We start from the raw sequence: 72,089 nt of genomic DNA, 5'->3' as shown, positions 1-72,089 counted from the left end.
TATTTGGTCTATATGTGGTCAGTTATTCTACCAAGGAAGAATCAGACCCTCAGATTTGCACTGGAACTTTTTCATAGAATCATAGAGTTGGAAGGGGCCATACAGGCCATCTAGTCTAGCCGCCTGCACAATGCAGCATCACCCTAAAGCATCCAAGATAAGTATCTGTTCTGCTGCTGCTTGGAGACTGCAGTGAGAGGGAATTCGCCACCTCCTTCGGCAGTTGATTTTTGTATCATGTATTATCATTTGGAAAGGAAGATGTTTTCTGCCTTTTACATTGAGAGCAGTAGGAATGCGAGTTCTGAATTAATAGACATTGACTCTGTAACTATTTATTCGTCTTTTTATTTAATATACCACCCTCCCCTGAGGCTCAACGTGGTTTACATGGAACATGAAATAACATTATTTCAAACTCACTTTTACATATTGAATAGAAACAAATAACAACAATGGTAATGATAATAAAACAGGGCCGTGGTTGCCCAAGTCAGGTGCATGGGATTCCCAAGAGGGAGGTTCAGGGGGACCAGAAGGTGTTGTTCGTTCCAGTCGACTTCAAACAAATTCCTGGTGCAAGAGCTCTCTTTTGCAGGCCCTGCAGAACTGTCTCAATTTCATTAGAGCCCTGATCTCTTCCAGGAGGTCATTCTACCAGGTGGGGGCCAGGACAGGGAAGGCTCTGGCCCTGGTTGAGGTCAAATGGGCTTCTTTGGGGCCAAGGATCATTAGCCGGTTTGAGTTAGCAGAGCGTATATCTCTTTGAGGGGTATAGGTGGAGAGGTGGTCCCTCAGATACACTGGGTCCTGACCATGTATGGCCTTCAAGATGATTACTAGAACCTTTAGTCTGACCTGAAATTCAACTGGAAGTCAGCACAGCTACTGGAGGATGGGCTGAATGTGGGACCTGCAAGGTGTTGCTGTGAGGACCCTGGCGGCTGCGTTCTGGACCAGTTGCAGTTTCCAGATCAAAGTAAAAGGTAGGCCTGCATAGAGCAAGTTGCAGAAGTCCAGCCTAGAGGTGACTGTCACATGGATCACTGTGGCTAGGTGTTCTGCGGCCAAGTAGGGCACTAGTAGTTTGGCTTGACGAAGGTGGTAGAATGGCAGCTATGCTACCAGCATGATCTGAGCCTCCATTGAGTGGGAAGCATCCAGGATCATGCTCAGGTTCCTGGCAGAGTGAACCACTGATTGCTGCATACCATTCAGGTTCGGTAGGCTTGCTTCCTCACATGCACCCTTCCTGCCAAGCCATAGGACCTCCATCTTTGAAGGATTGACCTTCAGATGACTCTGCTTGAGCCACCACATCATTGCTTCCAGGCAGCTGGCAATGCTTCTCGGGGAGAATCAGGACAGTGATCCATCAGGAGGAAGAGCTGGGTGTTGTCTGCATATTGATGACACCCCAGCCCGAACTTTCATACCAGTTGGGCAAGAGGGTGCATGAAGATGTTAAATAGGCTTGGAGAGAGCTCTGCATAAGAGTTAATCTTTAATAAAAGGAACTGCTGATAATCCTATTCACCAGAGTTCATAAGTGTCATTGTTATTAATTCATTTGGATTTTCAGTTTTAAGAAGTAAAACCTATATAAATAGGGTGTGTAAAAAACCCTGCTGCCAAGCTTTTCAGCTATAATGCAGAAAGAATTTGGCACTTGTGGTTACAGGGAATTCATACTTTGTGTTAAGACGTGTTTATATAAATAGAAAATTAGCTGTTTCAGAAGCAACAAATGTCAGCTCTTTACCGGGAGGTTCTTTAAACATGTGATTATATGGCTTTGGTTAGGCTTGAGCTTGCTGTTTTCCGATATGAAGCCTTCGGCTCCTGAGGTAAAGAAGCCATTTTCCTCTTAGTGCTCCAACACAAATGTTGGTTTTAAATTTCTCCTTCCATAAACACCATCATTTTGACTGATGCACCATCAGTGACATCTGTTGATAAGTGCGGCTTGGGTTTCTTTCGAAATAAACTCGAACCAGTCCCTTGTTGTTCAAAAGTGTTGTGCTATTGTAAGCTCTGCAAACTGCAGTGGCAGCATTTATGACTGCCTTTATTACAAGTTGCTAACCAAGAGGGCAGGGGTTAGAGTTAGGGCAAGGGTCGCTTGATGAGCAAGAGGGTTCAAACCAAAAGTGCAAGATCTGCTGGGTGCCAATTCTGAACATCGGAACAGATTAGGGAGCTGACCTTTGCGTGGGCTATTTTGCAGCTTCATGTAAAGCTTCTACTGGGACAACTTTAGTGGCATAAGCAACAGGCTGATGGCAATACACATATTAACACTTGATGCCATATAATAAGAGGGATTTATGAAGGTTTGCCCTGTGCCAATAGTGGGGTGGATTTTAAAAAACAAACCCCAATGGAATGACGGTTCCGCATGAAATCAGTCATAGCAGAACAGGCATTGGAGGCTTATACAAAGAGCAGAAATGTTTACAACAAAATTTGAGTCCCATGGCACTTTTAAGGCCAACAAATTTTTCTTCAAGGCATGAGCTTTCACGTGCAGGCACACTTCCTCAAACATGAAAGCTTGCGCCTTGAATAAATCTTTGTTGGTCTTAAAGTTTGTTGTGCTACTTCAGACCAACACAGCTAAACCAACTGAATCTATCAGAATTTTAAAAAAAGCTTTGCAGGCTGTTGGCCTGGGTGGAGGTGACAGTGAGCACTGGGTTGGAGATCTGAATAATTCCAAGAAAAAATGACACGGAATTATTAAAATATATAAATATATAAATATACTGTGTCAGAAATTGCTACAGTTGAGGAAAATCTTTTGCATCTGATTCTGCTAGGCTGGCCCTGAAGAAAGATCACACTGTGGGGAGGAAAATGGCCAACAAAAAAGAGGAATTCAGGAAAAAAAAGAAAGGTAGCTGTTGCTATGCCGGACTTAAACTGCAAAGACCCAGCCTCAAATTCCTCCTCATATATTAGGTATGTTGGGGGGCCTTAGGCCAGCCAACCACCCTTCCTCTGCCCAAGGTGTTTTACAGGGCTATTGTAAAGATAAAACAGAAGAGGTCCATGTAGGCCACGTTGACCTCCATGGAGTCAGGGGAAGCCTAAAAGTGGGGTGCACACACACACACTAGGCAATAAAACATGTTTTCGCTTGAACGCTGTCTGGTGGTCAAACATGTCTGACAGCTGCTGTTACATCCCAGACACAAAAGACTTGTGACAGCTGGATTTATATTAAACGAACAAAGACTACTGTCCCTTTAACATCCCTACTGGATAGCTCCCTTCCCATTCCCATTTCTGGCTTTCTATTTCATACACAGCTGTGTCTTTCAAACTTTAATTTACAATGTAGGACATTTACTCGTATCCTAGATAGTTCTCTTAAACAGCTAACTGAAGTGCAAAAAATGTCCTGATGTCTTTGCCTGTTGCTTAACCTGCATAGCTGTACAACAAACTTGTCTGTCTGGAATATCCCGCCCCCCCCATCCCCCGCTTTCTCCATGGAGCTAAGGTTATCACACTTAGTCCCCTTCCATTTTATCCTTCTACCAACTCTCTGAGATAGCTATCCAAGGTGCCATGCTGAGTAGAGTTACACCCTTCTAGATGCATTAAGTTTAGAAAGGTGTTGCTCAAATTAAGCTGACACTCTCACTGAGTCTCATGAATCTTTTAAACAAGTGCCTCCCATTTATCCAGCCACGCCATTAGTAGTGCTTCTTGCAATTACAAGTATAAAAATATAATCTAATATAATAAATAAATAAAATATATTGCAAAAGCTAGCTGTCACGCTTCCTGCTTTAACCAATTAGAACAATGCGGCTTGCTGCTCCAATTAACAAAATGGTGTGCATAACTGAAGAATGGCTGAAGATTTAGGGACAAATTAAATGTTATGCAAATGCCATTTTAGAGATGAATTTAGCCATTTTTTAAAAAATGCTGCAATGACCTGATGCCCATGGTGCAGTGGGTCAAGGTGATCTTGTCACGCATACACCCCCATGCTCTTTTCAAAGTGCTGAAGCAGACTCTTTTGGCCCCTGAAAAGGCATGGTGTGTGTCAGGGTGTGTGACAAGATCACCTGTCCTCACCATATCATATTTTTGTGGCAGTTATAAATGACTGGATTCATCTCTAAAATGGTGGGATCCATGGATACTATAGTGTCAAGAAATTAAGGAATAAGGCTGGTTATCACTGTTTGGCAACGGAAGGAAACCAGTTACTCTTGTTAGTTAAAAAAAAAAAACAGTTCATACAAGACTGGCTACAAAACAACTGATGACCCAAATGGTTCCCCAAGAACACCCAAAAGCCTGTGATTGCTATAACTGATGCCAATCATCGTACTTCTCTTGTTTTGCATACTTTCTTCTGCTTTTGTTAGTCATGGGAAGGAACAGGAAACTGTGCAGAGCAATGGAAGCCTGTTGCTGCTCTTGAGCTTGAGCAACTTGCTGTTTCAGCAGACATTTCTCACAAATTTCCAGTTGGGAATCTTTGCAGTGCTAATGAGCTAGAAATGTCCTTTTTAAGAAAGCTAGAGAAATTCCATGGAGGGATGGCTATTTTTTTGGGGGGGGGGGGGCTTTTCTGTGCTCTTATGGAAGCCTGGAATACACACAGCTGTTGTGGCCCAACAGACATAGGGGAAACTGTTCTTCATGTATGGAAACAGTTTTCCTAGCATGGAGGTAAATGAAATCCCTTCAGACCTTCACTAAAAGGACGTCTCCCCCAACCCCTCCAGGCATCTGGCAACCCTACATCCAGGTCCTCATTTAAAGAGACAGAGTGGACACAGGACAGCATGGAATAAAATGTTACCCTTGATTCACTGTGAGTTAAAGGCACTAAACAACATCCATGCCAAGAAAGAAAGAAAGAAAGAAAGAAAGAAAGAAAGAAAGAAAGAAAGAAAGAAAGAAAGAAAGAAAGAAAGAAAGAAAGAAAGAAAGAAAGCTGGAACTATGGCACTGCCTTCAAAGTGGCTCTTCAGCAAGGAAAGCAGAAGCTCCAGCTGCACGCAATTACCGTATCCACACAGACTAAACAAAGGGCTACTGCTCCTTCATCCTTCGTAATTTCGAGAGATAGGGAATCGCTGAACAGGAGGAGTGTGTGCATCAGATTTAGACCAGTGCAGCCTCAGGATCATTCAATCAGACTGTTATTTCACATAACCGAACATACCAAGCACCACATTGGAACCCTAACCTAGTTTGCAAAGTGATTACAAGTGACGGATAAAGACAGCAAGAGATGGGAAAGGAGGCTGAGAGAGCTCCAGTCCTGTGGACATCTAAAAATACGTGGGCACTTTCTCTTCCCTCCCCCCTCGCCCCCCCCCCCTGTGCACTTTTCCTGCTTGATTCAACTAGGGTCTTATTTTTAGGGCTTTCCACTTGGGAAGAAGAAAGGGGTTTCTGTGCTCTTTGAAGCTTGTATGTGCTGCTTAGACAGGAAGCCTGAGCTTCTGTCAGTCAACAGCACATGCAAAATTTATCAAGTATATTACTTGACACAGAGGTTACTCTGTCATTACTAACTAACAGGGGCCTGCCAGGGAATTTTTTTTATGGAAACATGTGCTGCCAGAGGCGAAGTGTCCATTGATTGATTGCCACAGCTGACCTAAATGTACAGGAATCACTATGTAATAAGCTCTTTATCATATATAAACCACCCAACTTAGGTTCAGATAAAATTAGGAGTCTTACCTACACCCCAAAGACCAGGAGATTAGCTTTTGTGATCACTATCATTTGGGGGCTTACTCATACCCATTCTGATTCCAGTAGGCCATTTTCCTATCTTTGTTGTTTGTTATTAATTTTTAATTAAAAATTAATTTTAATATATAACTATATATATTTTTCCATTGCTTCATGTCCTACATCTAATGTTTTAGACTCTTCATGTCCCTTGTGCCTATTTATCTTGGTTTGCATCCCTTTAATGAGAACAAATTATGTGTTCCCTTGTCATCTAAATTAAAGTCCAGTTCCAACGTAATGCAACCCAGGATTTATTTTAACTGTGGTCATTTCATGGAATCAAGATTTGACTCACAGCTATTCCGATCTTGCTTGGACTCAAACACTTCATTCTGGGCAAGTTCCTATGTTTCCAGGACCTATGTGAGAGGCAACATCAGCAAACAAGTTAGGATGACATCCAATCACTTACCTGGATCCTCCACTTTCATTCTTTTCAGAGCTAGTCTGTAAGATTTCTAAAATAAGAGACAGAAGGCAAAATGTAAATACAGGTCTCTGCCTGATTTATGGAAACATCTTCCCTTTGTTAGACAATGAGAGAAGATGTGGCTGCAATTCACATAATTCCCTTGAAATTTTTCATTGAGTCTTAGCTGCTAAAACCAAGAAATTTTAAGGGAAAGTCTTCTGCCTCCTTTTGAATTTCCAGATTATCCCAAACAGAACAGTATTGTAATAAAATGTATCTGCCTTATAAAATATAAAACTCTCTCTGAGAACAGCAGAAACAAGACAAAGTGATCTTTATATTTTCAAAGCTGGAAAATAATATCCGAAGGAACTGAATTGGGTGGCATTGCTTAGAGGAGGGAGGGCATATTTAATTAGTCTCTCGAGATTCATAGGAGCAACACATGTTATTATTATTTTACATATTACAAGATATTTATCAGTAAAAACTGTAGAGACTAGAAATAATTTGGCTTTCCCAAGTATCTTAATAAAAGGGACTGGCTTGTAATACTTTCCTTTTTACATGGTCAAATTACTGTTCACTACTGTTCCATTGTTCTACTATATTACTGTTTTATTGATACCTACTGTTTACTGTTACTGTTATTTATAGCCAGTGGTTTTCTGTATTGTTCCTGTTCTGCTAAGTTCTATGCAAACCCCTCTGAGCCTCAGGAGAGGGTGGCATATAAATGTAAAATAAATATAATTATTTTTTTTTTGAGAAAGTTACTACTTTGGTGGATCAGGGGAATTCTGTGGACGTAGTTTATCTGGATTTCAGTAAAGCGTTTGATAAGGTTCCACATGATATTCTTGTTGACAAGTTGGTAAAATGCGGTATAGATCCTTATTCTGTCAGGTGGATCGATAACTGGTTGACAGACCGTAACCAAAGGGTACTTGTTAATGGTTCAGCATCCTCTTGGAGAAGAGTGACAAGTGGAGTACCCCAAGGATCTGTCCTGTGGCCTGTATTGTTCAACATATCTATAAATGATTTGGATGAGGGTTTAGAGGGGATACTTGTTAAATCTGCAGATCTGCAGATGGTACTAAACTGGGAGGGGTAGCAAAGACAACTGAAGACAGCAGCAGAATACAGGATGATCTTGATAGGCTCGAGAAGTGGGCTAAACTGAATAAAATGAAGTTCAATAGGGACAAATGTAAATGTAAAGTTCTGCATTTAGACAGGAAAAACCAAATACACCAATATAGGATGGGGGGACTTGTCTTGGAAATAGCATGTGTAAAAAGGATCTAAGAGTCTTAGTAGACCACACATTGAACATGAGTTAGCAGTGTGACTCGGTGGCTAAAAAGGACAGACCAGAACAAATGGGATTAAATTAATTCAACAGAAATTCCATCTAAACATCCAGAAGAAGTTCTTGACAGTTTGAGCGGTTTCTCAGTGGAACAGGCTTCCTCGGGAGGTGGTGGGTTCTCCATCTTTGGAAATTTTTAAACAGAGGCTGGATAGCCATCTGACTGAGAGGCTTATTCTGTAAAGGCTTAAGAGGTGGCAGATTACAGTAGATGAGCGATATGGATGTGAGTGTCCTGTATAGTGCAGGGGGATTGGACTAGATGACCCATGAGGTCCCTTCTATTAAGAATAGAATAACTCTTATTATTCTATGATTCTATGATTCAATGGGATGAAATTAATTCAAAAGAAATTCCGTCTCAACATGCAGAAGAAATTCCTGACAGATAGAGCTGTTTCTCAGTGGAACAGGCTCCCTCGGGAGATGGTGGGTTCTCCATCTTTGGAAATGTTTAAACGGAGGCTAGATAGAGTGGAGTAGATGGCTGTAATTACTACAAGTCAGTATGGCTTTTTAAAGAATTAGTCATGTCAAACTAATCTCTTTTTTCCCCAGAAAGTTTCTACCTTGCTAGATCAGGGAAATGTTGTGGACATAGTTTGTCTTGATTTCAGTAAGGCCTTTGACAAGTTTCTGCATTATATTCTTACTAGATCTAAAGCCCATTTTAATCTGAAATAAAATGGGCGCTAGATGGGCGCGGCCTCCTGCCCCCGACTCCCAAAGGCTTCCGCAGCTGTGGGGCCGCAGAAGTCTTCATCCTCCTCCCCCCTCCGGCCGGCATAAGGGTACAGTGGGGCCGGGGCTGCAGGGAAGCGGCCTACCTGTATTGATGGGGCCGGGGCTGCGGGGAAGCGGCCTACCTGCTCGGCTGGGGGCGGCGGCGGCGGCTCGCTGGCGGCGGCGGCGGCCATTTTGGGCGGCTGGCTCGCTGGCAGCGGCGGCGGCTGGCTGGCTGGCAGGCTGCGGCGGCGTCCATTTTCGGCAGCGGCTGGGTGGCGGCTGGCTGGCGGCGGCTGTGGCGGCCATTTTCGGCCATTTTTGGGGGCGGCTGGTTGTCGGCGGTGGCAGCTGGCTGGCGGAGGCGGCGGCTGCTGGCTGTCGGCGGCGGCGGCCATTTTGCGAGGTCCGTCAGAAGAACGGACGGGAGTCCCCGGCAGCCGCGGCAGCCGCTTCGCGCCTCCTTCGCGCCACTTCGCGCCTCCCGAGCCGTCAGGCCGCCGGGTAGGGAGCACCCGCCAGCCGCGCGTAGCGCGGCTGGCGGGTGCTCCCTTGCCAGTGAAGCAGGGAATGGGGAGCCGCGCTTCGCGCGGCTCCCCATTGCCTGCTTGGGCCGGGATGGACACTTGGAAGGGCCAATCAGGAGCCACTTCGCGGCTCCTGATTGGCCCCTCCGAGTTTTTATCCCGGACAGGGCCTGCCCTAACTCCTCCCACAGTGCCCTTACTCCTTTATACAGTCCATGGCGCTCTGCGCCACGGGGCTGTTTAAAGATTGACAAGTTGGTAAAATGCAGAATGGATCCTATTACTGTTAGGCTGATTGAGAACAGGTTGACAGATCGCACCCAAAGGGTGCTTGTAAATGGTTCGTCATCTTGGTGAGGAGTAGAGTGCCTCAGGGATCTGTCCTGGACCCTGTATTGTTCAACATATTTATAAATGATTTGGATGAAAGAATAGTGGGGGTCCTTATTAAGTTTGCAGATGACACTAAACTGGAAACACATCAGAAGACAAAATCATGATACAAGATGATCTTGACAGGCTAGAAAACTGGGCTAGAATGAATAACATGAATTTCGATAATGATAAATGTAAAGTTCTTCATTTAGGTCGGAAAAATCATATGCATCACTATAGGATGGGTGAGACTTGTCTTGGCAGTAGTACATGTTAAAAGTATCTGGGGGTCTTAATAGACCAGACACTGAACATGGGTCAACAGTGTGCCCTGATAGCTAAAATTTTGAGCTGTATTTAAAGAAGCATAGTGTCCAGATCACGTGAAGTAATGTTACCGTTTTTCTCCACTCTGGTAAAGTTTCACTGTGTTCAGTTTTGGGCATCATAACTGAAGAAAGATGTAGAGAAACTAGACCGTATCCAGAGGAGGGCTACAAAGATGTTGAGGGGATGAATGTTCTATAAAAATTGGTGAACCCTAAAAAACTTTGCAACTGTTTATGGGTTCTGGGGGGTTCCCATGCCAATAAATCTTTCACTTTGCCAGGGTCCATTTTTATCTACAGTGTAAAGCATCTGGGTGAAAATAAGCGAGGGGGAAAAAAACAGTGTGGTGGTTGGTGTCTGCTACCGACCGCCTGACCAACGAGAGGATGTGGATGCTGCACTTTGTGAGTAGCTTGAGAAAATATGCAAGCGGCAGGACCTTGTCATCATGGGTAACTTCAATTTCCAAGATGTGTGCTGGGAAACAAACTCTGCGAAGCATCCTCAGTCATGCAAGTTTCTGACCTGCCTGGCTGACAATTTTATTTATCAAATGGTAGATGAACCCACAAGAGGTTCAGCCATACTGGACTTAATACTGACCAACAGGCAAGAGTTGGTGGATGAGGTGAAGGAGGTAGGGACCCTAGGGGGAAGTGACCATGTCCTCATAGAATTCCTTTTGAGATGGGGAGCCAAGGAAGCTTGTAGCCAGACGCGGATGTTGGATTTTCGTAGGGCAAACTTTAATAAACTCAGAGACATGATGAGTGTCATATCATGGACAAGAATGCTGGAAGGGAAGGGAGCATGTGAAGAGTGAGCGCTACTCAAACAAGAGCTATTGCATGCTCAATCAATGACTATCCCAGAAAGACGAAAACACAGCAGGAGATCTAAGAAGCCTATTTGGATGAACAGAGAACTTCAAGAGGAACTAAGAAAGAAAAGGAAAATGTTCAGGAAATGGAGGGAAGGACAGAGTTCGAAAGAAGAGTACCTACAGGTTACTAGGCACTGTAGATCAATCATCAGAAAGGCCAAAGCTGAGAGTGAGCTAAGATTTGCGCCTCTCGCCGTGTCAGGCCACCGCCCGAGGGAACCCCTGGCAGTCGCACAGAGCGCGGCTGCCGGGGGCTCCCTGCCCAGCGGCCTGACGCGGCGAGAGGTGCGAAGCGCCTCTCGCCGCGTCAGGCCACCACCTTTGACAGCCGCCACAAGCCTCGACAAAGACACCGACAGCAAAGAAACATGGCTGCTGCCCACAAGACACCACCAAGGAGCCGCCCGCCATCGCTACAGCCCTCTCACCGGTAAGCCACCTTTCCTCACCCTACCCTCGCCAGTCCCTCACTCTGCCCCTGCCTGCTCGCGCCCATTGTATTTAGTACACAATGGGCTTTTTTACTAGTATATCCATATTTGGCTCACATCCACATTGGATTACTACAGACAGGGCTGTCTACATGAAGCTGCCTTTGAAGGCAGCTCAGAAGGTTCAGTTGCTGCAACAAGCCACAGTGAGACTGCTAACTTGTAGGGCTGGCATCAGTATGCTCTCGTGAGACAGCCTGGTGTAGTGGTTCTAAGTAGCAGGCTCTAATATGGAGAACCAGGTTTGACATGACCTTCACATGCAGTCAGCCAGTCACAGTTCTCTCAGGGCTCACTCACCCCCACCTACCCCACAGGGTATCTGTTTGAGGAGTGGAAGGATAGCTAATTGTAAGCTGCTTTGAGACTCCTTTGGGTAGTGAAAAGCAGGGTATAAGACCAACTCTTCTTCTAAATAAAAATGCTGGCTAAATCTAGGTTTGTGACCTGCCTACAGGTTGGTTTAATTGTGGGAATCCTTTCATTTACCCCCCCTCCCCCCAATCCCTATGTGAATATCAAGATGATACCATAGTGTCAGAAGACCTGACAATGTTAGTTGTATTAATTCCCACATTGGTTCTTATTCTCAGGAATGGAAAACTCAGTCCTTATCATGAGGCAAGGAAAGAACTCAGCTTCTGTTTCAGGATTTATGAGAGCTTTGCCATGTTTCACAAACCCTTTCATAAGCTTGACCATAGTCAGAAATGAACAAATTTATGCCTTTCTAGCTGAAGCTGTATAAAATATAAGTTTGCAGAGTCGGTCTCACATGGCATCAGTGTGAAAGCAAGTAAAGCTTGGTAGTTTCAGGTGGGATTTATATTACATTTTTTGTTCATTTAACCCTGAGAGTTAATGTGAAATTCAGGAGGTAAAAATTCACTTGGAACTAAACCAGAATAAATAAAGCTGAAACTGAAAAGGGCTTTTCAAATTCATAAATAAACTTCTGAGTATTTGTGTTCTTTAACAAATGCTCAAATTCACATTTACCTCCCTCAGAATGTTTTACTTTGCTTTTGATTAGTTTGACTTTAACCTCAATTAGTTTAGGTTGGATGTTGATCAGTTGCCCTTTGATTAGTTCACATACAGTACAATCCATAAGCCCCAGTTACACTAACGCTAACTGGATTTCACTTTAGTTGCATGGGGGGGGGTTATAAGTTGAAGTACTCCTGATGAAACAAGGTTATGGACTGGAGCCTAAGTTAATTAAGTCAAACTAATGCAAAACCAGTTTAGAACAGTGCAAAGGGTATGAAATCAAAGAAGCCACAACTCTCTCCTGCAATTCAAAGATGGGTGAATTTGGAGCACTCCTAATTTGTGCCTACATGTGATCCAGAGAAAATGATTTGGGAATTGTCTTTGTGGTCAATATGTTAAATTCTAAATGGCACGTGGTGCTCTTTCCTCACAAAGTGGATCTTTTATACCATGGCCCCAAAAGCCTTTTAAAGCAACATAGGGTGCTATTTGCAGGGACTGCCATGGGAAGGAGGAAAAGACAACACACACAGCCCCTGAAGCCTGCACAGAATTGTTGTTTTTGAAGAAGAGATACTTTGTATATAAACTAAAATGGTTTTGATTTCTGTGGCTTCCCTATTATACATTATTATGAGAATATTCAGCTGGTCACAATCACAAGACAGAAATATGATCAAACAAACCAGAAACAAAATCAGAGTCCAGTGGCACCGACCAACAAAGATTTATTCAAGGTGTGAGCTTTCGAGTGCAAACACTCTTCCTCAGACTATGAAACTACCATTCCAAGTGGCTAAATGTGGTGCCTTCCATAAGGATAGATTCAAATGGGTAGCTGTGTTGCTGGTCTGAAGTAGCACAACAAAATCAGAGAAGTAGCACCTTTAAGACCAACAAAGATTTATTCCAAGGTGCTACTGGACTCTGATCTTGTTGTGCTACTTCAGACCAACACAGCTACCCATTTGAATCAAACCAGAAACAGTATCTTATAGTGCTTTTAGAAACAAAGCACAAAACAATCACTGTTTTATAAATGGATGTGTAAAAATAGATGACATATACTAGATCAATAAAGGTCAGCTACAGGAGAATAAGTTCAGTTTTGTACAGAATGTTTAAGTTTTGTGCTGACCTTTAAAAGACCAGTTAGGAAACAAAAAGGCTGAGAAATCTAAAAAATCTATAACCGCTCCTGTGGAGCAGATTAAATAAAAGAGTGAGGGCCCTGAAGGCGGGCCCTGTCCGGGATGAGGAAGGGTGTCCATTGGCCCCTTCCCCTGGACTGACAAGTGGAGGGCTCAATCGGGAGGCGCAAAGCACCTCCCAATTGGGCCATTGCTTGTCAGTCCAGCCCCAAAGTGCCAATCAGCAGCCTCGCACAGCTACCCGCTGAGAGGGAAGGTAGGTCCAGAGCCTCCCAGGCATTGCGGAGGCCCATCGCCAGCTCTCAGAGCCAGCGATCAGCCTCCCCGACCTCTTGGGAACCTTCTTCCATCCTGGGGGGGGGAGGGCTCCCCAGGGCCCGGGAACGCCGTTTGCCAGTTTGCCGAGCCAGCGACCACCGTCTCTGGGCCCTGGGGAGGCTATTTCTGCCATGGGGGGGAAGGAACAAGCATCCCCAGAGCCCAGGCCCTGGGGAGCCATTCTCCGTCATGGGGGGGGGGGAAGAGCCTCCCCAGGGCCCGGGCCCTGGGGAGGCTTTTTCCATGGAAGGGGGTGGGAGTTCGGGGGAGCCCAGCCCTTCCCACCCGCCAGCGCTGCCAGGGCGGTTGGGAAGGGCTAGCGCCCGCTTTATTTTTTATACAGCGGGCTTTATTACTAGTATTATTATAAAAAATATATTAAATACACATTATATTGCACAGTGTTAAACAAGGTCAATTAAAAACAATAGATTAAAATTGCAGTAGAAAAAATACAAGAACATGGAGTAACATATACAGCGCCAATTTTTTTCTTATTCCTTCGATGTGCACATAGCCACACAGAGATGATTTCACTTCAACCTAGCAGAAGTCTGTATATGAATGTAATTTTTTTTTTAATTCTGCGGAAAAATCTATAAGTGTTCACCCCTAATGTGTTATTTATTAAGTTTACAGAATTGTGTCTCACCTCAACCAACAGAGGCCACAGGTTCTGGAAGAACCCCAGGGTGAGGCTTGGAAAGTCAATAGGGTCTGAGGGGATCCCTATGGGGTGCCCTGACAACTAGGGTGCTTTAGCAGTCCAGTAGGCATGTTGCTTCTGAGCCAGCTCTGCTTAGGTCAGGGGCAGAGGGAGAAGTTTCCTTAGCATGCTAGTTGTCTGTGTGAAGCAGCCTGCCACTGTCACCACACTAGGATTGCTTGGGAGAGGTAGGCACAGAAGCTGGCACGGTGGCTGGTCAAAGGGAAGGGGAAAGACAGCAGAGAAGAAGACACAGCAGGGACTCATACAAAATGGAACTCCGTTATGGCCACAAATAGTTTGAAAGGATTAACAAGCTGTGGTTAAGACGTAAGTCAGAAATAGCCAGTGCATTGAGGTGCCTGTAGGAAGAGAAAGAGAGGACAGAGAGCAGGTGAAAATGAAGAAACAATGCTGTCTCTGCCAGGCAAGATTGTTCCTTGAACAGTCCCCCCCACACACACACAATTTCTCTCAGTTCACCAAGTCCCCCACAAATGCCAGTGGGCAAGCGGAATCCCAGCCGAATAGTGAACCATCCCCTAGCCAAGATAAAAAGAGACAACTCTTCTACAGGTGAACATGTGTGTGATGCAGCGGTAAAAAAGGCAAATGCCATTTTGGGCTGTATCAACAGGGGCATCACATCAAAATCACAAGATGTCATAGTCCCATTGTATACAGCACTGGTCAGACCACACCTGGAGTACTGTGAGCAGTTCTGGAGGCCTCACTTCAAGAAGGACATAGATAAAATTGAAAGGGTACAGAGGAGAGCGACGAGGATGATCTGGGGCCAAGGGACCAAGCCCTATGAAGATAGGTTGAGGGACTTGGGAATGTTCAGCCTGGAGAAAAGGAGGTTGAGAGGGGACATGATAAGCCTCTTTAAGTATTTGAAAGGTTGTCACTTGGAGGAGGGCAGGATGCTGTTCCCATTGGCTGCAGAGGAAAGGACATGCAGTAATGGGTTTAAACTACAAGTACAACGATATAGGCTAGATATCAGGGGAAAAAATTTCACAGTCAGAGTAGTTCAGCAGTGGAATAGGCTGCCTAAGGAGGTGGTGAGCTCCCCCTCACTGGCAGTCTTCAAGCAACGGTTGGATACACACTTTTCTTGGATGCTTTAGGATGCTTAGGGCTGATCCTGCGTTGAGCAGGGGGTTGGACTAGATGGCCTGTATGGCCCCTTCCAACTCTATGATTCTGTGATTCTGTGTAAGGAGGTCCTTCAACAACTGCTGGCCCACCCCATGGGTCAGCCAGAGATAGATGGCTGCTCCGAGAGCCAGAGTGGGCTGTATTGGGCTGGGCAGAGAGCTCAGTGTGGCTTTTCTTTTCTGACTGTGGGTTTTAGTGGACAGACATGTTTCCAGCATTCCGTTAATATTTTTTCCTTTCATCTTTAACTATCTTAACAAATGAGTGGCATGATCCAAAAGATAGCATTGAACATCACTACAAAATGCCCTGTATACAGCGCAGACTGAGCATCGTTAACACAGTTCAGCCAAGAGCAGTAGTAAAAACAGCAAACTAGAAAGAATAAATCAGCACCACAATCCATACAACACTTCCTTCAGGTCACTTTGATAAAATCTTATTTGCAAGCATAGTTGGAAGAATTCAATAAAGAAGGCATATGAAAGGGCCTGATGGCTAATTCTCGCCATCTTGTTGGCTTCAGCTCCATGTAGTGATGGTGCTACAAGAAACTTCTTTTTATTCTTTAACTGGCGATTGGTGGAGTAGGTTGTTCTCTCAGCCAGTACACTGCTTTAGGTGCTGCTAGATTTGTTGCCTTGTTTATAATATGTTTCCACTCTTGGCTATTGGTGGCAGTAGTTTTTGCAATATGGATAGGCAATCACTGGTTTCTAAGGTCTTCCTCGATCTGTTTGAGCCATGTTTTTTGGGGCTACAAGGAACAATGTGCAATTGGAACACAGCAAAGTTGTACTGTAAACTTACTCCTGGATCCATGAAATATCTCTCCCAACAGCTAAAACACAATGCCAAATTCTTATTTTCCTCCAGAAACTTATCCTGGATTTTTATCAAGTGTCCGTGTAAAGCCATCACTCAAGTCTTGCGACCCAGCAGGCTCAGCTAAGGCCACACAATGTACATTTGTACACTAATTTTACATTTTCTGATGAGTCATCCAGGTTCCCCAGACACAGTGCACTTTCCATGCGGCCACACAGCTGCTTCAGGGAAAGGTTTTATTAAAGTCTGTAGGGGCCTGATATGGCTTAGGATCTTGGTTCATACAGGCAGGAGTTGTTTATCCTATTCTGGAACTGTATGTGCACAGCATGTAGATCTACAAAAAAGGGGAAACAACTCCCCCAGGAACATATTGGCTTGGAAAAATGGGATGGGAGAGAGACAGTGGTCTTGATCCGAATTGGATCCCTGTGGACTTTAATGCCCTCCCTGCAGCTTCTGTGGCTGTGGGGAAAGCAAGCTAGATCCCAGGAAACCTGGATCTCATTTGTCAGAAAATGTAATATGTAGTTTGGCTCTATATTTTTGGCATTGACTTACTCCCTCTGTTTTGGTAGAGCAAGGCAAGTAGCTACAAGATTTAATAAAAGATCCCAGTAGCCAATTACATAGATCCAGTTATTAATGTACAGGCTCACTTGTACAGGAGACACGCAGAATCACTTTTCTTTCTTTCATTGCTGAGTAAAAGTCCTTAAGAACCTGCTCTAACAGATGCCTGCAGCACCATATGTTTCTTTACACTTAGGCTGCCAAATGCAAAGGAACCTGGAAGAAGTTCAGTCTTTCTATGGGTCAGTGGCAGCATAAAACCAGCATCTCTAGTGAAATTGTGGGGAAGTCTTTCCAATCTGCTCTTTGTAATTATGTCCCTTGCTTATTATACACTGAGACTTTAAAATCATGAAACAAAGTTAGAAATACCACAGCAAGTAATTGCAATACAAGCACTTAGTGCCAGAATATCACATAATATTGTAGAAAATGGACTATAAATGTCCATAATTTTGACTCTAGTTCCAAAACATAACCCAGAGAATGCTTTTCATTCTGAAAACGCCAACATTTTGTGTTAGCTCAATCATCTCCTCTGTTATACCTTTTGACTTGCAGGAGGGCAATTTTGGACTGGAATAAGATGTGGTACACCAGTGTTGGGTATAAACATGGCCATAGCTTTATTACCTCCCCATGGGAGGGTTGACACAGCATGGGAGAGGGAGCCTGACTTAGCAGTCAGTGGACTGCACTGAAACCTGTGGAGTCCAGAGGCTCCCTGTGGATCCACACCATTCCCAGCAGGGAAAGTAGGTCCCCTTGCTACTGGATTCCACCACTAAGGGAAGTGACCTATGTTGGGAAGCCAATGGGCACCCACTTCATTTGGCTGACCCAAAGCCACCTGGCAAACAAGCCCCTGGTTGCCCAGCAGGATCAGTTGTGCTCATTTATGTGCCACCACTTCGGGAGGCCCTGAACCCCCAAGAGTCTGATCACACACCAGACTTCCTGCCAACAGGCTCCATCCCATGCAAACCCACAACGGTGAGAAAATATGAACTATGAAAACATCCACCACAAACACTGTAACAAGGCTGTTAAAGCATCAACATAAGGTGGGTGGGAGGGAAGTTTCTCCTGAGGCATATTAGGGAAAGTAGGTGGGACCTGCACTCACAATAACTTTATAGGCACTGCGGGTCCTGCCCTGCCCCATGATGCCATGCACATTGTGGGTATGGAGAGCACATGCTGATCAGGCCCCCAAGGTGGTCACATCCACCTCCAGCCAGCCCTCCACTTCTTCAATAAATGGCTGAGATCATTCTTGGCTGCGTTTTATTGTCAATGATGTTTCTTCAGCATCAGTCAAAACTGGATCTCTGTTCTTTGTTGATTTTGACAATCTCCTGTTCCTCCTTCTTTACTCAATACAACCACCACAAAATGTTTTGGAATCAATAATCTATTAGAAAAAAATGACAGAGGCTAGATTGACTCAGTTGCCTAAATCTTGTTTGATCACCCAACTATGTAGAAAAGACCATTGTGCAATATGTCACTTGATAGTGTAGATAAATCTATACTACATTTAGTGTAAATAAATGGAAGGACCTCATAAAACTAAACATGTCTAGATGAAAGAGTTACCTGGCTCACCTGCAGGGATCCTAATCAATTCACACCTCTTCCCTTTGAAAGCAGCGTTCTTAAAGCTCAACTTGGAGAGTTGGGGGTGCCAAAAATAACATTTTATAATCTCCACAGGTTGTCAAGACTAGCACTTGAGCTAGACCAAGGGGCTTAAGGGAAAAAGATGTTTTCTAAGGAGCACATTTCCCTGCTATTGAAAATTAAGGACTGTTAACACATTATTCTCAGTAAATTCATCATTCCATTAACATCCCCAATTTTGATAAAAATGTTATTCTCACCAATCTCCCCCTCTTAATAAATCATTATTTTTGAACAGTCCTACTCAGCATGGAACATGAGTTTTTCTTATGCAAAACTCCACTTTAAGAAAGACCTAAGCCTCATTACATTGCTGTGGCCCCTAGTCTTGATACAGTGTTTCAAGCAAGTTTGCGCTACTGATAACATGTTACTTTTCCTCCACAGCTCCACTTCAGATGAAACATTGATTTTGCCAAGTCTGGCTTCTGATGAAATGTTATGCTTGGCAAAAACTGGCTGTAGTATATGTCAAGGGTTGTTCTTTTTTCTTTAGCAAAACTTCTACTTCTATTGGCTATGCCTCAAAATGTATTATTACTCCCTAAACTTTCCTAATGTGAGGAGAATGGCCATTATCAAGCCATAAAGTGTTATGTGATAATGAGGGGACAAGAGAGAACAGCTAGGGCATCCATATACGACACAAACATCGCTGAAACCACAAGTAGGGATGTGCCAAAGCCACCCAAGAAATGCTGTGTTAGTTCTTTCAATATTCTTTGTGCCATGTTGCCCCCTACTCCATGTCATGGAGTCTGAGGAAGAGTGCTTGCACTGGAGAGCTCACGCCTTGAATAAATCTTTGTTGGTCTTAAAGGTGCCACTGGACTCTGATTTTGTTTTGTTGTGCTGTTTCAGACCAACACGGCTACCCACTATCATCATGTATTCTAGTCATGTATTCTAGTAATAGACAAACCAAAGTCCCAAAAGCCATCAGGCTCATCTCTTCTTTTCCTGTTTTTTATTGTCAAGCACCTTCCTTGCCCACTGGACTCTCAGCCCACATGTAGCGAGTTCCCATGAAATGGAGAGGCTTCTTCTTGATAGTCTCTCATTTCTGGAATATTATGATCTCAGCCAATGAACTGTTGTGTTTGTGCTCCCGAAAAGCCACTTTCCCTTTAAAAACTGTTTTTTAAAAACCCCAAAACACCAGTAGCAATGAATATTTGTCCATTCAGTGTCTCAGAAAGACCGTTTTCTCTGGCATAGGAGCTGGCGCTTAATCATTTACATGCTCTTCAAGTAAAAAAAAAAATCCCCCCCCCCCAATGAGTGCAATTTCTGGCCAAAATTACGGGCAGTGTCGAACAGGGGGCTGTATTGTGCTCGGAAACTTTAAAGACAATTGCAGAAGGGAACTGTGTTTTACTGTTAAGCACTTCTATGGAGGGACTTCAGCCAAAGAAGCCTTGCTTATTCGTTGCTTTCGCCAGTTTAAGGGGGGCAGGGAATGGCGATCGCGTCTCCGGAAGCTCGGGGGCAAGAGCTAGGGAGGGACATTCTTTCTACCACTATTGGTAGAATGTCTTTCGCTGATGTGTTGCGGCTTGTGCTCAGAAGTGTAGCAGTTTTTTCAAGGGGAATCCACTTTTCTAGATTTCCCCCTTAGTGCTATAAAATTCCGATTGTTGCTGGAGTTTTGCGGTTTGTTTACGACATCATGTGGAACGTTAAATTAATAGCGTTTACAAAAGGTAAGACTTCAGCTACATTTAAGTTGTGCAGAATGGACCTCAGTTTTCCTTGTCTCCTGTGAGAGCATAACCATGGTTCGTAACACTTTGATCTGTCTGTTTATAACATTTGCATCCTGTCCATGGAGCTCAGGGTAGCTCATATTTTATAATGCTCAAAAGAAAAAGATAGAAAGAACTTCCTTCACACTGGAAATGAGAGATGGAAACATTATAAATGTATTGTAAAGATAGCTTAAGAGCCTCTTGTGGCGCAGAGTGGTAAGGCAGCCGTCTGAAAGCTTTGCTCATGAGGCTGGGAGTTCAATCCCAGCAGCCGGCTCAAGGTTGACTCAGCCTTCCATCCTTCCGAGGTCGGTAAAATGAGTACCCAGCTTGCTGGGGGGTAAACGGTCCTGACTGGGGAAGGCACTGGCAAACCACCCCGTATTGAGTCTGCCAAGAAAACGCTGGAGGGAGTCACCCCAAGGGTCAGACATGACTCGGTGCTTGCACAGGGGATACCTTTACCTTTACCTTAAAGATAGCTTGGTGTAGGGGTTAAGTGTGGCAGCCTCTAATCTGGAGATTCAGGTTTGATTCCCAACTCCTCCACATGCAGCCAGCTAGTCAAAGACTTTGAGCTAGTCACAGTCCTGTTATTTAATAATGAATGAATGAATAAATAAATAAATAAATAAATAAATAGTTGGAGAAATTAGAGATCTTTTTGGAGACTTAATGAGAGGCAGGTAACTACAAGATCTCCACATATGTCTACCAGGATATTCCCTTAAGAGACTCTAAATAAACAAGTCTGAAATAAACTGATAAGTTGTTTTTATTAAGGAGAATTTAAAAGGAGTACAAATGAGCATGCCAAAAGCATATCAAACAACTTTCTTTAATATATTTAATGGATTTTTGTTTCAATGAATTTTGCAATATTATCTGTTATCATAACATTTAAAAAGCATCAGGTCCTTCTAATGATGTGTTGAACATTCTAAAAACAAGCCCCACCTGCCAGGAGGCTTTAGAACATTCCACGCACTGGGAGGGAGAGAGAAGGGGCTGCGGACGGAGTTGCCCACCTTGCACCTGACAGTGGTAGCCCAGCCAGGCTGTCACCATCTGCTCTGAGACAAGTGTCCCACTACCTTAAATACTCCCCCCTGCCTTGGCAGATGGGTATGTGTGTTGAGTATTTAAAGGGACTGGGCCGCATGCCTTACAGCTGAGGGTGACAGCCCAGTCAGGCTGTCACCCTTAGCTGTAAGGCAGGCTGCCCTGTTGCCTTCAAAATTTCCCTCCTTGCCCCATATTGGCAGGTAGGGGCAGAGCCTTTAAAAGGATCAGAGACTGTTCACCTTGCAGCTGATGGGGACAGCCCAGCTAGGCTGCCCTAATCAGCTCAAAGGTCAGTGACATCGCTTCCTTGAAATGTTCTCCCCCAACCAGCCCTGGCATGGATCCTGCTCTATTTCAACACTCCTTCCCAAGGAAGGAAGGAAGGAAGGAAGGAAGGAAGGAAGGAAGGAAGTGTTTAAAAAGACCACACACACACTGCAACTGATGGTTAGAATTCGCTGTAGCTGTGATGGGCTTCCCTATACAGTGTATAAAGAGACCTGCCCCTGCACATTACAGCTGATGATTTGAATCAGCTGTAGTCAAGTGTGGCCCTGATCCTTTAAAATACTCCCTCCCTGTGGAGTGTTTAAAGAGACCCATACCCCCTTACAGCTGATAGTTTGAATTTTTTGATTTTTAGAATTAGCATTTTGGAAAATGATGGTATAGATACTATCATGACTTGAGAGGGCAGTCTGTGGATTCGGCAAAATAACCCACTCTTTACAAAAGGAAGGGACCCTATATGCAGGCTATCCAAGGAACACACGTATGCATATATGCACACACACATGCTGATTGGAGCTGAATTTATTTTTATAGGGAAAATGTGATCTCAGGCTATGTCTGATGTGCTAGCCCCTAAAACAATGTGTTGCTGAAACTGTCTGCATTTGATAAAGAACCTAGGAGGCCTGTGATAGGTTTGTCCAGAGTGAAGACAATACTCTGGAGTGAGGACAGTGCTCTGGGGAGAACCACAATGAGTTTCCAGGTGATAGACAATAAGCTAATGTTCTTGATGACCTTTTGATTGCTGAATGATAAGTTGTCAAAGTGGTACAAGATGTCAGGAATTACTGAGTTCCATGGATGTGAGGAGAGGTTGGAAAACTGATGAGATTAGGAGCAGTTCCGTGGAGACCCTATTGCATCTTTTTTTTTGGTGGAAAGCCTACAGTCTCCCAGAATCTAATCTAATTGTCCAGTGGTGTGCTGGATATGGCTGATGTCCATGTTTTATGTACCCACTTGGGAGTTTAAGCATTTGAAATGCAACTGACATCTATTCCAGTGTCCATTCCAGCCAGGCTGTTGGCTGTAAATTAATAACTGATGCAGTATTAAAGAATATATGCTGCCTACAAACTATCCCTTTATATGAGGAGGGGTCTGGTTATGAACAGTTGCCTACTCTGAGGTGACCGTGACTCATGAGAGCTATAGTTTCAGTTATCCCACACACTCTTCTGGTATATTGCACATGGCTGATATCATTGGAGATTTTACAGATATCTTCCTGTTCTGGGTCAGTCCCTCACTCACATGAACCTTGTATCACTTACTGGCAGTCATGGTAAAGAAAGGCCATTCAAGTCAAGAAGTGTACAAGTTTTATGGGGCTTCTAGTTTCCATCATGCTCTCGGTTACATCATTGAAAGCAGAACATAACTTACAGACTTTCTGGACCCCACTTAAAAGTGCATTACAAGGACTGGGATCAAAAGAATGGACTTCTCCAAACATGATGCAGCTTGTGTCAAGATCAATTCATTCATACATATATTGTAACAATATGCCAAGTTGAGATCTGGACAACATAGCTTGGTAAGGGATTGGTGAAGGTCTGGTAAGTTCTGGTGGGATCAAGGAAGGGTCAACATTCAGGAAACAGCAGACCGATCAGGTGAGATTCAGAGTAAATACATGTTTAGGTAATGTCAGGCCAAAGTGTGTGTGTGTGGGGGGGGGGGGAGGCAGCAGAAAATGCACGTCAAAGGGACGTCCAGGAAACTTTAGCCTGTCTGCCAACAGTCAGTAAAATCATCCTTTTATTGAGGCTAGTCAGAGACTGGAACCAAAGGAAGTAGTGAAAGTCAAATGGCTCAGGTAAGCTTGCATTTCAAGCCTGAGTGCTTGATGAACCATTCCTGACATTTGTGGAAAGAGATGGATGGTTTTGTTTTAATTAGAACTACTTGAAGGAGTTTCCTCATAGGCCCAGTCTTCCAAATGGCCTTAGTGAGTTCTTCAAAATATGATTCATTTAAATAGCATAATATTAGTCATTTATGACCTTTCAAAACATACTCAATTAAGCCACAGACAAAACACAGCAGCTGATTGTTTTCTCCACTAATGTTATTATTGTCATTCAGAGAATTATGACATCAGAGATTACGATATGTACCTTGAACTTTCAGAAGTTTCTGCTTGGCTCTAATGCTGTAAGCTACTTCCCCTGAAATTGTTTTATGGTTCTTGTAGTTGGCCTATTTAAGGCAGACATTTGCTTTCCAAAAAGTAATCCCGTATGACATCTCATGCACTATTCACCTGGCATTTCTGGATGTGCTTCAGAAGATAATTTACATGTCACATGAACATGTAAAAAGCCTGAATTTAAGCTCATAGCAACGAGTGCCAATGGCAACTGATCTTTTCTTGAGGATACATTGGGCAATAAAATACATTGTTTTATAAGCATTTTCTGCTTGCATTATAAAGGAATTGAGTATGGAAACCATGATTGATTTATTAATTAAACAAACTCATCAAGAAACAGATGGGTCTAAAATAATGCTATTGACTTAGCCATTAATAGTGTGCCGTTTTTTACAGCCTTTTATGCATGGGTATTTCCCCACACTTTCACTGTGTGAGTCTGTCAGGCTGTCTTTTCCTCCCTTCATCACTCAGTTCCAGTCTCTGTTTCTCCATGTTTTCTGATAGTGGTTGTGTGGCATTTTCGCCATTTTCCTACCTCTCAAAGGCAATTCCACCATTCGCACTGAAATCATTCCTCCCCCTCTACATTTTTTGGCCATCCTTCCCCCAGCTTGGTGTAGTGGTTAGGAGTGCGGACTTCTAATCTGGCAAGCCAGGTTCGATTCTGCACTCCCCCACATGCAGCCAGCTGGGTGACCTTGGGCTCCCCACAGCACTGATAAAACTGTTCTGCCCAAGCAGTAATAACGGGGCTCTCTCAGCCACACCCACCTTACAGGGTGTCTGTTGTGGGGAGAGGAAAGGGAAGGGGATTAAAACGCTTTGAGCCTCCTTCAGGTAGAGAAGTGGCATATAAAAACCAATTATTATTATTATTCCTTCTAACATGAGTCAGCCCTCTGCAGAAGAGGACTCCTCAGGAGATGAGGAATCTGCAGACACACTCAGCAAGTTTGGATCCAAATGTAACCAGCCAGCAACCTGAAGCACAGTCTCTAGAGCAGTGGTTCTCAACCTTCCTAATGCCGCAACGCTTTAATACAGTTCCTCATGTTATGGTGACCCCCAACCATAAAATTATGCAAGTGTTCTTTCAAAGAAATCAAACCGAAACTGACCAATGGTGTGAAGATCCATTGTTCATGATTGTATATAAATTGGTTTTCTTCTGGGGGTTCTCAGTTCAGTTCTGCTTCTTGTCCCACCATGCCAATCTCACTCTTTTCCGCTGCTCTAGACAGATGAACACTCTCTCGATCTACCCTACAAGGCTGTTGTGTGGATGGCGGCCTCCACCGGCCAAGCTGCATGCCCTGCCGCAACCCCTGTGAAAGGGTCTTTCAATCCCCAAAGGGGTCCCGACCCCCAGGTTGAGAACCACTGCTCTAAAGAGACGTTCTGAACTCTCAGTGCTAATGTAAGAACAAGTAATGAGTTCACCTGTAGTACTCACACAATTAGAACAGAGACAGCAACAAAGACAAGCATTTAAAGAGAAAAGATGTGGTGCTTATCTGCTGGCCTGATATCTCAGGAAACTGGAAGAAGGATGAGGACTGAATGCAGGGACCCACTTAATGGAACTGATTCCAGAATCAAGACTTAGGGATTGCCATGGCCAGTATAAATGGTTCACAAGAGGAGGTCAGTATGGGTTCAGTGTGCATGGCTGCTTACTCACCTTTGTATAGATCCTGCCTTAACTTCTCTGAGATCTAGACCTCTGTTTTGGCTTCTGGACTGTTCCTGGATCATGCCTTGATCCCCTGACTGTCTTGATATTTGGCTCAGATATTTGGAACAGAGTCAAGAGGAAACATACTGTATCACGGATCTGAAGAAACAAGTTGTGACTTGATTTGATGTAGTTATAAGTGAGAACAAAAAGGGAGAGTATGATGGCAAAGTTAACTGGGGTGTCATCAGATATCATACTCCAGAAATGAAAAGCATGCCTACTGGATGGGGGATACGCTTCTAGGTAACACTGTGTTTGAACGAGACCTTGGGGTACTTGTGGATTGTAAACTAAACATGAGCAGGCAGTGTGGTGCAGTGGTAAAAAAGGCAAATGCCATTTTGGGCTGTATCAACAGGGGCATAACATCAAAATCACAAGATGTCATAGTCCCATTGTGTACGGCAGTGGTCCCCAACCTTTCTGAGGTTGGGGACCTGTAGGGCATCGGGGCGCGGCCCGCGGCCCGCGCGGGCCACAGCCACGTGCCGCCGTGCCCATGCATCGGGCCGCGCCCACATGGGTGTGGCCGGCCCTGATTCCCTCTCCCCGCCCTCCCGCAGTAAGAAGCTTCCCGGGCCGCAAGCTTGCGGCCTGGGAAGTTTTTTACTGCGGGGGGGGGGCGGGGAGAGGGAGCCGCGGCCCGGCGCCATGGCCTTCGCGGCCCAGCACCGGGCCGCAGCCCGCAGGTTGGGGACCACTGGTGTACGGCACTGGTCAGACCACACCTGGAGTACTGTATGCAGTTCTGGAGGCCTCATTTCAAGAAGGACGTAGATAAAATTGAAAGGGTACAGAGGAGAGCGACGAAGATGATCTGGGGCCAAGGGACCAAACACTATGAAGATAGACTGAGGGACTTGGGAATGTTCAGCCTGGAGAAAAAGGAGGATGAGAGGGGACATGATAGCCCTCTTTAAGTATTTGAAAGGTTGTCACTTGGAGGAGGGCAGGATGCTGTTCCCATTGGCTGCAGAGGAAAGGACATGCAGTAATGGGTTTAAACTCCAAGTACAATGATATAAGCTAGATATCAGGAAAAAAATTTCACAGTCAGAGTAGTTCAGCAGTGGAATAGGCTGCCTAAGGAGGTGGTGAGCTCCCCCTCATTGGCAGTCGTTAAGCAACGGTTGGATACACACTTTTCTTGGATGCTTTAGGATGCTTTGGGCTGATCCTGCGTTGAGCAGGGGGTTGGACTAGATGGCCTGTATGGCCCCTTCCAACTCTATGATTCTATGATTCTATGATTTTATACCTTGAAGAAACTCCTGATTTCAAAGGGATTTACTTTCATATACTTTTTAAGGATTGCAGGTAAATATGAGTCTTCTGATTTTAGTCACATTGTTTATTCTGAATTTGCAGAATATACCAGGGCCTGCAAGACAGAGCCCTTTCACCAGACTTTTGGTTGAAGCCAGTAACACGAGTAACATCTACTGGGCCCTCTATTGCAAGATGTGTTAGACCAGTCTGGTTTTGGGAAAATGTGAAAAATCCAGGATTGCTGAATGCTGACAGATTGTCGTTATTGGTTTCATCACAGATATTAATGTTTTTACAGTTTTGTAGAAAAGTTTCAGTTGCCGTACACTAGAAAGGAACCTTTTTACAAAATAAAGCAATGGAAATGAATAGATACTAGGCTTTTAACCCCAAAGAACCCTCCTCCCCTTGTTCTTCTTCTTTTTCTTTTTTCTTTTTGCTTTGCATAAGTCCATAGATGGAAAAAAAATCAGAAATACTTTTTTTTTCTCTTTTTAAAGTTTTAAAATACTTTCAATTACATATATGAACTGACCACAGATTTATTGCTTTGAGTGCTTTGTGAGGCATCTGAAATAAGCCCACTAATGCAAGTTTATGAGTACAGCTGGTACATTTACTGGTAGGTTTATAAGCACACCTCAAGACTACAGGATGGCCACGAGAGGTATGGTATCAACAAACGCCACTGGACATATGGGGCTGTTGGGTTGCAAGGCCCTATAAAGCTACCAATAACCATTGCAGCTGGGATCATAAAGCTGTTCAAAAAGCTTAGAAATCAGATGCAGAAACATTACTATAGATTGGAAATAAATGGTAAGGAAATTTCAGCAACCATCTTCTGGTTGCTTTGTCATCTTGTTAACTGTCAGGGAAAGGCAATGATAACTAGCTCTATTTCTGCTTTTAAAATGACTAGAGTTTTGCATCTACCACTAACCATTTAAAAATGGTAGGTGTCCATTAGAAATAGTTCCATGATAGGAACAGGCTATCCTCATTTCTTCATATGAGAAAGATGTTTGGTTTGTAATGGAAGAATTGTATGCATGCTCTTGGGACTGAAAAACAGGCTTAAATGTTACCCAGAGTAGTTATTCTGAATTAATGGGTGAAGCACCACCACCTGTGAACAGAAGACAGAAACTGGTGATGAAATTGACAGGTTTTTGGTCATAGACCATTAGAAGGAAGCAGAATACACCGTCCATATCCCATGATATTCATTACATAGGCATATAAACACCCAGCTCTGAGTTTAAGTTTACACTGGGAAAGTAAACATCTAAAAAAATAACATTATTATTGAGAAAGGTAGAGGGAGAACCAACTGTTGCTCATTTAATCCATGGTTATCACTTTGCTATAATTATCAGATGATTAAAATGAACTTGCAACATGTGCTGTTAGAATGCATTTTATAATATGACGATCCTGAATATATCCAGCTTGCATGATGTAGGCTTAGATTGCTGGACTCATATCTGGGAGACTGAGATCTGAATCTCCACTCCGCCATGGAAGTTCACTGAGTGACCTTGCACTGATCACTCTCTCTCTCTCTCTCTCAGTATACACAACTGTTCAGGATCTGACCTCTGGTCCTCATTCTTACCGTGAAAGAGACTGAGTTTTCCAGACTACACTGAGGGGGAGGGGGGCTGCAAAAGACAGGACCACTGAAGTTCAACACTGCAGAAACAGCTTCTCAACTTGCCACAATGCCCAGAGAATTCAAGCAGGCCAGGATCTGGCCAGGAGCCCACCTCCAAGGACCACCAGCAGCAGGGTCACAAGACAACAAATGTGGCAGAGGAGCAGCAGGACCTGCCATAGTCTTTGATCCCCCGCCACAGGTCTCTAGTGAGCCACAGAAATGTAGGTGTGGGAGAGACTGGTCTGGCCCCCCTAGAGTGAGTCTCAGAGAGTGGGGTGCATCCCTGCTGGCTCACTCTGGGCAGCCTTGAGTTTCACACTTTGCTTGATGTGAGAGCGGGGGCAGGGGAGATGGGGTTTCCTCCCAAATGCATCTCAAATAAATAATATCCAAGGAAATCCCTCTAAACATTGCCCACCTGCTACTCAAGGGTCCACCCGTGCTCTCTGTGAAGGTGCTTCCAGAGGGTTCCTATCCTCCTCTCTCTTTGTCCATCATTCTATCTGCTTCATGGCATGTGCATAGAGGGAGAGCAGGCAGGAGAACGATGATTCATCCTCCTCAGCAATGAATAACTGACCATTCATAATAATAATAATAATAATAATAATAATAATAATAATAATAATAATAATAATAATAATAATAATAATAATAATAATTATTATTATTATTATTATTATTAATTAGATTTATTTCCCACCACTCCCCGTAGGCTTGTGGCGGGCCACAATAGTCCTATCCCCATTAAAATACCCATTAAAAGACTTTAAAAACAATGTACAGTTCATAGGGAGGACAGGCACACAGGTTTTCTTCCCATGACAGGGAATGCTATTTTGTTTTAGTTAACTCTGAAGTATCCCATGTGCTTTTCAACTTCTTTCATGAAAAAATATTTCCTGTTTCAATGCAAATTGAAATGCATCTACAGTTTTTTCCTGTTTTCTTCTAGAACTAATGAGTACCAGGGATTAAAAATCTGGTATCTCCCCTTGCCCCAGGTCATAGGCCAAGGTATTAGACCGGCCAAGCCCCACTGTTTGTTCTACCCCTTTGTTTCTTTTTTCTATAATTCCCAATTTTACAGCTGCAGCAAAGGGATTTTGACTGCCATCTTGATTTTATTGGTTTTTTGGGGTTCGTTGTTTTATTGTGATAATTTTAGATGCTTTAAATGGTTTTATGGTCAATGTTTTATTGCCTTATGTTGTGAGCCACCATGAGCCTGCTTTTACAGCCTGCTCCCACCCACCTGCCCCCCTCATGCAGATGGGTTTCTGTTTCAAATTGGGGTGGGGGGAAGCATAAAGACTTGGGTTCAAATCGATCTGAATTCAGCAGGATTGAAAGCAGGGGGGAAAGCTCTGTGCAGATTCAGCCCTGGATGATGGTCATGAGGTGTCATCCTGCAGTCTTGAGGCCCTCCAACCTCATATTCCAACCTCATATTCCTGTGACTCAAGACAAGAGCCTGAGAACTGACAAGGCTAAATCCAGCTAGAAGATGCATGTATGAAAAAGCATGCTTGCATGCTGGTGGCCTTACCAGGGTGTGGAATGCTGATAATGGGTGTTGCAAGCATGATTAGTGGCTATGGATTAATGCTCACAGCCTGGTAACAAAGCTGCAATCCCTCTTTCACCAAGCTGGGTACACCCAGCTTGGCTGCTGCATTTATTCCAAAACCACACAGCTAACTGTTTAGAGTGCCATTTGCTCTCTGAACCTCAGAGCTAACAGATTTGCTAGTTCCTAATTGGCATTTTGCTGTTACTAGTACTTAATTGCTGGTCTTGAAGAAGCTTTGCTTTGCATTCCAGCTGTGTCAGGAACATCCATGGGTCAAAGGTGTTTGGGAGAAATATAGCAAAAAAAAATCACAAATTAACAAGTCACAGATGCCACCATCTAACAATGTTAAATATGCTTTAAAATGTAGGTTTCATTGAAATGTGGTTAATTCCATGTTGAATGGTGGCCAAATAAAACAATGCATGTCTAATTTAAATGCAACTTCTCTTTAAGTCATTGATTTTACAAATTCAGCAGAATTAATTACATATTGCCAAAGAATGTATGGATTAAATAGTTAAGGAGAAGCAATGCTCCAAAATCCATAATAATGTGCTATAAGAAATAAACACATTTGTTCCCAGAATCAAGGAGCTGAAATAAATGTGTGTGTGTTTAACTTTTAACCAAAAGTATCAGCTCACATCCTGATCAAGTACTCAGGTCATTGAAAAGCCATCTCAGGATTAATCAGACTATACCTTTTATGTATCATAAGCTACTGCATTCTACCCAAAACATGTTTTATAATGACCTGCATGGCTCCTTTCCAGTTTAGGTAATGGGATCTTATTAGGACAGGGGTAGTCAAACTGCGGCCCTCCAGATGTCCATGGACTACAATTCCCAGGAGCCCCCTGCCAGTGAACGCTGGCAGGGGGCTCCTGGGAATTGTAGTCCATGGACATCTGGAGGGCCGCAGTTTGACTACCCCTGTATTAGGATATGTTGATGCTACTAAAATGGTCAATGTGACTTCAGTTTTAGGTGATATAATTACAAAGATGATATTATTTTTAATGGTATGCTGACCTGGATAGGCCAACCTTGTCAGATCTCAAAAGCTAAGCAGGTTGACACTGGCAAGCATTTGTAAGGGAAACCTGTTGTGTCTGTGTACATTCAGAGACTAAGAGCTTTTTTGCTGAGCCTGGAATCCAAAACTGTAGTTAAGGCTTTAGAATCATAGAATCATAGAGATGGAAGGGACCTCCAGGGCCATCTAGTCCAACCCCCTGCACTATGCAGGACACTCACAGCTACTGATATGCCAATTCCTGGGTCACAACCAAGTAGTAAAGAGACTTAACAACTAATCACAGGCCTCCATTAATTGCCAATCATGTATCTTGGTGGGATCCACAAATGTGTATATGAGTGCCACAGCTCTGATGGTGGTTGTTCAGTGTTTTCTGTTTCCAGTAAAAGGTGTTGGCTACTGGAGCTGAGTGTCTGTATCTTATGGAACCCATGGATTTAATAGGCCACCAGAAATATCAGCAATGGCAAACTGCCTCTGAGACTGTTTATGCACTGGGACCTTCACTGCCCCACTCCCCTGTCAGGAGCACAGAATGGGGGTGGATGAGGTGCACTGGGCCAAATGCTCTCCCTTGTGGGTGCAGGAAGAGGTGGGGCAACCTGCCACGACTAAAACTCCAGCCTGCAGCCCTGTATGAAACCTCCAGTGCATAAACGGTCAAAATGTCTCTAGCCTTGAAACCACTTTCAGGGGTAGCCATAAGTCAGCTATGATTTGACAGCAAAAAAAAAATGAATAAAATTATAATACTACTTTTGTGGAGAATATTCAGTTAAAAACAGAATTTATAGGTAATAGAAACTGTTTCCTTTTGTATTATTATTATTATTATTATTATTATTATTGTCCCTGGCGTGTGTTAAGCCAGTTGCCAAAGAAAGGTTGGCTTTCTGCATATTCCTTCCCCTACCTCATTCCTTTTTAACCCTGGGGTTTCTGTGGTGGAAGAGAGAGGAGGAGGCAATTTCATTTCTTCTCTGCATCCCACCATCCTATGCTTCTTTACATCCCTATGAGTTGTGTAACTCCCAGAATAATCTTTTCTAGGGATCAGAAGGGACTGGGGGAGGGGGAGAAGTGCAAGGAAATGTGCCTTCTTCAGGTGCTCAATTAGAAAGCATTGTTTTTACTTTTCTTTAAAATGCATATTCTTCCTTTCTGCCAAGCAGATATTTAAACAATACCAAAGTATAAAACAATTAAAACCAGTAATACAGTAGAAACCCTTTAAACAAAAATGCTTTGTATTCAATAGCAGTTCTAGATTTTTTACACTAATTTAATTTCTAGAAGTTTTCATACAAAATTATGATGAGGGGGTTTATGAGGATTCCTACCGAATCCAGAGTAAAGCAAATGCACTTGAATCACTAAAATGAATGTTAGAATAAATGCTGTTAGTCTTTGAGGTACCAGTGCTGCTATAGACTGACATGGAACTACTTACTTGGGACTATTAGAAATATTTTCAGGGTCAGCATATGAAGCTGCTTTGCAAGGAGTCAGACTATTGGCCCATCTATGCAGAATAATGTAACCCTTCATGGTCTCAGGCAGAAAACATTATTCAGAATGTCTGTCACATGAGATCCTTTAACTGGAACTGCCCAGGATGGAACCTGGGCACTTTCTGCATGCAAAACATGTTCTCTGCCCCTCTGCTATGATCCTTCCCCTGAAGCTATTCTCAGACATTCACATATGTTAATAACATAAATGTTTCCACGTACTAGTGTCATGGGAACTGCTGCCAGCAAAATGCTGACTGAATCCCTGTATGCCAAGTTCATGTATTATATTACCTGTGTGAATCTGTACCTAGAGACAGGACTTGTATAAATGGACAAAGCAACCACTTTTGAGAACTGGCCTCAAAGAAATATTAGATATAATAATGGTGGACTCTTCATTCATAACACTCTGTCCACATCTCTAAAAATTACATTTCTGAAGTGGGAAATATTCTCCAATAGTCAAGGCGATTGTAATCTGGACTCTCAGTCTTAAACCTATTTTCTTGGCAGCCAGTACAACTGATTTCAGGACTGCCATTTCCCAAAATACTGCCAAAGGTGGTCTGCCCCTCACAATGAGAGAAAACTGAGAGGCTTAGTTCACCCTCACATCCCAATGTATTATACAGAATGAAAACCATACGCTATGCCACGAGTGGTGAAGCTGAAAACAATTAAGAGATTGGGTTGGAAAAAATCCTAACATCCATCAGCAGCATGCAATTCTCAGTGAAGCCAGTGGGTATTACAGCTATGCAACCGACAACACAACTTTGTTCTGCTACTGCTTTAATAAATTCTTTTTAAATGTTTTGCATAATACACATTGAGATCTTCCTCTTCACTGGCAATCAAGATGAGAGTCGTGACACCAGAATTTCCCATGATTCCAGTGGGAGGGGAGCAATTCCAGAGTGGGTGGGAGATTACTGTGTTCCATATGGCTTTGGACATTCCAATATGGTAAGGATTCCTGTCATGCCAGCTTGAGGATTCTCCTCACCTCAGGACTGTAAGGCTGTTGAGCATGATGGGGACCTAGGAAAAAACAATATGGACTTCTTCTTTTCTCAGTTTGTTATGTCTGCATGTTCATGATAGCTGCAGCATCAGATGATGATTTGAATGGCCATTGCAGACCAAATATCACACCATTAACACCTGTATTGTCTCACAATTTTGCAATCAGCTTTTCAACAAAGCAAATATTCAGCCATGATTTATCAAATGAATGATGAGTCATCAAGGGAACAAGACAGGTACCTGTCAAAAGCATATGACCTTAGCTAGCTCACAGGACCTGACAGGAACTTCCATCATACATCATGTAAGATCCTGTATCTGAAATTTCTAGTGTCACTCCAATATTATCACTCTCTGGTCTTCTGACATGCATTGCTTTTCATTAAGAAGGTCTGAATGACTATCTAAGTTGGCTAATTCTGTAACATCAGACAGGTGTTTATTAAAATAGGGCTATAATTCCTTTAAGTACCAGCTCCTGGCAATACTTAGTTAAGAGACAAATGCCACCTGACACCTGTTCCTTTTTTTGTCACATGAAAGTCTCCAGGAAATACAAGATACTGCAGGTGTGAAAGCAAACCAAATATGTAGAGCTGAGCTGTTAAAAGGTGCATTATGTAGGTTATAAAAGTTCAGTTACATGGGTTTTGTCATGTTTCTACACATAATGGCACATACCATTAGGAACTCTCATAGAGATTAAATAAGTTATGGGCAAGCCAAGCCAAGTCCACTTTCATGCCATGTGCATTCCATAAATATATGGCCAACTTGCAGCCAGATGGTGGGAAGTTTTCACTGGACCCTTCTGAAACAATCATCCTTACAAAATCATTAAATGAATGCCAGCTTGCTCTGCATTTAGTGACTCTTTACAGTCCTCAAATCCAGCCTCAACTGACCTGTGCTGGGCTGAACTGGATCCAGGTTTGGCTATCTAGAATCATGGGAAATTCTTTTGTGGGCATGCTCTTATTTATTTGATAACTATTTATTTAAAATATTTATATCCTGGCCTTTCTATGAATAACTGCCTGAGGCTGCTGGCAAAAACAATAGTTGAAACAGATGCCAATGGAAAAGAAAACCTGCATTTAAAAGCATTCAAACAGCTGCATGCAATAAAAACACGAGATCATCCATATCATAAAACAGTGTAGTACAATCTAAAATTAAAGCATTAAAATAAAAAACCAACACCAGGAGCAAGAGAAGGTAAGATTAGTGATTGGGGCAAAACATACAGACATAACAGAGGGAGGAATGTTTTAAGTTTATATTTGGCATCTAAAACTCAACAAACATGGTAACAGGTGGATCAGCAGGAAGGCCGTTCCATAGATAAGGTGCTACTACACGGGAAAAAAATTGCATCTGGTTGCTACCTTCCTAATCCCTGGAAGTGGGGGATGTGTGTGTGTGTCACAACCAACCTTCGGTGGACAGTCTTACATGACTGGCAGCTTTATGTGAGCACATGCTTTGTCATTACTGACAATGCCAGGAAGAGCACCTGAGAATCAGTGAGGGGGGCGTTTGCTGCTGTGGGAGAGGAGCACCACTAAGGACGTAGCAGGAAGTGTGAGGAGGGAGGAGCCTCGGCCCGCTTCATAGCCCGCAGGGTCATTCCACCAACAGCCAAGAATATACAAAGGGCCTGTTATGGAATGAGGGGGGCACAGAGGATGGCAGAGTCAGCAGTCGTAGCAGCTTCAGTGGGGAAGAAGCTATGGGGCTTCATCGTGACCAGGAGCAGGCCCCTCAGCCACAGGCATGGCTGGATGATGTCAGGCGCCCTCAAATTAGTGACCTTTCACAAGCCTAATATTATTGTGCTTACCCTGGTACATGTTGGGGGGGTTGCATATGCAAGGGCCATACGGACAACCTGTGCCTGGCCTATCATGGGCACTTGCACCTGTGAGTGGGGTGGCACAGGCACTGTGGTATGACAGGTAGGGTAGATGGGAGGACAATAACAAGGGGATGAGCTTGGCAGCCCATAGCCAGCCAGCCTATAGCACCACCCAGCGAGAGCCTGCATAGGTAAAGTGGGCACCAAGCAGTCAATGCAATGGCATGGCCAGCATCAACTCAGATACAGTCATGTTTTCAGCAGTCCTTGGGCTAGCAACGACCTGGTCAATCCTCCCCCAATCCACAGAACCTGTGTGAACCAAGCAGATTGGTAGTTACCCAATTTGGTGACAGCAGGGTGCTGTGATGGAGAGCTCAGGACAAGGGGCACAGTGGGGGTATGGCCATTGCCAGAGAGTAGATGGCATGTGCCATGGCCTTCTTTTTCAGGTTATCAAGGTGGTGGGGAGTATAGACAGTTGTGGTCGGCACCTTCATTTCCTCAACCCAGCAAGTCAGAGGCTCTTCCACAGACTCCCTTTCAAGGGGGCCAACCCTCCTCTAAAAAGGGTGGGGGTCAGGGTTAAACAATGGACCGAAGGCCAATTGAGATTCCTACAGATTTGAAATCTTTAGCAGTTACACCTATTCAAGTTGTGGTTTTAGTTTAGCTTCTAAAGCATTACCCAGATAGAAAGTCAGCAGATTACTTAGCTGCAGTATTTTTGGAAGGCTTTTGCATACCGTTTACTGGTCCAAGGGTTGCAACAATGAGCAGCAATTTGAAGTGAGGGGCTGAATGGATGCTGAGCTGATTGAAGAGCTCGTATTGCTGGGTGGTGGTTAAAAACCCAACAGGGGAGGATGCCCATTGGATTCTTACTAGTTGCCAGCTCCCATAGGTCAGCAGGCCATTAGTTTCTGAGTGATCCAGGCTGGCTAGCCAGAAAAACCCATTGAAAGGGGGCCTGCTGGCAAGGGCTGACCTGTGGTTGGCTGACTCGCAGTCAGCTGCAGTCAGCTGACTGCAAGAGGGAAAGATCTATCCCCATGCTATGCCATGCTTATTCCAGTAAAATAAAGGCTATGGACAATTTTTATGCCCAAAACCAAGATGGTGCAAGTGTCCTTATTAGGCGCAACTACGTTTTCCCTTCAAGGCAAATAATTTGCTCAGGTCAGGTGTAGGTATGGGACATGATGCTCTCAATGTCTCCCTCTCCAGTCAACCCATGGTTACAGAGAGTGAGGTACACGTGTAGGGCTCAGAAAGACCAAGAATATGTGCATGCTGAAAGAATAACAGTAGATTATACCAAGACATGAAGCTCTTGTATATATATCAGATAAGCAAGGAATCTGATATCGAATGCAGAATTTAGCACTGCAAGAAACTCAGCTTTCTTAATCTTTAAAAAAGCTATTATGATTACAAAGATCTACTCAAAAACTTGGGAATACCTACTGAAATAGCAAAAGTGAGAGGAGGGAGCTTGGAGAATTTCTAAAACTCAGAGAATAGCTCCTCAGCCTCTACACAACTGTCCAAATCAGAATATATTATGCAAATATGTTTGAATGAAATTATTCTATTTGCATGTAGCTCACAGGTGATACAGTTCAGCTTTTCTCGGCATTTCATTTAACTCACTATGGGATAAAATGCAGATCTTTTTAGTGCAGACTAAAAAGGACAGCCTTAGCTATGGCTATTCCTATACATGGGTGATATTTGATGGGATTTTTTTCCATGTGACTTTTAATGCAAAACAGCAGCTAAGAGGCACTACCTGGCATAGACCTTGGCAGATGATATGTCTGAACTCAACCAGGAATCTGGAGCAGCACAAAGCACAACTCCTGTTATGAGTTGTCTGTCTGTTAAGATTCTTAGCAGTAGTGATGAACTTAGTACTGTCAGAATTGTTCATTTAGTACCACATTGCCAAAAAAACTTCTCCTCAGAGCCAGCTGGCCTTGGCAAAACTCCAAGGAAGAAAACTGTAATGGGAGACTTGGGATCCCATTATGAAGTCCAGGCACTATGTAACTCCAGAAGCATTACAAAATAGGGGCATGATCCAGTTAAAATTAAGTGCTATTATGCCCAATTGAGCTTAATATATAATTAAGTATAACTATTTGCCATTTAAGACAACTAAAATGCCTAACTTTGACTAAATTGAGTTCTAAATTCATAACACCATTAATACTTAGCTCACCCCCATCATTAAAAAGTTCTTAGATACTCCATCGTATTATTTATATTGGGGTAAATTAATTTTACAAAGCTGGACATTGTACAGAACAAAATGATTATTCAAGCTGGTTCATTTTTACAACCAAAGCATTTACCTGACCAATTAATCATTTCCATTTGATCAGAGAAACAAATAAGGATCAATCAGTACCTTCACTAGATATGGAGGGCAGGATTACACTCTCTCCTCTCCCCCTTCATCCTCCTGTTGTTTTGGCTCAAAGTCCATATTGTGATGTCAGTGAATAGATGCCGGATCAAATGTGCTAAGCCTTTTCATGCTACAGTGATTCTGCCTCATTTTTTCTACTTTATTCACTTCTATTTTCTTCTATAGTAACTCTTGCTCCAATAAAACCCAGTCTTCCTCTGCTACATATTTGTGTCAAAATGAAAGGTTTGTGGCAAAATGAAAGGTAATTGTAATGGCATTTTAAGATCCTCAAAAAAAAAATTGTTCCATAGGTAAACTGTATACAAAATACATACCAATACCAAATCAGAGTAATGGTCACATTATAGCCATGTGTTAGCTCACATTTGTGCATACACTCTTACTTGCCTGGCATAGGATCCAGTTATTTCCTAGATTTACTGTTTCTGTTGTGCTGCTAAAGGCAGTCTATAGGATTAGATCATGAACTCTTCTATGCCTACATAAACAGTGTATGTCTTTTTGTCTCTAATGAATAATAATAAAAAAGACAAAAACAATAATTTGGGTCCCTACTTGTATTTTATTCATAAACCCAGCTTTGACCACCAATATGATATAATGGTAATTAACATTCAGCACAGTTCTGGAGAAAGACAGGTAAAATATTCTTTGTATAAATAATAATAATAAATAATGTGATAAGAATGATCAGTTGCTAGCTGCAAGATGGTGTTCCTTTGATAAATATCTGGAGTCAACAGTGCTCCTACCCATAATGCCAGGACTTTTGCTATAGTGTGAAGTTTCCTGCCAGCCACCCCCCCCCCCAATCCTCCCTGCCCCCTGCTTGTTAGGCTGGTGTGCGTAGGGGGAAAATAAGGGAAATATTGCCACTAAATTGGCAGTGTGATGTCATTTCAGGGTGAACTTGGAAGTCTCACATTGCTTTAGGATTCAGTGGACTCCTAAATCCTAGCATCCTAAAGTGCCATGATTGTACCCCCCCATGTCTCCCCCCCCCCTGTCTCCTACTGGGTGATTACCAACCCTTCCTGCTGCCCAGTAACTGCAATGAGACCCGATACAGTTGGATATTTGACCTTACCCGTCAACTGACTGCTGCCATAAAACATAATTTCTGTTTGGGACAGAAATTGCCCTCAGATAAGTTCTCTGTGGCTGGGTGAGGGACACACAAGCCTGTGAGTAACAATGTGAAACTGTTCTTACTTTGTACCAAATCTTAATAGAAACCTTCGCAGAGGGGGAAAAAAGAACACAGAAGTTGCCAAATTGATACAGCCAACTTTGTAGCAGCTACACTTGGCATGCTGGCACCTCACTAATGTATTTTTCTTGTAAATCTCACACAAATTGACTTGATTAAAGCATGTCTTAGGTATTTTTGTTAACGTGGAAATCTAGCATAGGCCTTTTCTAAACAAGAAGAAAAATTAGCTTACATTTTGAACATGAGCCCTTCCAGGGTCATTATTTACTTCTGACATTGCTTCTGAAGTTGCTCATTTATCACTAACCAGGTACAAGCAGGATACTTTTCCCCCTTTTAAAATGATATATGTACGTACATAAATAATTTCCCCTGCCAAAAATATGTCAGAGAAATTATGACTTTCAGGACTAGTGCTGAAACAGTGCCAAATCCAAAGTTTTGTAAATTAGGCCCTAAGTGTGAAATCCTTCCAGCTGTTAGAAGTATTCCATGTCTAATTATATTCACAGTTTGTCAGAAACCTCCTTCAGTTTGTAGGATTGAGAGAGTACATGCCGGGTATGCCGGCAAGCTGAGTCTCATGGATTCACTTGAAATCTCCCCCAAAACATGAACCAAAAACGAAGAAGCAAAATAGACAACCACATGTCTGGATGGGTTTTTAGAAATGTTTTTCTATGTGGTTTTCATTGTTTTTGCAACATTTCTTTGTAAGAATGATTTACTGTAATGTGCCCACCCTACTATTCCAGATGCTGCAAATGGCTTATATGTAAGAAAGTGCCTATTATGTTGTTTTAAGTATCTGTTACTGTGAGAGGCTGACACAACAGCTGCAGGAGAGCAAAGGACTCCTACAGGGATGAAATGTTTGCTCATGCTTTCTGCTTATGTTTTCACATTCTGATCAATTCCAGAAGCTTTCTATTGTCTACTAAGATCCCTTTCCTTGGGTGCTATTTCTACAGCATTCAGTAGGATTTGGTGCAAACAATCTGGGATTACTTAAAGGGAGGGCTAGACTCTTCACGGGAAGAGTAGAAATTGTAATCAAAGTTAGCATTGTTAGGCACACAGAGACCTTTTCTGCATGAGGGGAAAAGGCTGGGCTGGCGCCCATCTGACAGTGGGGTTAATCCCTGCTTCAATATGATGTTGGCGCCGGCCTGGCCCTGGCCTGGGACTGGCCTGAATCAGCCCCTCATTTGCCCCATGGCAAAGGTACACAGATTCTTCTGGCATTCTCTTCCCTGATGCTTGCACTATCAGGCCTATGTTGACCAAGGTCTGTCTGGCAGGGAAAAGTCAGGCCTTCCAGGCTCAGCTTCTCCGTCCACCTTGGGCTGGCTCCCCAGTGCTGCACCATGCAGCCAAGCTGCCTGGGACATTTTTTTCTGCTTAGGAACGCAGTATTGCTACCACGTTCCCTTGACTGTGGAGGCAGAAATTCAGGGTGAACAGGGTGCACCAGTGACAACAGTCCTCCATGGGGACACAGGAAGTGGTAGGGCAAACTTCCTCCACCACAAAGAACCAGTGGCAGCCTGGCCCGGCCACCACTATACAGAATGTGTCAGAAGGGCAAAGCTTGCCAAGGGAAAATCAGCATGGTTTCTGCTAAAGGAAGTCCTCAGTCACCAAACTTTTAGAGTTCTTTGAGAAAGTGAACAAACATGTAGATAGTAGTGATCTGGTAGACATTATATACCTGGACTTTTGAAAATCTTTTGACAAAGTAACTCACTAGTGACTCCTGTGTAAACTTAGTGGTCATGGGATAAGAGGCTGGGTTCTCTTATGAATTCAAAACTGGTTAAATGACAGGAAGCAAAGAGTCAAAATCAGTGCAGTTTCCACAACTGAGAGAAGTAAACAGTAGGGTTTCACAAAGTATTGAGACCTGTAATATTTAATTTATTGATAAATAATTTATAATTACGAGTGTAGTGGCCAAGTTTGCAGATGACATAAAATTGTTTAGGATGGTGAAAACCAAGACTGGCTGCAAAATCAGATGTTCTCCACCAAAATGTGAACCAAGATTACCTACACAAACTGAGTGAGTGAGCTTCAATGTGGCAAATTAAGTTCAGTATAAGGTAATGTACATTGGGACAAAAAATCCCAACTTCAAGTATAGACTAATGAGATCTAAACTTGCTGGGACAGAGGGGGAAAAAGATCTTGGAGTCATAGTGGATAGTTCAATGCGTGCCAACCTAGAATACTGCAGTGATGGAAAAAGGAAAACTCTATGCTAACGATTATTAGGAAAGTAACTGAGAATAAAATGGCTGATCTTGTAAAACCCCTGCACAGATGTATGATGTGGCCTTCTTTGGAATACTGTGTACAGTTCTGGTCACTGCATCTCCAAAAGAACATATCAGAGCTGGAAAAAGTAGAGGAGGTAAATCAAGATGGTCATAGGGTTGGAACACCTTCTCTATGAGGAAGAAGCTGCCTAAGGAGGTGAGCTCCTCCTCACTGGCTGCCTTCAAGCAATGGCTGAATAGATAATTTTCATGGATGCTTTAGGCTAATCCTACATTGAACAAGGGGTTGGACTAGATGACCTGTATGGATCTTCCGAATACCGCCCTGGAATGGCTTGCTGGGAAGGCAATGTAGAAATTAAATAAATAAATATTATGATCCTATAAATCTGAAACTTTTCAGTTTAGAATAGAGATGACTAAGGGGTGCCATGACAGAGGTATCTAAAATTATACATGGGGTGCTTAAGCTCTTACAATGGATAACACTATATTCCAATTCCCTATTGCTGTTCTCCATTGTTTTTTTGAAGCTCGTAATCATGACCAGATATTCGCTGTAATGCTCCACAGATCTCACTGGTGAAGGAATTGATGTTGTTAATTTGGAACACTACATATTGGCCTGTTTCAAATTCACTCATGCCCATCTTTGTTGGCTATATCTTTTAATTTGCATAGTCATTACTGTTCCTTCCTAATGTTCAGTCTGCTCTAACCACTGACTTCTCTGCATCATGTAAGACTTTTCTTCCTTACTCCACTCTTTAAAAAATCTGATTTATTAGAGATGAATGGCTTTTTCTGCTTCTGGTCAAGCTATTGACATGATAATGAATGTGTTCCCTGTACTTCAGTATTGTCATTTCCCCATAAGAATTAAGAAAGGCAGATGTTTGGCAAATGTATAGTGGCAGTTTAATGACAGGTCAAATGTTAACATAATCCAGTGCCATTAACTGATCAGGGAGGTTGCTTCAGTGCTAAACTTCAGGTAAAGCACAAGCTAAGATATATTCAACAGTTGCTAGTCTTTCATTCTTTCTTTTCTTCTCATCTAACACTGCATTCCCCAAAATACTTTCCTGGGAAATAAGTCCCATTCAGAAAAATTAAGTAGGAGTCTGAGCAGACAAGTTTCTGGTAAATTATGGGATGCTAAATTTAACATATATAATATATGAAAACAGACACATAATTTCTGGTTTATTTACTGCATTTTTATCCTGACTTTCTTTCAAGGAACCCTGGTTGGCATATATTGTTTTCCCTTTCCCTTTTTATACTCAGAATAATCTGAGAGTAGGTAAATCCAGAATAAATGGCCATGAAATTAACATGAAGCTTCAGGTTATCCACAGATTTCCCTGGTCCTGTTTTAACACTTCGGCCACTGAACCACACTGGCATCTACCACTACTGTCACACCTTCAGAATGGCTGTACTGGAAGAAAACATATGCCCTTTCCCACATAGCAATAAACTAAAGGAAAACAGGGAAAGTTGTATTCTCCAATACCCTGCGAAGTTGTCTAGTTTGAAGTACTTCTTTCCTGAGGACAGTCAAAAGAGTTATTATACAGAGGAGCTGGCAGTTTGATGAAGGAAGGAGGAGGAGGAAGAGTTGGTTCTTATATGCCACTTTTCTCTACCCAAAGGAGTCTCAAAGTAGCTTACAATAACCCTTCCCTTTCCTCTCCCCACAACAGACATCCTGTGAGGTGGGTGAGGCTGAGAGAGCCCTGATATTATTGCTTGGTCAGAACAGCTTTATCAGTGCTGTGGCTAGCCCAAGGTCACCAAGCTGGCTGCATGTGGGGGAGCGGGGAATAAAACCCAGCTCACCAGACTGGAAGTCCACACTCCTAATCACTACACCAAACTGGCTGCAGCATAAGTGTAATATGGCTGATGATACCAGAAAACAACCAGAAAATTAAAAATCCTTGAACATCAGTAGAATTGTTTGTGAGAGGCTTCTGTGAGATTGGAAAGGAAAAATATTTACAGGGAAGAGAATAAGCATCCTAAGGAAATGAGACAGTCTTTTACATTGCAACAGAAAAGACAAGACATTCTTAGAGGGTTAGAATCAGAACAGAAATCAGATTCTGCCAGGTAGCTTGAAATCAATTTGGAGAAAAGAAACTGGAGAATTTTCTCTAAATAAAGCAGCCACATTTCCCGAATGGGAGGCATCCAAGGCATTGAGGCAACTTGCCAATCTCACACTATTCATAAGCCATTTAGAGGATGCTGCTTTTTAAAAAAATGCAATTTCGGATCCCAGCATTCCAGCCCTTCCAGAGGAAAATAAATGAGCTGCAAGAACACCAACAAGGCTATTGCTTTTATAGACGACATTTATTGCTCCAGTTTGTTCAATTGATTCTGGCATATTTCTCCTCCACTGGCAGAAGAACTTTTTGCATGAGCAGAAATCACCTGGCATTATAGAAATGTTCCTGCACCAGTGGAATTGACTGGCAGGATCCAATCCAATATTTGAACTGATGAGGCGAATTCTCTTTGATTGGTCTCTCTTTATGGCCTTAGTTTCTAATAATCTCTTCACTTTTAACTAGGGCTACTAAGGGTATGGGGACAAGGGAACAAAACTCCTGGAGCCCAGCTCAGCTGGAGGAACACCCCACACACACTCAGGGCCAGTGTCATGATACAGTCAGAATGCATCTTGATTTAATTTACTTCCAGTGCAGTCCTGCACTGCAGCCACTAGTGACTCTGGGCAGGTAGAGCATAGTATACAGCAGTAGTTCTGCTTTCTGTTCACTGTGATTTTCTGCCAAGTTGATTATGAGATGTAAGCACTTGCATGTTGTGCTGAACCCATCAACCAAGCCTGCACTGGAGCAAGGCAAGACCAGCCAGCACAACTCATGGCCAAGCTGCAGTCTCCTAACAAGGTTGTTGTTTCCAACAGACTGTTTCCCTCTTCTTTTCTTTCCACTCAGCTCTATAGTTCTTTCTGGGCAACTAGATTTTCTGTTTTAGTATACTGGAGAAAATAAAACAATCTTTCTTCTTTTCTTAATTTCTCTTCTTTTTAGCACTTTTATTCTCTTTTATTTTGTTATCTTCCTTTCATGATCCGCTATCATTTCTCTCTGCCCCTTCTAATCCATACTTTTATTTGTCAGTCTTGGTCTCAACTCCTTCTTATTCATAGAATCATAGAATCATAGAGTTGGAAGGGGCCATACAGGCCATCTAGTCCAACCCCCTGCTCAATGCAGGATCAGCCCTAAGCATTATTCCTTGGGTTGCTTCTTGGAATGTACTTAATAGTGGTGTAGCAGCAAAAGAGCCTCTTGTGGCGCAGAGTGGTAAGGCAGCGACATGCTATCTGAAGCTCTGCCCATGAGGCTGGGAGTTCAATCCCAGCAGCCGGCTCAAGGTTGACTCAGCCTTCCATCCTTCTGAGGTCGGTAAAATGAGTACCCAGCTTGCTGGGGGGTAAACGGTAATGACTGGGGAAGGCACTGGCAAACCATCCCATATTGAGTCTGCCATGAAAACGCTAGAGGGCGTCACCCCAAGGGTCAGACATGACCCGGTGCTTGCACTGGGGATACCTTTACCTTTACCTTTAGCAGCAAACGTTTGTTAAAAGAAAGAAGTGTTGGGGGTTAGTATATTCTCATGCTCTATCAAAGTAGTAAAAGAATGCTCTCTCTTTCCCCTTACAGGAATGGTAATGGAATGTTAATCTGCTTTAATGGTTACTCATATGGACCAGAAGTCAGAATTCCTCCCCCACCCCCCAATCATCAGATTTAATTAAGTTTAAACACTGTTTAGAGGTTATTGTAGTATTGGTGGAACATATAATATCCCTTTGTTAATGTTAGTTTGTTACTGTAGATATTATGCTTCATGTTATATGACAAATTACATAATCTTTAAAAATATGTCAGCAAAATCAGTCCCAATGATTCTAGTACTCACCAGCACCATAATCAATTTTCCCCTATTTCTGTTCAAGAGTAAACTTTAAGAGATTTCTTACTTATGAAAGGTTTATTATGATGTGGAGTTTTCTGTAACTATAGCCTACTTCATCAGATATAAGAAGTGTGTACTATATTGGTACACATATATATGTGTGTACAAGTATAAAACGCCCAAATAGACACATGATTCGTATCAAGGTCTTATGAGTAAGCAGGTGACATCTTTGTCTAGCGGCTCATGGTGGCTCTTGGCAGCCCTCCGTTTAATAACACAGACTTTGATTAAGAAAGTCTTGATGGTTCAAAATATTGGATTTTTACTAGAACTGGGTCTCCAAGTTTAAATTGTGTACTACCCTAATGGAAGAGTGAAGATTGTAAAACTGTACCTATGTGTTTTGACTTTTTATGTGATTCTGCAATTTATCCTCAGTATAATCCTAAACATCTCTACTCAGAATCCTATTAAAGTCTATTCCATTAGTGTCAGGAAGGTGTTGTTAGGATAATATAAATATAAATAATAAATAAATAACATTGGAACACTGGAACACAAGATAACTGGAACTCCAGATTCCAATGTAGTGCTTTTGGAGATTGCTCTGTTCCATGAGGATGTGATCATTTCTGGGATTTTTTTCTGTTTCTGTTTCTGCTGGTTTGTTGTCTTCTGGTGCAATTTTGGAGTGCTCTTGTGGGAGAAACTGGAGGTTACTTTGATAGATTAGTTTGAAGGTGTTAAGCATAGCATTTCCCCTTTTCTGCTGGTCACTGACTGTATTAATAACCTGTACTATGCTGAATTGATGGAGTGCAGAATAGAATGGAATTATTAGTTCTTGTGATCTAGATATCATGATGGTTAAATGCACTTATACAGGTAGCCTTGTCTAATATGGAGCCCACTTTTGAATAAGAGCCAGGAAACAATTAAAGTGTTGGTTTTTGGAATAATATTTCAGATTGTGGGCTCCATATTAGACACATATTCGTTGGAGCATCATCTTATAGAGTTTTTTTTTTACCACTCAGCAAACCCCAATGTTAATTTATTATATAATTTTTTAAAAATTATTCATTATTTAGAGTTATATGCCACTCTTCCCAGCAGGCTGGCCCAGGGCAGATAACAACAAAATAATGGCTACATAAAATCAAATAGTAGTACAGTTAATATTAATTAAAATCATTTAAAACTAAGTAGAACATTTTTTAAATTCCATTGCACAGCAATATCAAACATTTACCAAAGATTTCTTCATTTCTAGGGGGGAGTCCGTTACAAGAGAGGGCCAACTCCAAGATATCATTAGTTATTGGCCCCAACCAAATGCCTGGCAGAAGAGCTCTATTTTGCAGGCCCTTCAAAATTGAGTTAACTCTTGAAGGGCTTTTAGCTCTTCTGGGAGCTTATTCCACCAGGTGAGGGGCATGACAGAAAAGGCCCTGGCCCAAGTTGAGGCCAAATGCATTTATCAAGGGGCCAGGAATCACCAGCCTGTTTGTACTGGATGAATGCAGTGCCCTTCGGAGCAATATAGGCTCCTCAGCCCAGGCATTCCCTCAGCCCAGGCTGCATATGGCTTTAATGGTTAAAAACAGAAAGTTGAACCTGATCCATATTTCAATTGGAAGCCAATACAGCTGCATGAAGACAGGCCTGGTATGAACTCTTCATGATAATTTAATCTTTTACTTTTTCTTTAAATGGTATGTATTATACATGTATTAAAATATGAATTCATGATAGTTAAAAAATTGTTAGGAAAGTTTTTATGAACTTGGTAAACATATGAATGTTCTGCATTGCTTCACAGGTGATTACTCATTCAAGAATAATTATTGATATATGAGAAGAAAGATGGTGTAACATTGATTATATTATTCAATTAATATTATTAATTATAGATATATCATGTCAAGCATATTCATTTTGTTGTATATTTCATATTTTAGGGAATAGCCACTGAAAAAAAGGTCTTTACCTTGAAAATGTGTAATCTTAATCTGGACCCCATTTTGGTCCCCTTATATATTTAATTTCTTGAGATCACAGCTAATTGAACATGAGTTTGGAAGAATAATTTTTGTCTTAATGAATGGAGATATTGAAATATAAAAAACCACACTAAGAGAGATTAGAAAATAAATTTATTTTCTGCCTCTATTCTTTGGCTGAGGAACAAAGAAAGTGCAGGAAACCCTGCAAAAGCACTTTTTAAAAACCTGAGAACAGTGAACAGAATGCAAACTTGAATGCTGAAGGGAGGAAAATCCATGGAGAATAATGAATGTGGAGTGAAATGCAGAACCCCCCCATCCCCAAAAAAATTCCAACAGGAGCCATGAGGGAGGGCGGTATATACATATAATAAAATTTAAAAAAATGGTGAAAGCAAAGGAAAACACCAGTGCATAAGAGCCCTCTCTCTGTACTTTGTCCTTGGTATATCCTAAAGTTGAGATTTTTTTCATATTTTACAGCTTTGGGCCTTCCTTTGATGCTTTTATCTGTGTGTATTTGTTATATGCATATATATAATTTTAAAAAACAAACAGTATTAAAATATTTAAAACCAAAGGTGAAATATACATATAAAATATTAAAAACCCAATTAAAGCACAGCAAGGAAGGAGGGATAACTGAGGAAATGCCAATTACTGAGGAAATGAAAAAAAATCTTCACCCATGGGTGATACAATTCCAGAATTTTGTTGCCATAACCAAGAAGGACTTCCCTCAGATTGTCACCCACCTAATCTCAGAAAGCAGGTGCCACTGAAGCAGGTTCATGTATTGTAGTGGTTGCTAGTTCCTAAAGGAGCAGGTGGCCCTTCAGGTATGTGGATCCCAAGCTCTATAGGGCAGTGGTCCCCAACCTTTTTATCACCGGGGCCTGGTCAACGCTTGACAATTTTACTGAGGCCTGGGGGGGGGAGTAGTCTTTTGCCAAGGGACATCCCTGCTCCACTTACTTTCCCGCCAGCACCCCTGATTTCCCGCCACCCGCCTGGAGGGCAATGCCAGCAGCAGCTGCACAGTGCCACGCTGAGGGGGAGCCCCAGCCATGGCAGCCGCTGGAGAGCACCAAAGGTGAGCCAGCGGCAGAGTGGTAGGGCAGCCCCCGAGGCAGCAGCCGGGGAGGAGGACAAGGAGGAGCCGTGGCCTGGTACCAACTGATCCACGGACCGGTCCCGGTCCCCGGACCAAGAATTGGGGACCACTGCTATAGGGCTCTAAAAGTTAACCCCATCACCTTGAGTAGTGCTTGGAATCAGACAGGGAGCCTGTGTAGATGGGCTAAGGCTGAAGTGATAGAGTCCCTCCCACCCCTTCCAATCAACATCTTGGCTGCAACATTCTACACCAACTGACATTTCCAAACACTTTTCAAGGGCAGCCCCCTGTAGAGTGCACTACAGTGATATAATCTGGGGATTATCAGGGCATGTACTTTGGTGGCCAGAACTATCTGACCCTAGCTGGCTAACCAGTCAAAGTCAGTAAAAGCCACTCCTGCCCTCAGCAGCCACCCACTTACACAGCATGAAATGTTTCATAGCCTTTGGTACTATTTTTAACTTTTCTGCCTATATATATTTGCCAACTGAGGATAAGAGTTAATGCATCTGGTGATATAGGCTGCAGTCTTTAAAAATGTATATCACAATTAATCTCTTGGTACTGAAAAAGAATCAAAAGACTTCTTTTTGTTTTCTGCAGGCACAGATTAAAATTATATTATTATTAGCAATTATGCTATTGTTCTGTCATATTTCCTTTTCAACCTGATTTCTTCAGAAGAGTAATCTGAAGGCAATGATGCCAATAAGGCCCATTATGCACGGCCGCCGAAACGGCGATTTCAGGTCACATGGGAAACGCGGAGGGGGAAGACGCGACGCACACTGGTTATGCACGGGGCAGGGCACGGCGGCGGCAAAACCCAGAGTAACCGATTATGCACGCGGCGATCCAGGCGCCGCTTCTGGTTGCGCCCCGGTCACCCGGAAGCTGCGCTTTCTTCTGTGTTTCACTGACGCGGCTTTTTCGGCGGCATGCACCGAAGCTGCGGCCGGTTGCAGTCGGCTCCGTGCGTTATCGGTGATTTTAGTCGCCGCCATTCCACCCCGAATGTGCGTTATTTCCCCCGTGCATAATGGGTCCATGTGCCTACCCTATTCCTGTACAGTGAGTTTCTCCTCCTAATTAATTGAAGACCCAAAACATACTCTCTGCTCATATCCCTAAAATAATAGTGTATGGAAATAAGTCTGAAGCAGTGCACAAATAGAATCTGGCACCAAAGGAGAGGAACAGCATGAGAAAGAGCTACAAGAATAAGGCCAGGTGGCCTTTCAGGTTTGTATAAAAATACTGAAATGGTGGGAGGGTTTTTAAAAGGCTATTAATTTTCTCTTGTTATATTGTGTTTTATATTGTTGTAAGCTTCTGCGGGCCAGCTGTACTGGAAGCGGGAACATGACAGTAGAACAAATAGATAGATAGATAGATAGATAGATAGATAGATAGATAGATAGATAGATAGATAGATAGATAGATAGATAGATAGATAGATAGATAGATAGATAGATAGATAGATAAAATAAAGATTGATGCATGTAATGATTATAAATTGGGGAAATGTGTTAAATGTTCCCTGAAAATACCCCTTTCTCCTCTGGAATCAAAAACATTGATCCTAAAAGCAAACTTAATAATATTTTAGCACAGTACAAGTTCTAAAATTATAAGAACTTCCCCTTTTCTTGAATAAGAGGTTCACTGAACTTAGTGAATAATCCATTTGTTAAAGAATATTCAGCAATATCAGTTGACTGGTATTGTTTGCTTAAGAAGTGACTCAAAACAATACATTTGCTACCATCCATTTTCTTTACCATTCATTCTCTTCCATTTTTATTTTGGATCATTCTGCTCTGGTCACTGCTTCCCTAGGCAAAAAAGATCCCACCCTTTGTTTTGCTTGCCTTGGACCCAATTCTTTAAAAAAAACCCCACACATCTGGATAGCAAAACCGCAAAATTCCACACAAGTCCTGAAAGAATGCACAGCACGGAAGCTGTCTGATTTTTTTTTTTTTTTGCTACTGAGAGGAATTTTAAGTGTTTGCATACATAGTACCCAATGTGTTCAACATGAAATCATTTCAAAAGGTATGTTAATGAATCATATGCAATTGTTAACTATCAGCTAACTCTGAGACATGGTATGTTTAGTATTTCTAACTTGTACTCTGTATATTGTAAATGAGGATATGGAGGGAAGACTGGCTGTGGTTTCAAGGCCTTCATACATCCTCCCGCTTTTCTGCCCGTGTGCAGTTAATGCATGTCAGATCCTCAAGGTTGCTTCAACTGGTTTATAATATTGCATTTGACTTTTCTCCCTATTTGCTTGCCACAAAATATAACCAGCCGTTAAAATGTAGATAAGAGAAAGGTTGAGTACACTGTCCCAGGGGAGTTAAATAAACATGTGATTAGCTGCTATGGTGCCCAGTAAATCAATATTTTTTTCCTTAATATTTTACCTCGCACCTTATGTTTTCCCCTATAGCAGTAGGGGCAGTTATTCAACTCTAGTGTTGTAACCAGATGACAGAAGGTTCTGACATGAAAGCATCATTTTCACAAACCTTGGATTCATTCTTTGATCCATATGTGTTGAGAAGCAGGTTTTTGTGGATAAATTATCTGAACCAAAGGGTGGGCATTTTACAAACAATTTGCCCTCTGCATAATATTTTCCCCATTCTTATATTTTGGCTGTTTTTCACACTTATCAGTAAAAGGGCATGAAGTTGTTTGCAAAAGAGCAGGTGCTAGGGGAAAGGACTATGTTCCCACTAATGAGAAAATAGGATGGACATGTTGGTTTGCACATTCCAATCAGTATTTCTTTGAACACTGTTTCCACCCAGTGCCAATATTTGCATGACCTTTGCATGAAGTATTTTATTCTCTGGGGCTGTGCTTGCCAGGCAACGGGAAAAGGCTTTTCTTGCACATGCTGGATGGCAGGAAAAACTGTAGAGTCAGGGGGATGAGGTAGAAGCTCAGGCCTTGCCTCCTTCCCCATCATAGGCTGTCTAGGCCTAAAACTTCCATTCCCCTGACAGTAAAAACCAAGCACACAGAGAGAAATGATGTAAGACAGATCAGTAATGGGAAAGGATTAGATCATGACTTGGAACCCAATAAAACTTTCTGCAGACAGAAAGATTTCCTTTTACTGATGCCCTTTTACTGATAAGTGTGAAAAACAGCCAAAACATAAAGATTTCTGTTTGTGGACCCAAATATCCCCAACTCTCCCTCCCACTGCAACCCAAAATACCCAGAAAATGCTGACCCTGAGGGACAGGAGATCCCCCAAAAAAGGTCTGTGGTGGGAGGGGTGAATTGCCAAGAATACCTTCTCCCTTGCACACATTGAAATTTTAGGAAGGGCAAACCTGCACATGTATGCAAAAATTGCTGATTTTAGTTCTGAGTTATTTCATAAATCTTTATTGTATTAAAAAGCACTGTTGATGGGTGAGGGGAGAATCTTGTGTCCATTCATTCCCATTAGAAGTGGAATGAGTGGATAAAATTGGAGGACATGAGTTTGTTCTCTTTCTCTCTCTCTCTCTCTCAGACACACACACATATCAGTTCTTTTGTATATATCCCATTCCCTCCCCCAAGCAGGGACCCCAAATGACTCAGCCATGGGGTACGATAATTGGTAGAGAGACTTGTGAGAGCCCTACTATCAGCATTCCAGACTTGTCTGTGACATAGGACCTTTCTTCATGTCAGTGACCAACTCTGGAATGCTAATGAATGCACACCTGCATTACTTCACTAGCTCTGGGAAATAACATCATTCTGCCCAAAAATAGCAAATAGTACTATATGCTTCCAAGTTGGATGGTTTAGTTCCACAATGGTACAAGCCCTGTTTATAAATTAACTGGTGGGGAATGTGACAATCTTGTTACCTCCAGTCTTTTCCCACATTTTAAGAATAGATCTTATAGCTAATCAGATCTTATACCTTCATAAAAAGGTAAAATTGGTTTAAATCAGCTAGATAGCACCTGCATAGCAATGGTTGTTTGGTTCAAAATCTTAGTCATGGGGTGGAAGAATTGATGAGAGCCCTAATACCTGCATTCCAGGTTCTTCCATGATAAAAGGAATATTTGATTTGTTCAAAAGAATCTTCTGCACATTGAATTGTCAGCTCTAGGTTTATAAATACCTGGAGATTTTGGATGTGGAGCCTAGAGTGGGCAGTGTTTGAGGAGAGGAAGAATCTCTCTATGGTGGACATAGAGACCACCTTTCAAAACATCCATATTCTCCAGGACAACTGATCTCTGTATTCTGGAAATCAGAAGCAAAAGAAGATCTCCTGAACCAACCTAGAGGCTGGCAACCCTAGCCATACACATCAAATTACCCAAAATGTTTGGTTACCTTTGCGGGAGGTAGGGATAAAGGGATATTATGGATCCTGACCACATTAAACACATTGGTACTTCTCTAGATTCACTTGATAAGAGGTAAGCATGTGCTCAGTTTATTGACTGACATTGGTAGGGCATAAAGGTGATTAATGTTGGCTGGATTGTGCCTGTAACATTTTTACCAATGGAGATATAAGGAGAAACATACCTAGTGGCTTGATGTAGTGATTAAGAGCAGCAGCCTTTGATTCCTCTCTCCTCCACATGTAGCCAGCTGAGTGACCTTGGGCTAGTCACAGTTCTGTCAGAGACCTCTCAGTCCCATGTACTTCACAGGGTGTCTGTTATGGGGAGAGGAAGGGAAAGCAGTTTTAAATTGCTCTGAGGAAAAGCAGGGTATAAAAGCCATCTCTTCTTCCTCTACCTAGAGCACTTGCACATCGCTTCACAGTAAGTATCAAATGTGCTGTTGGCTTCCCGAGTTCCAGCCCATGAGTACAATCACACTGAGAAGGCTGATAGGGCATTTGGGCACTTAGGATTTATTTTTTCTTCTTTTTTTAGTGAAATATAATTAAAGTAAAGCAATGCACAACACAATCCTAAACAGAATTACACTGTTCCAAATCCAACAGGCTTAAAAAGGTTTAGCATTGTTTAAGATGGCACTGTCATGATATGAAATAGTTTGAATGGGTAGAGTGGTATTTTGTACTGACTTGCAAAGGATGCCTCAATGCATCTTAATACATACAGTCTCTTCCCAACACCACTATCCACACACTCAAGAGTTCTGGCTACAAGCCTGGCTTGATCCCATAGGAAGTAGCTCATCAGCTTGCTACTGTTTTCAGACATGTGTACTTATTTTTATTTATCATACATTTGAGTGACTGTTACACATCCTTAACTCTCATTGGGGTTGAGGTGAACTTTTATGCATGTTGCTAAGCTGCAGACTGATATCCCAGAAGAGCTGGTCAGAGCACACAGACTGAGATTAATCCTCTATTTGCAGCATTGTTTTCCTGTACAGTTATTTCAATTTCCCTGAACTCGCAAATGTCAGGTCTCCAACCGGATGGATCCTGTTCCATTCAGAGCTCCTTTGTAGCAGATTGTTAAACATGTGCAATAAATAAATTACAAGTCTACTTTTTCAGGAAATAATGTTTTTCTAAACACAAAACCATTGGTGTATTTCTGGTTTGCTTCACTCTCATCTTCAAGGTTAGAAAGAGTTCACTAGATCTCATCTTAACTCTTAACCTTTTTAGAATTTAGAATTCCAGAACACTAATATATACTCTCTCTTTTTTTAACTAGATGTATTTACAATGTAAATTTAGGCACTAGTGAACTACATCTTTTCAAAAGCGTATAGGGCCTATTTACTTTGGCAATGAAAATTTAATTGCTGTAATTTCCAAATTTTGCAACTTTTCCAGTGAGTGCTTATATGTGGGGAAAGGTGATTAATGTGACAGGCCTAGAAGAAGACAACACTCATGGTAGCAGAAATGAAATTATAAAGCAACTTCCCATATTTAAATAATAACAAGAAAGAGTTGTTCTACAAGCTTCTATGATGATATTCATACATGTTTAAGACCACCCATAAATTTTCTCAAGTACCTTTCTGAGCTTTCTATATTAGAACAGAATTAGTTGAGGAACTGTTTAAGACTTTAGATATTAAGAGTTTAGATATTAGGAGAAGCAGGGACAGTTTATGCACAGAGGACTCAGCCTTTATGTCATGCTGTACCCTGGTTTTTTTGCCTTGGGATGGCTCTCCTAATCTTTTCCCACATCTGAATGGGGGAGCCATTGCCCCACTTCCCCCCTTGTTTGCCCCTACAGTTGTGTCTGCATGCGATAGCCAACGGACAGGAAATGAAAACTACCCACCGTTTTTTCACTTATCAATCATCACATGGTAAAAATGCCCAATCATCTTCCAGCACTATTTTGTCACATTTGAGCACCCCCTCCAAGTCCAATTTTAAAAAAAATTACCACAATCACATTATAATGCAAAACCAAGGAGATACAAAACAACCTAGGAGATACAAAAGGATGAACTGCTTTACTGTGCCATTTCCCCACACACACATGCGCACATACACTCAGACTGTCCATAGTCTCACCAAACCCAAGTATGAAGTTGAATCCTAAATAAAAAGGAGAAAGGGAAGGGGAAGGGGAAGGGGAAGGGGAAGGGGAAGGGGAAGGGGAAGGGGAAGGGGAAGGGGAAGGGGAAGGGGAAGGGGAAGGGGAAAGAAAGAAAGAAAGAAAGAAAGAAAGAAAGAAAGAAAGAAAGAAAGAAAGAAAGAAAGAAAGAAAGAAAGAAAGAAAGAAAGAAAGAAAGAAAGAAAGAAAGAAAGAAAGAAAGAAAGAAAGAAAGAAAGAAAGAAGCCAACCAAACATGGGGCTGGGTTAGAGGTTTTACTATTTTGTTATATTGGAATTGCATTGCAACACAATCAGCCATGCTTAAAAAAAAAAAAAAAGGCCGGGGATGGTTGCAAATGTAGATAATAGAAGTGGTGCCGGGGATGACACTGGTTGTCCAAAATAGCACAATGGTTACTAATTGTTATCACTACAGTTTTGCCGTTATGCACAACGTCGTTGACAATCTGCAACCAATCCGCAAAAAGCGCTTCATTGTAGCGCTTTCAGGGAAATCCCAAAAAGTGGATTCACCCTCCGAAAAGCGCTACACTCCTGCAACCAATCTGCAACACTAGCGGGAAAGTTCTGTGCGTTACCATTGTTGCGGTTTCTGCAAAGTCTCTCTCCTCTGATCTTCTGGCGAAGCGATCGCCATTTTTTTTTCTCCGAGCGAGCGGAGATCAACGCACCGGCAAGCCTTCGTTTACCCAGTGAGGCTTCCCCGGCTGCAGTCCCTCTGTTTAAAGTCACTAAGCACAAGCAACAAAGAAGCCTATTTGCTGGTTTATTTTCCCTTTATTTTTCACACTGTTTTCGGCCGAAAATCGCACCCGTGAGGGGGGGGATTCTTTTTTTTCACTCGGGGGGAGCGTGGCAACGATGAAACGGCAGCTCAAACACCACCTGCTAGCTGGATGGGTCTCTCCGTTGCAACGAATCAACGCAGATTCGTTGCAACGGGTGTGTGTGTGTTTTTTTTAAACCCTTCCTTAAAGGGAAAGGGGCTGTTTGGGAGCATAATAACGGCCTCCCATTGGCTGCTTGACGGCCAGGGGTGGGACGAGCCCGGCAATAGCGCTTCCTGGCTAGCGATTTTTGCCGAGACCGGAACCCTGTGGGATATGATAGAAATGCAACTGGATTCTACTGCAAAGGTAGGTATGCATAACGACGAATTCCACTATTTAAAATGGCGATTTTTCGTCCCGCAAACAATTTGCAACATGGATCCCGGTGCGGAATGGCCCCCAGTGTTTCCCTGTTTCTGCATGGCCCAGGCCCAGCATACATCCCATTGGATCCCACATCAAAAACTGGAACTTAGATTTCTGAGCATTCCCTTGAGGGGGCAAGTTAGGACAGCCCCAAGACCACCCCTGAAGGGACCCCATTCCATTTGGAATGGAGGAAAAATGGACACAAACAAATGGAAAATAGAGCTTAATTGTAAGGTAACCAGATTGTCCCACTTTTGGAGGGACATCTGGGGGCACCTTGCAAATTGTACTTATGTTACAATTAAAAATATATATATTACAATACTATTTTTGCATTCTGTGCATTCTATGAAACTTTTTGTTGCTCCATATAGACCAAATTTTAAATTAAGACCCCCCCCCAGTCAATGGTGTCCCGCTTTACCAATGTTAAAATCCGGTCACCTTACTTAATTGGCTGTGCAGAAACAGTCCTGGAGGTGCCTTTTGTAATTCCACTTTCCTATGCTGGTCAATCTTATCCAAAATAGAAATGTCAAATTTTATCATCATATATTAAAATCTCCCAGTGAAATGTCCTACCAGATTTATGGAATCGGGTTATGGATATGTAATGCTGGCTTCCAAAATCCTAAGAGAATATTTAAGCATTATCCAGGGAGGGACTAGAACAAAGTATCAGTAAGAAAGGGACCAATTGGCACCTCACATTTATTGCTTTGAGATTTTAAATTAATTTAACCCATGTCATTACCTTTCTCAGACAGAACAGAGAAGAAAGAAGAGAGGAAATTCAAGGCTGGGTTTCAGTTTCCCATGTTTCTCCAAACATCAAAGGCAATCTAGGAAAAGTTCTCATAGTGTCTATATCCCTTGGCCTTAAACCAACAGACAGGAACAAAGCAAAACAAGTGGAAGCGCAGAACAAGTTTTCCTCTACCAAGAATGCGGCAAAGGTATGTCTGTTTCCACCATTCTTGGTGGGGTAAAAAAACTCAAATTTGGACAATACCAGTAAGTTGGTGTTCTCTAACTCAGGGAGTCAGCTGCAACTGTAGAATATATTTTATAAAACTTTTAGACTACATTGTGGCGTCTAATCATAATCCTGATGATAACTAGGAGAAAAGAAAGAAATAGACTGGACTATTGCAATGTGCTCTATTTGGGGCTACTCATGAAGAGTCTTCAGAAGCTGCACCTAGTGCAGAATGTTTGCCGATAAACTGCTGGTATGAGCCACTACCAGGGGCATATGTCCCCCAACAGTACACCAATTATACTAACTACCAGCCTGCTTGTGAGCCCCATTCACGTTCTAGGTTTGTCTTTTCAATCCCAGGGCATCTGAAGGGACTTTCCACTCCCATACATTTTCCTCAGGGAATTCAAAATGTTTAATACTTGATATAAAGAGTTCAGTGGGACACTATTGAAGTGTATCTCCAGATATATCAACAGACACATAAGCAGTGCCAGTGTATCTGTGCATTACATCAGTATGGGGATTAGCTTGTTTACAGTTTATAGGCTACAGGTGCTATAAAACTCTGCCATTTAATGTGACAGAATTCCAAAGTGTTTATGTTTGGCTGGATTATATCCATGTTCTTTTGGATACATCCAGATAGCTGGTTTGATACCCTCCCATCTCTTTTTCTTCTCCTCAGTTTTCACTGGCACTGCCGCTTATTTTAAAATGCCATCAGCAGTAAAAACTCAGTGATACAGACAGACCTAGAGCAATTATAGCATTAATGAAGTTGGCACTTGCAGTACAAATGCATCATCAGTGTATACCAATGTTTTTTGTTCAGCCTTTGAGTGCACTTGATTTCTGCTTTGGCTCCAGAAAAATATTTTCACTTTGTTCTAGATTCCCAAGAGGTCTCTCATTGACCGTTTATGCACTGGAAGTTTCATGCTGGGCTGCAGGCTGGAGTTTTAGTCGTGGCAAATTGCCCCTCCTCTTCCTGCACCCACATGGGGGAGCATTTGGCCTGGTGCACCTCATCTACCCCTGGTCTGTGCTTCTGACAGGGGGGTGGGGTAGTGAAGTTCCCAGTGCATAAACGGTCATCCAGATACTCATCAGACCAAAAGCTGGTTATCTTCCATTAGGCTGTTGAATCATGCACCCTTCAGCTCATTCTTGTCAACAGGTATGTCCTGCAGTGACCCAAGCAATGGGTGGGTCATACTGGAATGCATAGACAAGCCATTTACATCTTATTTTGGGGAGAACTGTGTCATTGTTTTCAAGACAAATAGAATTGTAATGACATTCCATGAACATACTCCATTTTCCGAGGGCTAAAAAGACCACATTTTCTATCATTTTTTTATTTTAATGTTACCTATAAGAAATTTGTATGTATCAACAGAAAAGAGAGATGCAGAACCTAAGAGCATCAACATTTGTAGAACACATTTAAGGTTTCATATATTTGAACCAATCATAGTTAGTAAGTGTGGTCTAATTCCTTCACACACTGCTTCATTTATGACTCTACATTTGGTTAAAAAATCAATCTCGCCATTAAAATGAAAATGAAAGTGAATTAGAATTACGTTTTTTAAAAATTACTTTCTCCATAATCATTGTGTTAAAAATGCTTGTGTCCATTTGCATTAATGACCTCATGGATTTTACTAGTTAAAACTGAAAGCCAAGAAACCAGGACTGATGCTTGACTGGCAAACAGCCAGTACAGTGAAATTAATAACATATGTCAAAGAATCCATTTGTAACAGTTTTTCCATTTTTTTAAAAAAGCAACTTTAAACCACCAACATGTCTGTCAGTTCTTTTCTTATCCTACTTTCCCTCTCCTTTAAAAAATGTTGCTTTACAACATTACCCTTTCTCTGGATACTTTGGCTTATTTCCCAGAGTGTGGTACCTCAGTGACATAAGGATTCTCAATAATGTTTTATAAACCTGTTGCAGCTCCTTCTTTCCAGATTATTGTACCGAGTTTATCATTTGGATAGGAAAATTAAATGAATGGATGGGCTGATGATCTATGGCTTACCAGGCATGCTTACCCCAAGATTATATAGTCAATCTATTCACTTTAGCGAAGCAATGTCATTTTGTTCCCTGGCAATGGTTTGCCTGATTCTCTTCTGACCCAATCTAGAATGAGCTATGATTTCTTTGTTACACACACAACATAACGTTACAAATAAAAAAAACAATTATTACATTCTCATATTTTATGTGAGTAAACCTCCACATATTTTCTTAACAGAGATAGTTAGATGCAAGTAGTTGAAATGTGGGGGAATCTTTAATGCTCTTAAATAAAGCTATTGGGGAAGAATACTGTGAACAGTTTTGGTCACTGTACCTCAAAAAATATATAGCATTGGAAAAGGTGCAGAAAAGGGCAACTAAAATGATTAAGGGGATAGAACACCTTTCCGGTGAAGTAAGGTTAAAGAGAAATGACAATGGAAGAGTGAGATGATAGAGGTTTACTCAATTATGCATGGGATAGGGAAAGTAGAGGAAGAAGTATTTTTCTCCTCTCACAATACAAGAACTTGTGGGGACTCAATGAAATTAATGAGCAGTAGGCTTAGAACAGATAAAGGCCCATTATGCACGGCCGCCGAAACGGCGATTTCGGGTCACATGGAAAACGCGGAGGGGGAAGACGCGACGCATACCGGTTATACACGGGGCGGGGCGCGATGGCGGCAAAACCCAGAGTAACCAATTATGCACGCGCCAATCCGGGCGCCACTTCTGGTTGCGCCCCGCTCACCCGGAAGCTGCGCTTTCTTCCGCGTTTCACTGACGCGGCTTTTTCGGCGGCATGCACCGAAGCTGCAGCCGGTTGCAGCCGGCTCCGTGCGTTATCCGTGATTTTAGTCGCCGCCATTCCACCCCGAATGTGCGCTAAAACCCCCGTGCATAATGGGTCAAAAGGAAGCACTTCTTGACCCAAAGAGTAATTAATAAGTGGAATTCCTTGACACAGGAAGTGGTGGTGGCTACAAGCACAGAAAGCTTCAAAATGGCATTGGCTAAACATATGGAGCAAAGATCCATCAGTGGCTATTAGCCACAACATATAGGCCCATTATGTACGGCCACGAAACGGCTATTTCAGGTCACATGGAAAACGCGGAGGGGGAAGAAGCAAAGCAAACCGCTTATGCACGGGACGGGACGCAATGGCGGCAAAACCCAGAGTAACCGATTATGCATGTGGCGACCCTGGAGCTGCTTCTGGTTGCGCCCCGGTCATCTGGAAGCTGTGCTTTCTTACACGTTTCGCTAACACGGCTTTTTTGGTGGCATGCCTCGAATCTGTGGCCGGTTGCAGCCGGCTCCGTGCATTATCCGTGATTTTAGTCGCCACCATTCCACCCCGAATGTGCACTATCCCCTCCGTGCATAATGGGCCATAGATGGGACACTATGTCTGGGGCAGTAGGAGGGCTTCTGGAATACTGGCCCTGTTAGTGGACCTTATGATGGTACCTGGGTTTTAGCCACTGTGTGACACAAACTGTTAGACTGGATGGGCCATTGGCCTGATAAAATATGGCTTCATTTATGTTATTAGTATTTTGAACAGGTACTATAACACTGGGGTGGAGAAGACCTTTTTGTTCTCACATATAGTTTCACTTCCAAGCTGCCATTGGAGCTTCCTATATGTATTATACCATTATTTTTCATGTTCTCTAATTTTTTTTAATCCATTTTTAATCGAGGCATATTGGATTGTCTTAAATTGGTAGAAAGAGCAGTTGTTACCTAATTTATTTCTTAGTTTTTTCAGGATTTGTATAACCCCTTTCCTGGGAACCTGCTGCCAAAGGTGGATTAAAAATAAACATAACAAAATATTCAAAGTTATTAATCAAAATCCAACATTAAAAACCTAGCCACAGCAGAGCTTGTGAGTTAGAACTTTCTGGTGGGCTGGACAATATGAGGTAGTACTTTTTAAGAACTCTAGCTCTAAGCCACTTAAGACTTTAAAGGTAAGAATCAGCACTTTAAATTTTGCAAGAAAAGAAATGGTCAGCCACTGCAGTTTGGTGTAGCGGTTAGGTGTGCGGACTTCTAATCTGGCATGCGAGGTGCGATTCTGCGCTCCCCCACATGCAACCAGCTGGGTGACCTTGGGCTCGCCACAGCCCTGATAAAACTGTTCTGACCGAGCAGTAATATCAGGGCTCTCTCAGCCTCACCCACCCCACAGGGTGTCTGTTGTGGGGAGAGGAATGGGAAGGCAACTGTAAGCTGCTTTGAGCCTCCTTTGGGTAGGGAAAAGCGGCATATAAGAACCAAGTCTTCTTCTTCTTCAATTCCTACTTTTGTTTGCAGTTTTTACAGATGCATTTTGTAAAACCAGAAAAGTTTAGTATTTATATAACATGTCTGATGTTCAAAGCTTGTACTCCTTACAACAGCCCCATACTATAGGCCACCAATATATACATATTACAAATGGAACTGAGGCTGATAAAGAAAGCTAAAGGTACCTAGAATTTGTAGCAGAGAAACACATGATCCAGAGAGATGACTTTAGTGATTAATATGTCAGATGAGGACTCTGGAGATCATAGGCTAGAATAATAGAACCACAGAGTTGAATGGAGCCATACAAGCTGTCTAGTCCAACCCCTCGCTCAATGCAGGAAAATGCAGAACATTTATCCATGATAAATGTCTGTCCAGCCACTGCTTGAAGAACACCAGTGAAGGAGAGCTCACCACCTCCTTAGGCAGTCGATTCCACTGCTGATCTATTCTGTTAATTCCCCCCCCCCCCCCCCTTATAGCTAGCTGATACCATTCTACATGTAGTTTAAAGCCATTACTGTGGATGGTATCCTCTGCTTCCAACGGGGACTGTTCCCTGTCCTCCTCCAAGAAGCAATCTTTCAAATACTTAAAGAGACCAATCATGTCTCCTCTCAACCTCTTCTCCAGGCTTAGCATTCCCAAGTCTCTTAGGCTTTCCTCATAGGGCTTGGTCCCCACGTCCTGGATCATCCTAATTGCTCTCCTCTGCACCCTTTCATATAGGTTTAAACCCTCTGTCCGGTCATGAATCTCACTGGGTGGCTTTGACAGTCATTCTCTTCACAAGGTTTTTATGAGAATAAACTGGGGGAGAACAGAATCAGATATGCTGCCTGAAGTACTGTGGAGGAAGCCCACAATAACAAGATGTTTGGTAGATAGTGTTGTATATGCAGGCCTACCAAGGACTGAGCTTGAGGTTTGAGGCAGGATCGGAAATCAGAACTACTGATTGGCTCTACACAAGTTGGCTTCTCCACAAAAAACAGTAGATTCATACTGGAACACCTCAACCCAATTGGTTGGCTTGTAACAGGATCCACCGTGGATCCAGTCAGTTTAAACTATGCATGTAACCAATCATCCACAGCCATGAGCTGAGCTATTGTCTATCATGCATACATATTGAGGGGGTTAGTTGTGGGATATTTCAATGAAATCTTGGCAATACCTTGTATCATGTGCTGTCACCAATAAAGAGCTGCAAGGATTCCAGACAGACATATAGATAATCATTTAACAGTTCTGTAATAATTGTGTCCCTTAATCCAGTGGTCCCCAACCTTTTTTAGGCTGGGGACCGGCAGGGCATTGGGCCGCGCCCGCAGGGACCGCGCCCGCGCGGGCCACGCCCACGCTTCGGGCCGCGCCCGCGGATCGGGCCGCGCCCGGCCGCGCCCGCCGGCCGCACCCCGGCCGCGCCCGGCCGCGCCCGCCGGCCGCACCCGCGAGCCGCGCCCGGCCGCGCCCGCCGGCCGCACCCGCGAGCCGCGCCCGGCCGCGCCCGCGGATCGGGCCACACCCGCGGGCCGCGTCCGTGGATCGGGCCGCGCCGGCGCGGCCTGCACGGGCGCGGCCCGGCCCTGATTCCTTCTCCCGGCCCTCCCGCAGTAAGTAGCTTCCCGGGCCGCAAGCTTGCGGCCTGGGAAGTTTTTTACTGCGGGGGTGGGGGGGGGGGCGAGGAGAGGGAGCCGCGGCCCGGCGCCATGGCCTTTGCGGCCCGGCGCCATGGCCTTTGCGGCCCGGCGCCATGGCCTTTGCGGCCCGGCGCCGGGCCGCGGCCCGCAGGTTGGGGACCACTGCTAATCTATATCATCTCTTGCAATTACATATTACTTAATCTGTATAATTGTTGCTGACTGTTTTAGTAATCTACCATTATAATGAAGCTTCAAAATAAAACAGGCTTTTATATCCATTTATCTAGTTAACTTTGTTTTTGTTTTGTTTTTTTCAAATAAGGCATTCCTGTAGTTGAATCTGGCAATTGTAATGCTTTTTTTAAAAGCTGAAGCATGTATTATATCAGCTTATTTTATAGATTTCCACATTTCTTTTTTATTTAAGCACTAAAGCTATTTTACTGAAGCTTCTTGCCATTACATAAAGCCATTATTATTTTAACATGGCCTTTTCAGAACAGCCATTCCAACATTCAGCCTGTTGAACTGCATGCTTGATAGCTTGGTAATGTGTGAAATATGCCAAGACTGGCATCATTACCTTAGAAAAAAATGATGCATGGTATAGTTGGACCTGAGGGGCCAAGAACAATAGGATGGCTTAAAGGTTATCAAATTGTAAAGTGGAGAACAAAGAAAATATTTGTGGCTGTATATTATGTGACTGATCTGCAGGCTTTATGGATTATTGCTCCTTAATGAGCTTATGCAGTCCAAAGAAAATTTTAAAGAAGTCTTTGTGGCAACATGCCAGCAAGCATGAAAACACCTCTACCCTACACAATTGTTGAACTGCAAAGAAGTAGGAGGGACTGAAACCCAATCCACTTGTGCCAACAAAAACATACTTAGCATTGGGAACAAAGATGATCACAGCACCATGGGGTATGAATGTTGCACCAGAACTGTGATCTGGCCTGGGCTCTGTTACATTGGTGTAGCAAGCTGTGCCCATGCCCCTGCACTGAGACTGAGACAAGGTGAAGCAGTGCTGGTAAGGGCAGAAATATGAAGTGCTAATAGTTGTTGTTCTATATATTTCATAGTGAACAATTCCGTTTGTTGAACTCGGTCTTGTTCACTTTATGAGATCTACAGGCTAGTTAAAGTAGAATTGGACATAAATACTGTCATGGATCCCACCCAAAATCCCTTCTGAGGGAAGGATGTCAATAGAGCTCCACTCCTCAGGTTCCCCTTCCAACTGCCACTCAAAGCGCCCCCTAGTACTGTCCCTGGGGAAAGTTGCAAAAATCTCCTTCTTTGGCATATGTGGAAATAATCAGTGGGATCCCACCCAGTTTCTGATTTTACCTCCCCTGGAGCAACAAGTGAGACCCTCACCACCCAGAAAAACTGTTGCCGCCAAGGAACTGTGTGTCATCTGTAACGCTGGACAGCATGTATTTAGACAGACAATCAGTTAACAGTTCTGTACCAATCTTAGTCACAATGCTGTATCACCTCATGCAACCACATATTACTTGATTTATATCACTATCTGGTTGTTTTAATAATCTACTATTGCAAAGAGGCCCCTGAATAAAACAGACTTTTCAATTTCTTTTAATTTTCAATTTCTAGTTAATTTTGTTAAAAGAAAACAAGACACACATACATATGGGGAACATAGAATACAGAAGAATTTGTGAACAGATACTTTGCATAGATCTAAGTGATTTGGTGGTGTGAATATGAACCTACAGATGTTCTTAGTTATTCAGCACAACCAAATGATCAATACTGAATAATATTTTAAACACTGCCGGAAGAGCAAGGTAGAAATGTTCTCCATAAATACATAGAAATAAATAATATAGTTTTGCTGAAATGAAAGTCACACTTGTTCTACACAATAAAGCATGATTACATTTCTTGTGACAGAAAGCAAGGAATGATACAAACGTATTACCTGTAAATTTTTATTCATATATATTATTAAAAATATGACATGTGATAATGAATTTCATGGTTCTGCTGTGCTTAGAATAATGTGTTTCATTTATAAGCTGTAAAAGATCCTGTCCATGTATCTTGTATCCACTGTGACCCCACTTGCATAGCTGTATATAAAAACAATTTTTGTCATTAATAGCTGTGATAGCTCAGTAAGCTGATGCAATAGCTATCATGACTGCTAAGTTGAAGTAGCATGTTTAGAATAATGCCTCTGTAATACCTAGTTCTGGGCACTGTTCTACTTGCATGGCTCCCCAGAGGATCTGTCTCATGATTGTTGGAAACAAAACATCAAAGTACGTGGATGTTTGGTGTGTTCTTCAATTCTTACTCTTTTATTTTGTTCTTAAAAAAAACATATTGATGCATCTATGTACCACATTTCTTAAAATAAGGTGGTTTACAACCTTTACACAAAACCATTAGGAAGCATGAAAATTCTCACAGTAAATGCTTAAAAACACATGGCATTATAGAAAATCAACAACCTCAGCCCATGGGGGAAAAAACTTCTCAACATGCATACAAACAGTTCAGTTAGAAAGCTGTCAAAAAGAAGAAGAAAACCTTTCACCTCCTGCAGATATGTACAAGAGGTCTGGCTTTCCTAACTTCCTCTGGGAGAAAATTCTAGAGAGCTGGAGCCCCTACAAAAGAAAGCTCTTGACCTGGCATAGTTTGACTTGACCTGATAGAAAGATGGAACTATCAGAAACCCTCACTGGTTAGACCTTGCAGCATGTGGGCTCATATTTTTTACAGAATAATAAAAATGTACATTTGAAATAATAACCACAATGCATTTGAAATAATAACCACAATGAAATAATAACCACAGTAAGAACCAAATGCAGCAACATTTATTCCATAACTGTCAGATGCCCTCATTTCTGAATACACTTTCAACCTATTCCAAATAAGCAGATAAATATTCCAAATACTAATCACAATTAATAATTAAGACTAATGCACATACAAGAAAGTTCCATGAGTGTTTGAATACAATGAATTGAGCCTTTCTGTGCAATTCATTTTCTCCTTTCACTTCTGCATTGGGAGACCATAATCTGTCATCCCCCCCAGTCTTTGAAAGGAAGGGAAAGCCTTTTTGCATTGTATGCCATCCCTCCATACCGGCTTGAGGTAGCTCACAACAGTAGAATATATGAAAAGGGTCTTGTAATAATAATAAGAAGAATAGATGGTTCTTATATGCTGCTTTTCCCTACCTGAAGGAGGCTCGAAGCGGCTTATAGTTGCCTTCCCTTTCCTCTCCCCACAACAGACACCCTGTGAGGTGGGTGAGGCTGAGAGAGCCCTGATATCACTGCTCGGTCAGAACAGCTTTATCAGTGCCGTGGCGAGCCCAAGGTCACCCAGCTGGTTGCATGTGGGGGACTGCAGAATCAAACCTGGCATGCCAGATTAGAAGTCCGCACTCCTAACCACTACACCAAACTGGCTCTACACCAAGAATGAATGTATAGCCCCTGTTCCGCTATTGGACTCACACCTTAACATGGCAACAGAGGTTGTGTGTCTCAGCAGAGCTGAGAGCTATACTGTTAAAGGTCTGAGTTACTTAAGATGGAATGGTCACAGCTGAAGCACCAGACTAAGATACTTCCATCCCCTTTTGAAGACCACATCAGCTGAAGAGAACAGACAGTTCCAATGGGGATGGGATGAAGGAATCCTCAAAAGGTAGCTACTGGGTAGCAGCAGCAGTAGAAGATGACACTAGTGCAGGACCTTTAACAGATAACAGCAGTGTCACCTCAGCCAACCCTTATTCGTACTGTGCACAAGGATGCAATGGTAAATTGCTTCTGACCCACTCTCATTTCAAAAACTCTATAATGAGATGATCAAAAATGAAAAAAGACATAGTGCCAGAAGATGGAATCTCCAGGTCTGATAGCACTCTGTGGAAGAACTCTGTGGATGGCCTCTCCCTCCTCCCAGGACCTGGGAAGGCTGCTGGCTGGAGGCTCCCATGCAGGGAACTCACCAGCAGGGGCAGCTCTCACATGGCAGGGAACTGCAGCCTCTGAGCCTCAGAGGGAAGTGGAAGGAGAAGGGGGTAGTCAGAAGTGGGGGATGGAAGGTGATTGGCTAGCTGCTGGACAGACAGGCAAGCTAGATGGAGGAGGCACTCAGGGGTGGGACAGCCACCTTTAGTGGGTGTTAAGCGCTGAGTGGCACTTAAGCTATGAGACACACTCCTCCTCCAAGGCTTTACTAGAAACATATTCTATGGAACAGCTATCTGATAACTTCTCTAATTAATTGAATTAGGCTGGAGCAGAAAAATTGAATATTTTTGTTTAGCTAATTATGAAGACTGATAATAATAGTACTATCTGGCAAGCTTTGTTCTTTTCTATATTTGGGTATCCCATTGCTATTTGCAATACCAAAATATATATTTTTTCTCACAATTCCAAGGTATAGACAAGCAGTTATGCTCACAAGATTAAATGCGCTACCATCAGCAATTTCTGAAAAATGTATGTTAAGGATACTGTTCTCAGATAGATATTGTAATAATGGTTTAGGCAAGATAGAAACTGTGGCCCTTGTTCTGTTTGAAGGTCCACGGTATAATGTGGCTAAAGGGAAATGGAGTAAACTCCTTTTGCAAAAGTGGAATGATTTCCTACAAATATTTTAGTTACTAATTTTTTAATAGAGTCTAGATTAGAAAACATTATTCTTAATAGGACATCCTCCTTTGTATGAATGTTTTTGTTGGCTGGAATTTTTCCTTTCTTCCTCTTATTACCAGCTGGGTCTAACAGATACTACTCAAGTCCTGTAGGTCAGGGAAGAGAGAGAGGGAAGGAAGGAAGGAAGGAAGGAAGGAAGGAAGGAAGGAAGGAAGGAAGGAAGGAAGGAAGGAAGGAAGGAAGGAAGGAAGGAACGAAGGAAGTTTGGCCCAAACCTTCCTCCGTTGGCAAAAAAAATGTTCCTAGCCTTCTTTCCTGTTTAATAAAGAAGCACATCCTGGGGACCTTTCAATACACTTGGATTTTGAAATTCTATAAAATTGTACCTCCCTTCTAGAACTCACTTCTGATTTTAAATAATTAAAGCTATTATTAGATCTGTGGGTTCATTGACCAGGACACTGGGAGCTCATTTTAGCTCTTTTCCGCTTTTTGCACCCCTGTTTCTCCTTCCTACCCACCATCCAACTGACCTTTATCTTGCCCCTATCCTTCTCTATTTCCCTCTTACTGGGGAATGTTTGGCTGAGTTCCACAGTGCTTGTTGTCAGACTCAATTGTGTAGTGGGGAACTTGCAAGGTGTTGTGTAGGGCATCTCATTTTCCACTATCCCTCCTCCTTATACTATTTCTTCTTTCCTCCCCCTGGCATCTGCCACACTCACATTGGCAAAATGTTCATAATCGTCTGGGGATTTCATAAAGTGGGGCAATGTGATACTACGACTACTACTGTGACAGTATATTGGAAGAGCAACCACTGACGAAGATAAAACAGAAAGCGGGTCACTTAACCTAGGATCCCGTTTTGGTTGACTCTGTATGTTTGATCATATGTTTGACCATTTAGACTTTATGTTATAACCTTTTCATCTAGAAACATAGAGAAGACTGCTATGTGCCTCATGATTTCCTTTTTCCTTCTGAGTTCACATTGAGGAATCCACGGTTCTATATTTGATTGCCCAAGTGAACCTCTGCAGCAAAGTATTGATCCTAATCTGTAACTGTAATCACCACATCACACTGTCTTTCATGGAATTGCTGCTTTTGAACCGTTGCAAACAGCCAAACCACTCATGCAGGCTGGGTGGTAGCAAGTGACCCAATGGTTGCTACTTGGCTAGGCCCTAATGAGTTCTCCCTCAAAGGCCAAAACTTTCCTGGAAAGGGCTCCACCCTCCACAGAAACAGGTTTCTGTTGTAGTTTTCATTTCTTAAAGCTACAGATTCTGCTTCGCTTATTTGCATGGGTTTAAAGATTTGTCTTGTGTCTTCATGGCTCCAGTCTCTAGATTTAAGTATCCACAGATGTGACCATATTGATAATTAGATATGTTGATGTTCATGTAATGGCTAACTATGTGGTCATTTGATACCTGTCTAGTTCTTACTTCATTAAATAAGAGGCTTCCACTGTTCAAATATATCTGTAAATAAAGCCTTCCAGTCTGGTTTCTAGATTCTTAGTACTGCTGGGGGGGAATGCTCCATAGGGTCAGAAGCACTTTTCAGGCCTGCCCCTTTATGATGAAAATAGGTTCCAAGAATTGTCTCTGAACAAGTAAGGTTAGAATACATCAAGCTTTATTTACTCATCTTTCCTCATAATCTATTTTCTGGAATTAAAAACAAAAATGCAGACTCACAGTTCACAGGGCTGTTTATTTGGAGTCCTCTGTGAGGACTTCAGACATGCAAGCAGGCTAGACATAGGGGATTCCAGCTTCCAGATGCAGTCTGGAGTTCTAGTGGAATTAGAAATGATTTCCAGGCTACAGTGATTAGTTATGCTGGAGTGAATGGCATCTTCAGATGGTGGGATCCTGCCATCCCCACTGACTTCCCTCCTGTCCCCACTCTCTACCCTATTCTGGCATGCTAGTGAAATATACCAATAACCAATACCAATACCAATACCAAATGCACATTTTAATTCAGAATGCTACTTCATTTTTTGTGTTATTTTAAAGCCACTCACATATTTGGGAACGAAGGCTGATGCATGAGGCTGTGTTCAAATATGAGGGCCATTCCGCATGACTTAAACGTAGCCAAAGTCTTATCTTTCATGAACGCTATTAATTTAACGTTCTGCGTGATGTCGTAAGCAAACCGCAAAACTCCTGCCAAACTCCTGCAACAATCGGAATTTTATAGTGTTTAGGGGAAATCCAGAAAAATGGATTCCCCCTGAAAAAACCGCTACACTTCTGAGCACAAGCTGCAACACATCAGCAAAAGACATGTGTGTTCTCAAAGACATGTGTGTTCTCAAAATAGCGGTAGAAAGAATGTCCCTCCCTCGCTCTCGCCCCCGAGCTTCCAGAGACGCAACCAGTGAAAGAAATGAAAGAGCAAGGCTTCTCCAGCTAAAGTCCCTCCACAGAAGTGATTAACAGTAAAACAAAGCTCCCTACTGCACGTGTCTTTAAAGTTCGCAAGCACAATACAGCCCCTTGTTCGACACTGCCCGTAATTTCAGCCACAAATTGCACCCATCGGGGGGGGGGTGTTACTTGAACAGTGTGTAAATGATTAAGTGCCAGCTCATACGCCAGCAAAAAAGGTCTTTCTGAGACAATGATTGAACAAATATTCGTTGCAACTGATGTGTTTGCGTTTTTAAAAAACAGTTTTTAAAGGGAAAGGGTCTTTTCGGGAGCATGAACACAACAGTCCATTGGCTTCCCTTGTTGCGATTCCAGCAAGACCGGAAACATGTGGGGAATGAATACCATGTTACTGGGACTTCAATATTCCACTAGAATTAAAGGTATGCGGAATGATGAAATTCCACTATTAAATATAACGTTTCTGCATACTGAAAACATTTGGCAACATTGGTCCTTGTGCGGAAAGGCCCTGAGACTTAACTTAGCTTTGAGCATTTCTCACAATATATTTGTTACTGATTCTTTTTATGGAAAAGATAAATGAAGACCAGGCATTTGTAATGTAAATGAACTTTCTGGACAACTTAATTTTCATATTCACATTATGAACCCAGGAGGATCCTTAGGTGTAAATGGCAGATTAAAAAGTGCACATCTTTTTTCCTTTTAAAACCACTTATAACCATGTTTTGATTAGTAAAACCTAATGAAGCCTAGTAAAACCTGTTTTTATTACTGAAACTGATCGGATCTTGAAGAATTAAAATGCCTCTTCCTTTCCAATGCTGTCCCAGTCCAAATCATGACAGTGCACATAAGCAACTTTTAAAAAACTCATCTATTTTGGCACTAAAAGAAACAGACTTGCATAAACAACATTCATTTCAATTTTAACCCCTTTGCAGAATACTTGAAGACAGTGTTTGAACTGACAGGGGACATTTTGTTCTCAGACTGACAAAAATATTTCAAATGCTAACAGGCTCCATCCTTAGACAGTCCTTGCTGTTGGGACATAGAGAGCTATCGCAAAAGCATGACAGACATCACTAAGGAGACATATTATGACTTTGAAGAAAGACATCTTAGAGTTTGCACCAAGTATTTGATGTCAAGCGACAGCTCCATCCTCACCTCAGAAATAATGGCCTGGACTCCTCTCTCTTGCTCCTTGCAATCTGTAGGGCTTTTGGTCTACCTGGAATAACATTCAGAATGTGTTTATTTCTTTTTTTATTAATAGCATTATTAAAGGGACACTCATCAGTGACAGAAGAAAAAGCGGCACTGAAGACTATTTTTTAACTGGAACATGCACCATGCTGCGACACACTCATCCAAGGGAAGGGAAAGATTGATAGCCAGGCATGTGGAGAGAACTGCCACTGACTGAAATCAGACAACTGCAAGCTGTGATACAGAGCCAGGGGAAAGCTTTTGAACTGCAACGGTCCACTCTCAGCACAGTCCCTACAGGACTGAAATCGGCACCACAGAACCTAGAGAAGTCAGGCAGCACAATAAGGTCAAAACCCAAATAAGACATTTCTGACGGTATCTACTATTGTGTTGTTAGCAAGTTACTTCTAAACTATTCCCTTCACAGATATTATGTTAGAAATTCCACATGGACAAGTTCCTTTTGTACCAATAGAGTATCCTCTTCTCTATTATTAAAAAAACACAACACTGAAAACATGTTGAAGGAGGAGTTTTTAGTGTTTTCTCTCTTCCCCGTTTTAAGACAAAATCCTGCAGTATCAAACTGGTTTAATCCCTGCTGGGAGAACAATAATAATATCCATAACTTTCCCCAGTGGCAGTAAGAGCAGTTGGGGGTGGCAGTTGTCAGTGGGAAAATGAGATGGGGGTGGGATTGAATAACCTTTTCCTTCCTCTTCCAAATTCACATAATAAGGAGCTGTGTCCATAAGTGTAAACTAAAACACAATG

The 72,089-nt window shown here is 42.5% G+C and overlaps 1 long non-coding RNA gene across 1 annotated transcript; it reads left to right on the top strand.

Annotated features, from left to right (window-relative positions):
* Window positions 1–23,117: 23,117 nt before the first annotated feature.
* On the top strand, window positions 23,118–71,583 carry LOC143844827 (uncharacterized). The gene is made up of 3 exons (XR_013234149.1): window positions 23,118–23,239; window positions 56,802–56,994; window positions 71,380–71,583. It is a non-coding gene; the product is annotated as an uncharacterized LOC143844827 (long non-coding RNA).
* The last annotated feature ends 506 nt before the right edge of the window (window positions 71,584–72,089 follow it).

This window comes from Paroedura picta, chromosome 1, assembly GCF_049243985.1.
Source record: "Paroedura picta isolate Pp20150507F chromosome 1, Ppicta_v3.0, whole genome shotgun sequence".
Taxonomy (NCBI): Eukaryota; Metazoa; Chordata; class Lepidosauria; order Squamata; family Gekkonidae; genus Paroedura; species Paroedura picta.
Note: the sequence above shows the minus strand (reverse complement) of the source record. Positions and strands in the feature narration are given on the sequence as shown.